At 36.5% G+C, this 72089-nt stretch overlaps 1 protein-coding gene and 3 long non-coding RNA genes across 4 annotated transcripts; 2 read left to right on the top strand and 2 right to left on the bottom strand.

The window, feature by feature from the left end:
• Positions 1-9638: 9638 nt before the first annotated feature.
• Positions 9639-10276, bottom strand: LOC121994049. The gene is made up of 3 exons (XR_006115560.1): positions 10067-10276; positions 9774-9876; positions 9639-9667 (listed from the first exon to the last, which is right to left on the bottom strand). It is a non-coding gene; the product is annotated as an uncharacterized LOC121994049 (long non-coding RNA).
• A 21588-nt stretch (positions 10277-31864) lies between these two features.
• Positions 31865-32684, top strand: LOC121994047. The gene is made up of 2 exons (XR_006115559.1): positions 31865-32032; positions 32505-32684. It is a non-coding gene; the product is annotated as an uncharacterized LOC121994047 (long non-coding RNA).
• Positions 32685-33876: 1192 nt separating this feature from the next.
• Positions 33877-34197, bottom strand: LOC121994899. The gene has a single exon (XM_042548784.1). The coding sequence runs from the start codon at positions 34195-34197 to the stop codon at positions 33877-33879; it is 321 nt and encodes a 106-aa protein (XP_042404718.1).
• An 18422-nt stretch (positions 34198-52619) lies between these two features.
• LOC121994046 lies at positions 52620-53121 on the top strand. The gene is made up of 3 exons (XR_006115558.1): positions 52620-52735; positions 52894-52989; positions 53074-53121. It is a non-coding gene; the product is annotated as an uncharacterized LOC121994046 (long non-coding RNA).
• Positions 53122-72089: the final 18968 nt, after the last annotated feature.

Here is a 72089-nt window from a genome sequence, read left to right as displayed (position 1 = left end):
ATGTTTTTGCAAAAATGTCTAAGTTAGATTTTTTTTCTAATTTCACTTAGAAAATTTTACTTAAATTTTTTTTAGAGACTATTTATGTGAAAATTATTGCAAATTTTTAAAGGATCTCAAAATTTTCTAAGTCTTTAACCCTTGGATTTTTTCTGGAAACCCCATTTTTGTTTGTGATCAAAGGGGGAAAAGGATTAGTATAAGTCTAGGGGGAGGTAGACCAAAATATTAACTTGTTTTATTTTTGCACTTAAATTGTAAATTTAGTTAAGTTTATTTTATGTCTATTTTTACCCTAGCTTAACTTGGGTTGCTCACACCAAAAAGGGAGAGATTGTTGGAACCCCATGGTGGTTTTGGTGTGATCAACAAGTTAAGTTAGGTCCTGTGTGTTTCTAACTTTGTGTCTAAGTGTGCAGGAGCTTAGGAGTACAGGTAGTCGAGCGGAAGACGCAGCCAGCGAGAAGGACGGCACGCGGTGCGTCCGAGGGATGAGGTGCTGCGGAAGAGGACACCGGCGGACGAGAAGGAAGCGTGCGGTGGTTCCGAGGGACGAGAAGCCGGAGTGGAAGACTGCTCAAGGAGCAACAGACGCAGCTAGCGAGAAGGTTGGCATGGGGTGCGACCAAGGGACGAAGACTGCGGATGAGTACGCTGGCAGACGAGAAGGAAACACGCGGTGATTCCGAGAGACGAGAAGCTGGAGGGAAGCCTGCTCGAGAAGACTGGAACCTGGGTTCGGGTGAATCCTTTTCCGGATGGCAGAGATCACCCAAGTGAGTGGAACTGGAGTTGAAGACCCGAACCGAGGCGAAAAAAGTCAACCGGAGTTGACTTAGGGTCCGGAGCGCCCGGACCAGCCCGAGGCGCCCGAAGAGTGAATTTTGACCAAATCGAGTCAAATCTAGATCTGAACGTTAGGGAATAAAATTTATCCCCCCAGGGCGCCCGGAACCCCTCCAGGCGCCCCGACCAAGGCTTAAATATAGCCTTGGTCTAGAAGCTTTCAGTCAATTCAGAATAACCCATTGTAACAACACTTGTACTCTCTCTCTAGTTTAGCTTCTCTAGTTGTGCACTTCACTGCTGTAAAAAGGCTTCTCCGCCAGAAGGAGATAATAGTACGACATCTTCTTTGGATTAACAACCTCCCCGGTTGTAACCAAGTCAAATCTCTGTGAGCCTTTTACTTTCTATTTTCTGTTTACTTTATTTGATACAAGTGTTCTGTTGAAAGTTCGAGAAGGGTGTTTTTTGTCTTTATTTTTACAGGGTTATTCAACCCCCCTTCTAGCCGGCCGCAATGGTCCTACAGAAGTGACAGCGACCAGCATGAGGGAGAGAGGCGGCGGCGTCGGCGCCGAAGGAGAGAGGAGGTGTCATAGAGGGTGTCGGCGTCGGTAGTGTTGCTGGCAATCTCAGGCGAAGGCGGCAACCCTTGTTCCAGCAGGTGGCGGCAGCAGAAAAAACTCCCTCCTCCCTCGATCAATGAACATTGCTTTATAAACACTAAAACCCTACTCCTGCCAAAAGACGAAAATGTCGTTCCGATCTTCTCTAATCACTCTTATGCCATAAACTACATCAGCATCAATATGTATAATAACAATGAAAATAATCAAACACCCACGTAGTTTAATAGTAAAACATTAACTTAAGCAACGATAAGATAATCATTTCAAATAACCTACTCAACTACACCCATAAAACACAAATCTGATATCCTACTCAACTACACCCATAAAACACAAATCATCAGCATGCATCTAAACAAAACCCCATCGAGAATAAGAAATCGTACAAGATCCAAATGTCAAAAGATACAAGTCTGAAACATAGTCTATAACATAATAAGGAAATCGAAATGTGCGAACTCGTCGCAACGCGCAGTGGTGGGGAACTAGTGAATGGAACCTCTTGAACAGCCTCAATCTGAAAATAATAATAACGGGGTGTGAGTCCAACACTCACCGGATACCTAGTTGACATGCATAGTAAATAATAACCAGCAGAAATAAATATGCATACAGTCTCCTAGATAGAAAATGCAAAATGGCAAAGTAAGGATTATCTGTACTAACCAGAACCTGGGAATAGGGATATCAAGGCCGTTAGACCCCGAGTATCATAAATCCTGTATGCATGTCAAACAATGCATCCATCCAATATACAACATATAAAATGTAACAAACACAAGCAATAAATGCAAATAATGCATATGATGCCAATAACATGTCCTGGTCACCCCTGACGCCAGTCAGCCATCTACACACGATGGTGAGACCGAGTGGGTAAGATTGTGACAACCGTGCACTCTGTCATCACTGCTCCTGAGCGACTGAGTGGATGGGATGCTGTCAGAGTACACCTATCCTCTTACCCCAAATCATAAGTGGGGGAGCGCAATACTCTCATCTCCCTAAGCCAGTCCAGAGGAGGGATCCCTGTCGGCTACCACGCTGCGTCACACTACCCATGAGCGGACCAACGGAGCCAAACAGAGTAACTTGCTGCACACACCCTGCCTGAATAAAAACCACTAATCCATGAGTGGATGTGTGTGCAACCCCATGTAACTGGCGATGCGCTCAACAATAATGGAGCCAACTATCGCACAGCATGCAATCATGCGAGATGGTGCATAACACTAAGCATAGAAATATCCTAATCCTATCTACCTCCATAAAAACAAACATGTACCAAATACGTGGATCAAATAATATGATCTAAGTACATATGTCAGATATGGTATCTAACCAGTCTGATATATATCATAAAGCATGACATGTCACTACCTCCATAACATAAATAACAAACAAGGCATGAACGCTAAACAAGTAACAAACAAAACATGCTCGAAAATAAATAGTGACATGCCGATGCAGATATAAACATATTTAGTACTACTTGTTAAAATTTACTAAACATATCAACAAGACATATCAAAATAGATAGGTCAAGGTACCCGCCTCAAAAATGGAGATCGAGCAACAACCTCTGCGTCGAAGTGCTCGTCCCAAATCAATGTCATGTAATAGCCACATTTAATTTAGCTACATATATACATAGCTAAAATAATTTCTTAATTACCATAACCCTATTTCGTTTATTTATTCTCGGTTAACTAACAATTCAGATCTAACTGCAGCTTAGATTAGACCCGACCCTTTAACCCTAATTTCATATTATAAAATTAACTACCCACATAATTGCCACTAATCAAATTCTAGATACATGAACGAACCAAGCTTATCTATATCCATTTGCTCTTGTATCAGCCCACTGCCGAAAATTGTAGCCGGGCCTGGGAAAGTTGTTGATCTCTAAATCTAGTTCTCCAATTCAACCCTTTTCTTCTTCTTTGTCAATGAATCCCTGGCGGCAGTCCACACCCACAACAGAGAATCAAGCCCAAATCCACAGCTAGGTATGGCACATACCTCCAACCAGTAACCCTAAATTTCCTCCGCAAGGAAGAAGGAGTCCATGCTCTGATTAGGGGAAAACAGCAAGAATTGATCCAAAATCTTCCTCCTAGTGTAGAACAGGAAGAAGGTCACAGATTAGAACATCAATAACCTAATTTTAGAAACCCAATCTTACCTTCAACCGAGACTTCTATCACAGCAAGGAAGGGAAAATCCAAGATCCTTGGACCCCCCTAGTTGCCTCTTCACGCTGGCGATCGAGTGGAATCACAAGAGGTGAGGGGCAGCATCGCTTAGGCATGAGATCAACAGAGGCTAGAATCGCTTGATCTGGTGGTTAGACGTGGCGCAGAGGGAAGAAGGGAGAGCGGCAGTGGCGTCGGGGCTGGCTAGGGCATGGACCGGTAGTGGCTCGGCGGAGGAGGAGAGAAAGGGAAACTCGGGGTGTCGACGCATAGAGAGAAAGAGAAGGCTCGGCTACCTTGGCCGACCGTTTTGTACACGAGGGAAGGAGAGGAATTGACACGGCGGCGGCGACGGTTTGGGGAAGAAAAGGAGAAACGGCACCGGGGGGGGGGGGGGCGGCGGGTCGGGAAAAATGAAGAGGAAACAGCGATTAGGAGAAGAGATAAAAAAAAAGGCAAAAGGGAAAAGAAAAGGAAAAAATTAGGGTGCGTTTGGTTTGCACCGTTTTCGTTTTCATTTTCTGGAAAACGCGCGTTTTCTAGAAAACAGAAAATGACTTTTTGTCATTCTCTGTTTTTCTAGAAAACGATAGTCAATTTTTTAGAAAACGCGCGCGGAAAACGCAAACCAAACATCGTTTTTCAGAAAACGCGCGTTTTCCAGAAAATGAAAATGGAAAACGCGCGTACCAAACGCCCCCTTAAACTTTTCCTCGCTTAATTTGGGTAGCCTAAACAGGATTTCTCGGGGCTCAATATTTATTTCCGTAAACTCGTCACACGAGTTCCGAAAAATTCTCGAAAAATTTCTAAAAATTCTGAAAATTTTTTAAAAATTCTAAAAAATTCCCTTATGATTATTCGTCCTTTTCAGTATTTTACACATTCCCTTATTTTGTCCATTAAAGTCGTGGGATTGAATTTGGTCTTATATTATTCTCTCCCTGATTTCATCCATTTATTTAAGTTGTGGGGTTGCATTTGGTCTTCTATTATTCTCTCACTAACCTTTGTTCATCAGAAGTGAACAATCGAGTTATGGATATTCTTATCTATCGTACCTTGCTATGGCTTATGTAGGATTGAGATATATTTCTTTATTACACTCTATTTGACCTCGCCAGGATTGAGTTGACCTTCTTATGTCCTCTCTAACCTTATAAATTCATCCACACCGTGAGATTGGTTTCCTTATTATCTCTCAAACCTCGGATGTTCATGTTAAATCTTAGGATCTAGTTCTTCCTTCTTGGTCCCGGCTATGGGGTAAACTCTTTTATACCAGTCAAGTTAGGGTCAAGTTTGTTATATATTCAGTCTTTTTATCTAAGTCAAGTTCATTATATGTTTATGTATTAACAAATCTACCTGAGTACAGAGTTCTCAAGAATTAATGACACTCATCGAAGCCTCCATTGTACTATGGCTCGGCTTCTCAAGTCACTTCCAGGTGGGATATCTTAAGTAACTCCCAAGCACTCGATATCCTAAGTACACTATATCCAGCTCAGCAACTTGACTTCCTAACTCGACCTCCTAAGTCACTCTTAAAGATCGGTAACCCAATCACACCACCCTCAATATGTAGGATAACATCATAAGCTCCTCGAGTTAGACTTCATTTGACTTCTCCTCAGTTTGTGTTGAAGGCTAGACTTGTAATATTTCGAGTAATAATTGTAGGTCCTAATGAGATTGGTTAGAGAGAGGGTGAATAACCTACCAACACAATTTGGAACTTTTTCTTTTGCTATTGTTCTTAGCAATGACACACGTTACTTTAATTAAAAAATAATAAACATAAATTAAAATATGAAGAAGAATTTACTTGGTTTGCAACCGAAGAGGTTGTTAATCCAAGGTGATGTAAAGCTCCACTAAAAATCTCCTTTTGACGAAGGCAAAGTAGCATCTTACAATGATGAAAGCGCAAACTTTAAAATGCAAATGGAATTTGAGAATAGAGTGTGTTGTCTACAAGTGTTGTATTGAATAAAGAGGACTAGGGCTCTATTTATAGTTCACTAGTCAAATATAGTTGTTGATGACGTGTCAAGTTCTAGGCGCTTGGACCAAATCCGGGCGCCTCCACTGTTGTGCCTTATCTGCTTTGCAACGGCTTCGTGATAAGTCTCTTATCCATGCCTAAGCACTTGGACTGGTCTGAGTGCTTGGAATGTTAATGACATGAACCCAAATTCCATCCCCACTGCAATGTCTTTGAAAGGGCTGGTCTTGGTTCCCAGACTGGTCTGGGCGCCCAGATTGGTTCGGGCACCTAGAGTTCGGGCACTTAGACAAGTCAACTTTGTATTGACTTATTTAGCTGCTGCTCTGTTCGCTTTGGTGATTCTCCGGTTATCCAGAGTTGAGTTCACCTAAACCTAACTCTGGTCTTCTCCTCGAGCAGACTTCATTCCCGACTTCCTGTCCCATGGAAGCGCCATGCATGATCTTCTCCTTCATCAATGTACTCTTCTGTAGCTTTTTGTCCCTCGGATGCACCAAGTCCGTCAACAAACTTCTTGTGTCATCCTTCTCACTTGCAGCATCTTCCTCTCAACTTCCTCTGTTCCTAAGTCCATGCACACTTAGACACAAGGTATCTAATACGCATAGCTTAACTTAACTTGTTTGATCACATCAAAACCAACATAAAATACTTATAATTTTTCTCTTTTTGATGTGCATCATCCCAAGTTAAGTTAGGGTTAAACCAAACAATAAAATTGATAATATTGCAATTAACTCCAATCAACTTGAAATTATAACAAGTAAACAATTAAATCATTAAATCATTACCTCCCCATAAACTTAATCTTAATTTTCTCCCCCATTGATTACATAAAAAAAAAACTAAGTTAGAGACAAATCAAAAAATAGCTATAAAAATATTGAAATTTTTTTTCAGTAATCTTATCTTTTTACCAATAAAAAAAGTACTAATTTAATCAATTAATTATCTATTTTGGAAAAATAAATAAAATATTTTTTTTATGTTTTGAAAAATCCTGAAGATTTTTTGTCAAAGTTAAACAAAAGTAGTTAGATTAGAATAAAAATTTTCACCTACAAATATTTGTATTATAATGGCAATAAATAGTTTTAATAGGATAACATTTTTTAAATTAATTATTAAAATTAGTTTTCAAATCTTAACAATCTTGCTAGTTTTTCTAACTATCCATAATATAACGGTAATTTCCTAAACAAACAGGTTTTATAAAATTAATTTCTGAAAAAAGATTAAGCCTTAAAATTTTTTTTAATCAAAATTTCATAAAAACAAGATAATTATCAAAAAATTCTGAAACCTTTTACTCTAAGAAAAAACATAACTCTTGATCAGATTTTTTTTTTTTGAAAAATCAATTTTCTAAATATTTTTAATCATAAAAACTCATTTTTTGAAATAACAATTTTAAAAAAATATATAACAAAAAATAAATTTCAAAATTGTTTCTTTGAGTAGATAATGAATTTATTTTGCATAGAAAAATATTTCAATAGTAAAGATTAAAAAAAGTCATGCAAAATAATTAATTTGATAAACAAAGTTAAAAACTAAAGCATATTAAATTTAAAGCATGCATAAAAATGAATTTAATTTAGACTAAGTATGATATAAGAATCCAAAATAAGTTTCTACCTATTGAATTTATCAAAATAATTTATGGGATATATTTTTTCTTTCCACTTTTATAATTTGGCCCCTGTTGTTTAGTAAATACTAGTTAACCTTTATAGTTTCTAAAATTTTAAATAGGAGAATTTGAGTATGAAGAATTTTTAAAATATTCTATTTGTTGTTTTAATTTTATATTCTCATTTTTAACATTATCAAATTCTTCTAGTGGACATACTTTAGATAAAATAGTTTTCAAATTTACATTATCCTTTTTCAATTCGATATTCTTAACTTCTAGTTTACATAATGATTTAGACATTAATGTTATACCTGAATATAGCTGATCAGGAGGTAGAAGACATACCTCACTTATTAGATCTGGTTTGAAGCTACATTCTCCCTCTTTATTACTATTTTCTTTAGATGTAGCTCCTCTTTTATTTATGCTCTCCTCTTGGTGACTCGCCATTAGTGTTAGTCCAGCATACTCCTCCAGTTCAAACTCTGATAATGACTCATCCCACGTTGCATTAAGATTATTGTGCTTTGATTTGTATGACCCTTTGTTTTTCTCTTTCTTTTTCAGCTTTGGACGGTCATCCTTGATGTGTCTTTCTTCTTGGCAGTTGTAGCATTTAACTTTCATCTTTCCCCGAAAAAACTTCTTGGCCTATGATTTTTTAAATTTGTTAAATTTAAAAAACTTTGAAAATTTTCTTACCATAAAAGTTTTTTCGTCTTCGTCTAATGATGTGTTGAACTCTGAATTGACTTTTCTAGCTTTCAACGCTAGATTCTGACTTGACTCTTTTTCTTTCCACATTCCTACACATCTAGATTCATGTAATTCCAAAGTTGAAAATAATTCTTCTAAATTACTTTCCTCCAAATTCTTTGATATATTGGTGACATCAACTATTGATGTCAACTGTTGAGTTCTAGGGAAGGCGTTGAGATCATATCATATTGAGTCCCGATTTGTTACCAGTTCTCCGAGGTTTGTCAATATGGTGATAAGCGCCTTGATCTTTTCGTGCAATTGAGCTACCATTTCTCCTTCTTGTATTTGGAGGTTTGTCAATTGATTTCTGATCAAGTCTTGTTTTGCTAGCTTAGACTTTGATATCCCTTCATGTAGCTCTAGGAATTTATCTCAGAGTTCCTTGGCAAAGTTGTAAGTCTCGATCCGATTGACTTCTTACAGTGGCAGAAAATTTAGCAGATGAAACTCTGCTTTGTTATTTGTCACAGAGTCAGCTTTCTCCTTCTTTCTCTAAAATTGTTCCTCTTTCTCGGCTCCTTGCTGATCTCTGGGTGCTACAAAACCATATTTAATCATAAGTAATATATTGAAGTCTGTTTTAAAAAATATCTTTATTTTCTTTTTTCAGATCACGAAGTCCCCCTCAAACTTTGGTTGATAAATGCTCGGTTCGACCATTTATTCTTTAGACGACAGTTAGTTCTTCTAAAGTGTCCTCGCTCTGATATCAATTGTAGGTCTGATGCACGTAGATTATACGCTATTTCGTACTATTTGGCGCTCATCTACATATATTTCATGTTTATGATTTATGTATTTTGCACTCTTTTCTATTATATTTTAGCATAATTGCTGTTTTACGTCCAAAGATCTACTTGATGTTTGTTTACACTTTTAGGAGCAGTTTGGAGTGGCAAAGGATGCTAAAGACGCAAATGAAAATCAATTGAAACAAGGATTGGAGATTTCAAACTATGATTTCAAGATTGATGTGACACTTCACTACAACAAAAACCTTCATAGACATCGGTTTTCCACCGGTGTCTATTTCATTTTCGACCGATGTCTATGAAGCCGATGTTAAAAGTCTACCATTTTAGACATCGGGTTAAAACCGGTGTAGTATCACTTAACGACACCGGTCTTCGAATCGGTTATTAACCGGTGTAGTATCACTTAACGACACCGTTTCATCAACGGTGTAAAACCGATGTAATATTGTATGTTAATAACACCAGTTTTGGCAGCGGTAAATGACCGATGTAACATTAGTTAATAACACCGGTTTTACAGCGGTGGAAGACCGATGTAATATGTATATTTTTTAACAGCACAAATTTGATTTCCGAAACAATGAAAAACCGACAATAACAAAAAAAATACACAAATATTCACAAATTATACAAATATTCTTCATTCAATAATATCCATAAAATACACAAATATTCACAAATTATATAAATAATCTTCTTACAACAATATCCATAAAATATCCAAACATTCTTTTTACATCAAAAGCTAGCTAACAGATATCAAAATCAAGGTAGAACATTCTTTTAACACATCAAGGTAGAACCGCACTTCAAATGTAATCTAGCATGCATTCAGCCCACTCGAACCGCACTTCATCAATTTCAACTCTGGAGTACTTGAGATTTGTAAACTGTAAAAACACATAAATCCACCATATGTCAAATAACTAAAACAAATGTGTACATGTATCAAATAAAAAATATAAGATCACAAGTGCTTGTCATAAACATGCTTACCAGCGTGTTGAAACCTATTCTGTGAATGGTGGCTTCGAATGAACTTCTCGAGCAAGGCCAAAATTTGCTATCTTCACAAAGTCCTTGGTTACCAATAAGTTCTCTGCAAAGGTTATAATCTAGTTTAATAGAATGCTAACTTCGCCAGAATAATTATAGGTGCATAAATCACATTTAACAGAATAAATGCTAATCCTAGATAACAACGTTGTAGGAATAGATCTATTAAGAGCACACAAATGAATCTTTATAGGGATATTTGATCAAAAGCGGAACTAAAGAGGTACACCTACCTCCCATGTCAATAAGTCACTTCCTCGAGTTGGATATGGCTTTTGCAAATCTAGCTCCATATAGAAGGTGTAGAGTTTGATATCTTGAAGCTGCAAATCCAATCAGAAGTAGGATTAGCGTGGTAAGCAAGACATTGAAAATCCCATTAATAGACACATATTGGCCATGAGAACCCTTGTTCTTGTCATTGAAATAAGGTGGGGTAGTTGTCATGCCTCCCAAACTTGAATTAAAAGGATATGGGAGAAGACCCCTAAATCCTTCATTTATCCATTGAACTTCCTTAATGTACGAAGGCATAAAAAATGAAGAAGGATAACGATGCCATTCACTTCCGATGCAAAGCATAGTCTCTGTGCATAAAGGCAAGCATTCCATCAAATTTAAAACTATAATCTAATCAAACAATATGCGTAATCAACCAGACTTTCAAAACAAAAATTGTGAATAAAGAAAAATTTTGATCACCTTGAGCATCAATTATGTAGAATTATGTTTCAGTTTTGTTTCCTTTTATTCTAAACACTATTAAAGGTACATAAGAACGCTGAAAAAGTAATGATGATCCTTCGAAAAGAGTAGGTAGAGATGTTGCATCTTAAAACTTGATATTGAATTTACTACAAACAGGATATTCTAGTTCAAAATAAAAAAAAATTTACCATTTCAAATAACATCGTGATGGCCCAAGTGTTTATATATTTCCAAAGGCACGAATCACTCATTAAGTATAGAGAACGTACGACTATGGGATGCACACAATATAAGGCCAAGAAAAATGGGTCTTAGTCCCTTAGCAATCTGTGTAGATAGACAAGAAGAAATCAAACATAGTATAGTTACTTGCTTAAACAATGAACCATATTAAGAAAGGGAGAACATACCATCACAATCAATGAGTCTTCCACTGCATACTTATTGCGAAAAAGATCTGAGAAACTATCAATAATAGCAGTTGCTACAATGCAAATACGTGGATATATTGGATAGATAAATATGTGACACAGTAAAAGATCTAGGAAACTATCAATGAAAGTCGTTGTTGCGATGCCGATAAGTGGATATATATTGGATAGAGAAATCTATGACACAACAAATTAGCCTAGCATAAGACCTAAATTAAGATGTGCATTTATGATTTGCTTACATATCTTGATGAAGATACGTATGCAATGTTAGACAAGATAGTAACTATCATATACAACTACGGACTGAAGAACAAAGTTTGTCAATATGATCCTTCACAATCTATCACTCACCTGGAAAGTAAGTTGACCATTCGCATCACGGCTAGTGCCACATTTCACATTAATAAATTTAACAAAATCATCCAACTCCCGTTCAGCCTCATAATCTTCACCAGCTTTGTTTTCCTTGGGAAAAAACTTCAAGGTAGGATAACCACTAACTCCATACCTGAAATGCAGAAGGTATCCCGCTTAACAAACTAATTTCAAAATGACAAAGTTGAAAATTCTGATCCTCCCACATAGGAAATGACTAAATAGTCTTTAGTATAGTGAATTTTTAGATGGAATCATTCATATCAAACCAAATTATTGCTAACACCCTATCATAGTAAGGATGATATACCAAAAAAAATGACTGAAGAGGACTTCATCATGATAATTTGAGAAATAATAATGATTAAGCACAAAATATAGTAGGTCATAATGCACATTTTTCACACAATTTTCATGTCAGATGAATGTTGGATAAGGTTGGAAGCATTTTAGCATTACACTTCTTCTCAAACATCAACGAATTCAAATATTAAATTTGTAGAAAACAAGAATTGTGAGTGAATCTGATCCTCCTCTCAATCAGATGTTGATTCTGCATTTAAGGAATCAACTGGCATCACACTACCACAATTTCCCAAATCTAAATCTAGTACATAGGTGATTAGAAATACAGAACTCTCAGTTTGACAACTATTTAGCAATATGTAAGTTTCAAAATACATATAATTCAATAAATGATACCTACTTTCAACTTACTCTAAATTAACATCATATAATATTTCTCCAAAATCTAAATAGGTAGCAGAACTAATGAAGCATCAAGGTACACAATTGACTAAATCCACATCAATGAATCAGGTTAGATCTAGTAATCTCATAATTAAAAACATGGCAAATATGACCTTAGGCTAATCTAGGTCTTAAGCCCTGTCTCAACAAAAATACTCACAGGAGCAAGATGCTTGCAGTGGCCACACCTGTTTGAAGATAAGAAACTTAGTCGTCTACAGTGGATAAGGAAAAGTATCTAATGCTACAAATGGAGAGAAAAAAAAGAACCTCAGCAAATACACTAACCATGGATCATAAAATTCAACAAGAACATCTTTATTTACATCAAGAACAATCTGATCAAATGTCTGGAGTCAATACTACTACATTAGAAGGGATAGTTGCTAGTAGTGTGCTACATTTAGACTCAATCACTACATGGCAGTATAGCACACTAGTAGTGTGCTACATTTAGACTCAAAATGATCAGAAAAGATAAAACCAAAAAAGGAATCTGAGCATGTCCTATTCAGTAAAAGAGATGATGCTTCTTGGCCTGATTTAGAACAATGCTAACCTTCCCAATCAAAATAGATTTAGCCTTTTTAAAGCTCGATCCAAGCTTTTCATATTCAGGGGCAAGCTTCTTGTAGTGTCCACACCTGCGACAAAATGGTATTAGAAGGGTTAAAATTATGCAATTAAAATACACACACATGGAGATCCTTTGCTTTAAACTGGATAGTACTTAATGGAGTCTACATTCATCTTCTATAGTCTTGGCAAACAATCAGTTATGAGAATCGACCATATATAGTGCATTTCAAGTGTATCTTCTAAAGAGAAATACAAGTCGCGGTTTCAATTTCGACACAAGAAGAAACAATGGTGAAGAGCAAATAAGAATTTCAACATCAAAGGCACAGAAGTAGGTTTCGATTTCCAAACTATAAGCTAAGATAAATAGGCGTTTTGTCGTCGACAGGCCCAAGTTTAGGCGCAAGTCCAAAATCAAACAGCTTGGGGTTGAAGTTTTCATCCAACAACACGTTTGCCGCCTTCATATCCCTGTAAATTACGGGAGGGTTTGCAACATCGTGCAAGTACGTGAGCCCCTTTGCATATTCCATTTTTTGATTGGTCAGTTCACACTTCAATTTTAGGTTTTAGGTTTTAGGTTAGGCATAAGAAAAGGTGGGGCAAGGACGAAATTCTTAGAGAATAAGACAATAATCAAATTAGTTTTTTCTATGAGCAGGGGAATCAAAAGACACATAAATCACACACAGAGATACCAACTTCATACATCGAAACCTAAAATTTGTACTAGGTAAAATGTTTTCCATGGAAAAAGGAAATGCAGGAAAGACCAAAATCTCGAACCTACTTTTGCCTCCTACAAACACTAGTTCATGTTGTCACAACTTACAATCCCTGCAGCAAATGGCTTTCTAAGATGAATAGTATTGACCTCCAAACTATCTAAAACAAGACAAATTAAAGATGAACACTGCCTCAAAATAAGGAGTCCAACCTATAAAACATAATATATCGAGCGTTGTGCAGCTCCATTATTCACACGCAAAAACAAACCTTTTTCTTGAGAACACGGCGCAAAGTGCCTTAAAAGTGAATATTGAAACAATAATTACTCAAATTCCAGCCACAAATGATGAGAAACTAATACAGATGAAGATGGTTATTCACCAATGCAGCGTAAGTGCAATTTTAACCTAAAACACCAAAAGACAGATCTCGGCAGAATGGAAATTCATGCGACGGAAAAAATTTAAACAAAAAGGGAAAATAACGAATTAAATAGATTCCAAGGAGAAGAAGAAAAAGCAACTACCTCTTTGAGAAGGGGCCCTCTAAGGTCACAGTGATCTTGCTCCCCTGATAACCATCCTGCTTAAGCTGCTTGATGGCCACAATCTGGTTTCCGAGTTCCGGTGTTCAGACGAAGCCGCAAGATGGCAGAAGCAAGGAGGAGGGGAGAAGGAGTGAGCAACTTGCCTGGTCTGAATCGAGTCGCCCTTTGTAGACTCTCCCGAAGCCGCCTTCTCCGATTAGATTCGACTCCCTAAAGTTGTGAGTGGGCGCGGCGAGATCTCTGAAGGTGAATTTTCTCACGGATTTGTTCCTCTCGCCGCCGTCGGATGGAGCCGGCTTCTCATTCTCTAGCGCAAAGGAAAAAAAATGTGCTTTGAAGAGAGATCGAATTGTACCGACCAAAAGAAGAGATTTTAGGGTTTAGAGATGGCGGCCACCAGGAGGATCGGCGGTGAAATGCGAACGGGGGCGGGAACGACCGCTGTCTTCGATTCTACACCTCGCTTCTTTCCGGCGAGGGCTGAGACAGGGAAAATAGCTTAAGTGAGTAAAAGCTCCGCTGTTGTCGCTAACTTGCCCTTTTAACTGTGAGCATTTCTATAAAATGAAGGGCTCCTCTTCTCAACCTAAGGGTGGAGTTGGAGGAGATGCAGTGTGGTTGGACGGAGAAGTAAGGGCATCGTGTGTCTTGATCTTGATCGGGAGAGGAAGGGGCGTCGATCTAGGAAGGAGAAGAGGGAGATGAGGTTGAGAGAGATGGTCGGAGGTTTAGGTTTAGGCTTAGGCGAGAGAGATGGTCGCGCGGAGGAAGGGGCGCGATATAGATTTAGGTTTGGAGGGAACTTCACAATGTTGCAAATTTTAGCTGTGGGAATATTAAAATATTTTATTTTGGTTCTTTAACACCGGATTTTAAAAATCGCAGTTAAAATCGGTGTCTATTAACGAAAAAAAGGGCGCTCATAGACATCGCCTAAAAAACCGATGTCTATGAGCTAAAATCTGCGCTCATAGACATCGGTTTTTAGAAAAATCGGTGTAAAATACTCAAAGACATCGGTTTTTACTTAAAACCATTGTTGTTCCACTAATTTCTATGAGGATTTTTGTTGTAGTATTTGCTCTCTCATACTCATTGTATCATAATTGAAGTGATATTTGCTCTCTCACATCCATAGGGCCACTTGGCTTTATCTCTCTTACACTAAAGCAAGTTAGGATCAACTTGCTTTTCCCCTACAAAGTTGACTTAGCCGTACCTCCCCTAGTGTTAGGCAGGTCTCAAAATCAAGTAATCCTTTTTCCTTTTCATCTTTTCATTTCATTATAGAGTTGACTCAGCCTTACCTCTACCCATCTCCTAGACGTACACAAGTGACCAGTTCAAACTTCTTTCCCTCTTACTAGGCTGACTCAACATATCTCTTCTAGACATAGAAAAATCTTGAGATCGAACTTCCTTACCTCTTATGGGGTTTGTTGGGATCAAATATGTGCTTGCATAGCTCTGCGATCGTACTCTTCGTTAACTACAACAAAAACTGTAAACGACAACACCCCTACGACAACGGTTTTAAGAGAAAGCATTGCGTATTTGCTCAAAGACAATGGTTTTTGCCAAAACTGTTGTCTTTGAACTACCCATTAAATATAAAAGACAACGGTTTTAGCAAAACTATTGTCATTGAGCGAGTTTTTTTTAAACGACAATACTTTTTACAACGGTTTTATAAACCGTTGTCTTTATCCGTGTTTTTAGCGGCTACGACAACAGTTTTGAAAAAAACCGTTGTAATTGAATTTGGTCATTTCCCCCCTTCGTTGTTTTTCTTTCCCTCACTGTTTTCTTTTCGGCGCCGTGTTTTCGCGTTCCCAAACCTAAGCCATTTATCTTTCCCTCTCCTCATACGACGTTGTACTCCTTCTCGTTTCCTGGTGAGTGGCGGCGTTCTCCAATGGGCTGCCGAAGATCCAGATGCACGGGAGGGAGAAACCGGAGAACGAGATCTGCCACGACGACAGCGCGCCACCGGTGAAGGTGAAGACCATCGACGAACTGCACTCCCTGCAGAAGAAGAGGTCGGTGCCGACCACCCCCATCAAGGACGGCGCGCAGCAGGGCAACGCTACCTTCGCCACCATCTCAGAGGAGGAGCGCCAGAAGCTCCAGCTCCAATCCATCAGGTCAATATTTAATCTCCAAATAAACATCTCTTTCTCAATAATAAAAAAAGGGGGAAACATCCAGATTCCTTGCCGGATACTGGTGGCACACAACGAAGCAGATTTGCTTGTTCTATGTGCTATTCAATGGCCACCACATCCTTCGCCTTCACCTCTGTTGCCATCAATAGCGGCTGTTGCTGTTGTACCACTTGCACACCCATCGGTTTCCTTTGTGTTTCCACTCTGCCGCCCCCACCGACCCCTCATCAATTTCTGCTGCAGAGTCTCCTAGACCCGCATACTTGATCCAACAAAAGTGCCGCATCGCTGGATTCAAAGGTCGGTTCCCTAATCCCCTCTATTGTAAGCGGGTGATCGATGGATTACTCTTGTTGCAAAGATCAAAACTTTCTGTTTGTTTTTAATGAGATTTAAGACGCTTTTGGGGTTTTCGTCTTTCGTATTTCCTCTTTTTGGTGGCTAATAATTTCTTTCCCCCCTTTTTGTGTGTATGTAGTTTTGCCTCTGTGTTGTTGTTGTAACCAGTCGTGGGATTTGTCTTATTTACTAGCTTTACAATCTGTTTCCTAACTAAAGCTATTTGGGAATACATCTCTATAGCACTGTGGTCTTTTGGTATTGAAATATAACAAATTTGCTTTGCAACTGTGGAATTTTGTTTCGAGATGAGTGAGCTTTCTAATTATGCAGCCTCAGACTTCTACCACAATCATGCTGCCTAAAAGTTCATGATCTCTTTCTTTAACTTTTACCAATGGACAAGAACTGTTAGTGCTGTTAAATTTTTTAAACATAAAACATTCTACCATCTAACTTCAATTTTAACTGAAATTTCTATATTAACAGACTGGTGAAGCATACCAATCATAGTTTGGGTGCTTATCAAATAAACTATAGAATGGAAAGTGGAACGAGTAAAAGTAAGGTGAAGCGTCATGTGGGTAAATATGAGCTCGGACGCACAATTGGGGAAGGGACATTTGCAAAAGTTAGGTTTGCAAAGAACATTGAGACTGGGGAACCTGTTGCTATCAAGATCCTTGACAAAGAGAAGGTGTTGAAGCACAAGCTAGTAGAACAGGTTTCTTCTAAATCAGATTCACAATTTGAGATTCAAAATGCTGCATCTATAGATATATATATATAAAGTTAATACAGCTGAACTGTGCTCGGAGGTGAAATACCAAACAACCAAAATACTAGTAATAAAATCTGCTAATGTAAAGTGCTAAGTTTTTTACTTTAAGTGCTAAGGAAAATATTGGACAAGTGGTCGTGCTTGATTTTTTTTTTACTTTAAGATTTAGAGTGAAGATGTGTCTTTTTTTCCACTCTCCGTCCATTTATTAGAATTTAAGGCAGCAGCAAAGCCTTAAATTCTATTCTTATATTTACGTCTATGCATTTCTTCCTCAGTGCTACTTCTTTTATTAGAAAAAAGAAATCATAGCAGGAGAGACCCCTACCTTATACTGTTATTTTGTTCATCTTCTCCCCCTTCGTCATAAGATCTCTACGTTTTCAGCCAACGCACCCAAAGACCAACCTTTTTGTAAGCTACAAGCCACGTGATTAAGGAGGTAATTCTATTGTGTTTACTTTCAACTCTACAATGGAGGCTACGTAGATGTAAAATGGAAGAACTCATGTAGATTTCTCTTTTTAATGTTTTCCTTCTTTTAGTAGTGTTACAAAGATGATTGATGCAGAAGAGATATCCCAATTGTGGAGTCCATTTCTCAATTATCTCATCAAATTAGAGAAGGAGCTGAAATGCTTCATATGGTAGTGTTATTCAGTCATTTTAAGGCTTCAATTCTCTAGCTTCAGTGATAAGAATAATTTTCTTTTCATTTGAGAGTTCATTTAGAATGAAATAATATGTCTTATTATCGTTTATTTTCTTGCAGCAATGGTTTGCTTAGAACACCAAAATTATTACCTTGTAATCACATAGTTTGTAGGTATTTGTGTCCATTTGTGTGTTATTCCAAATCTGATGATAGATAATACTAAATACAAAGTCATTGCTCTGAGCGTATTCAACGACTGTATTATCACTCCTTTAACCAGTGAACGTTCTGTTTGCCTTTCTTGTCAAAACCCTTTTCGATACGAAGGTATAAATTTGTTACAATTAACAACTTTTACACAGCTCTGAAATTATAAATCATTTCATGTGTTAGCCTTTCTTCTAAATATTTGCAGACACTAGGCATGCTTTTCACGTAGAAAGGATGGTGAGCCTTTTTCAAGAGATGGATGCTGCTATTGGCAGCATTATTCAACATAGACCATCACCTAAAAATGTGCTTATTATGCAAAATTCTCAACTTAGGATGAAACGTCCTATTTTGTGATGTCTGTAGCTTCAACACACTCCAATAAATATTTCACTTGCAGGTGATAAACCACAAGGAGTACATAATGTACAAGATAAATCATGTCATTCACCCCTCTCCAAAAAAGTTTCACTTGTAGGAGATGAACCATCAGAAGTACATAATGGACAAGATAAACCAAGCCATTCGTGCCTCTCTAAAAAAGTTTCACTTGCAGGAGATGAACTGGCAGGAGTACATAATGCACAAGATAAACCAAGCCATTCACTCCTCTCTGAAACTGTGCCTGGTATGCAAGATTCTCAACTTAGGATGAAGCGTCCTAGCTTGTGATGTCTGTAGTTGCAACACACTAATAAATTTTCACTTGCAGGTGATAAACCAAGTCATTCACGCCTCACTATGCAAGCACATCTTCGTCCATTTATCACTTGCAGGCAAAAGTTTCTAGGAATTGATATGTTCCATTCCTTTAATTGTATCACCTAGAAGAATCATCAAGGCAGGAGTAGGTAGAAAGTTAATTTAGATACTAACCTCACTATGCAAGTTATCAGGACTGCAACAAATGGTGAATGCCTCTTCTTACTGTTCACAATGCATTAGTAGCTGATTTTGTTTACATGCCTTGCAGTACCATTCGTGCTCTATTCAGCATGAAGATCTACACATTCTGTTGCTTGAAATAGCGGGTGAGCATCGATAACTCAAATTGCAGATTCAATAATTCAGTGATACTAATATGATCAAACTGTCTTTTGGTTAAGACCTTCATAAAGATGCATAGAAACTGTTCTCATAGAATATTTTAAGGGTTTTTTTTGATATATTGTTCTTGATGATGCTTTTTTTTCTTTCTTTGTAGGTTGTTGTATCGACATCCAGAGCATAGGAAATCAATACTACCATTTGCTTCCATTTGCTCAGTTAGTTGTCTCTCTTCCATTTGCTTTGCTTCTTAATTGAAGAGATAATTGTTATAACAATACTTCTAACAGATAACATTACTTGTTTCCTTGTGTAATTCTAATAGTCGGGTTCTCTAATTGTTTGTTTCCTTGAACCTTCCATAGATTGCTATTTTTTTTCTACAACACAGAGAATTTGTATTAAAGTTCGCATATATATATTTTAAATGTTGATAGTGAACTTAATTGATTTTAATTTCCTTGTCTATTTTTAACATTTGCCTAGACAAGTTCTTGTCATTTTGTCAATCCTGCCTATAACTCAACAAGTCTGCATCCTAAATCAATGTTTAGATACATTTTCTATAGGTTTAGTTAATTTCTTATTGCCACGAGTATCTTTTAAGAATATTTTTGACTGATTATTTAGAAACTCAATGGCAAGGTCAATGACATTCATTGATCTAATAGACAGGCATAGGTAGAGTAAACTTATTCTGCGAATTTAAATCTATGTGCATAAGTTTTCCAATGGAAGTTACCAAGACAACTCTAAGTTGGTTAAATTGCTTGTATTTTATTAGTTTGTATTGTATTAGTTTGCATTGCATTAGTTTGTATTGCATAAGTTACATTCTGAGACTATAAGTTGGTTACATTGCTTGTATTTTTTGTAGATTTATATGAATAAATCTAATTCTGGAATTCTGGAAATGAGTGTTGTCCTGGAATTGTTTTATATTAGACCAATGTGAAATCATGGAATTGCTTGTATTGCATAAGTTTGTATTTCATAAGTTAAATTCTGAGACTATAAGTTGGTTATATTGCTTGTATTTTATGTAGATTTATATGAATAAATCTAAATCAGAATTCTGGAATTTTGGTATTGACCATTGTCATTGAATTGCTTTATATTAGAGCTATGTGAAATCCTGGAATTGCTTGTATTGCATAAGTTTGTATTGCATAAGTTAAATTCTGAGACTATAAGTTGGTTATATTGCTTGTATTTTATGTAGATTTATATGAATAAATCTAAATAAGAATTCTGGAATTCTGGTATTGCTCGTTGTCATAGAATTGTTTTATATTAGAGCTATGCAAAATCCTGGAATTGCTTGTATTGCATAAGTTTGTATTGCATAAGTTTTATTTCTTAGACTATAAGTTGGTTATATTGTTTGTTTTTTGTGTAGATTTATATGAATAAATCTAAATATGGAATTGATAAGTTTTGTTTAATTTTTCTGTTGCAGGTACGTAACTCAGTCAATTCGTGTAGCTTGAGACTTTGATGCAAGGAGTGAGCTTTGTTAGGTTGTAAATTGTCTTGCTAATGTGTAAAAGTCATATGGAGAACAGTACTAGAAAACATGTGATTTATGCATGGTTTGATACTACTCATCTTGTATATGTGTGGCTACAAGATGAATTATATATGGATGTTTATTTTGGATTTAATTTAGTAAATATTTAGTTTTGTATTGGTGGTTTGCTTATAGTAAAATAAGATTGGTTGTTTGGTATTAATGAACATTAAAGACAACAGTTAAAAATGTTGTAAAAACTAAGTAAACCACAATGAAATTTTTTTGTAAAAAATGATAAAAGACAACGGTTTTATCCGTTGTAAAATATATTAAAACAATTGTAAAAAAACAAAATGTGTCAAATATTATCTACCACAACAGTTTATATCTGTTGTAAAAAATGTCTACCACAACGCTTTATTTCTGTTGTTGAAATTATCTACCACAACGGTTTTAAAACATTGTCGTATCCTTCGTAGCCAAATTTTGGGCATATAAACAACAACGGATAAAAACTGTTGTCAAATGTCTACAAAGACAACGGATTCAAAACCATTGTCGTAGGGCAATACATTCTACAACACCCTCAGTTACAACAATTTTTTGACTCTACAATAATGGATAATATCCGTTGTCGTTTACAGTTTTTGTTGTAGTGGTTGCTTGTTTCTTCAAAGATATGCAGCGGCAATACAAGAAACAACACATATAACGCTAACACAAAGGATTTACTTGGAATCCACCTCAAGAAGAGGTGACTAATCCAAGGATCCACACACTCACGCACCATCCACTATGAAAACTCTCCTTTTCGGTAACTACCGAAGGTGGAGAAGCCTTACAAGCTCTCAGTACAAGAAGAAGGAAAGGAAAACAAAATACAAGCAAAAGCTTACAAGTTTGCGCACGAAACCCTAACCCTAACTTCTTCCTCGCCTCTTGACTTGGATGTGAACCAGCACAAGCCTCCAAGAACCTTCAAGAACTGGCGATCTGAACCTGAGAGAGATGCTGTGGAGATGTGGTAAAGATCATAAATGGAAGCCGTGAGTTCTGTCGAGAGAGACGCTCGCCAACAGCTATATCCTGCGCCAACAGTCAAATCCCGATCGATTGGATTGCTCCCAATCGATTGGGGAGGCTTTGGATCGATCGGTCGATCGATCCAGAGTGCCTCTGCGCTCTCGGGAATTGCCTGGATCGATCGGCTGATCGATCCAGGGCCTATCGTGCGAAATCGCACCTCCCAATCGATCGCCCGATCGATCGGAGGCTCCCAATCGATCGATTGATCGATTGGGGGGCTTTCTGTTCGCGCGACACTTCTCCCCAATCGATCCACTAATCGATTGGGAGGAGGCTTGTCACGGAGACTCTCTCAATTGATCGGTCGATCGATTGGGCATGAGCTAATCGATCGGCTGATCGATCCAGCCCTTGTTTTTGCCCAAAAACAAGTCCAAAGTGCCCTAAACCAACATCCGGTCAACCATGACCTGTTGGTACATCATGCCTAGCATCCGGTCATCCTCGACCTGCTAGGACTCTTTCACCAAGTGTCCGATCAACCTTGATCCACCTGAATTTCCCGTGCTAAGTATTCGGTCAATCCCTTTGACCTACTTGGGCTTCCCAACACCAGATGTCTGATCAAACTTGATCCATTTGGATTTCCTGTGCCTGGCTTCACTCACCAGGACTTTCCTTCTGCCTAGCTTCACTCACTAGGACTTCTCATTTGCCTGGCTTCACTCACCAGGACTTTCCTTACTGCCTAGCTTCACTCACGAGGTCTTTCACCTGGCTTCACTCACCAGGATTTTCCAGCAACCCGGCTTCACTCACCGGGACTTTCACCTAGCTTCACTCACTAGGATTTTCCTTCTGCCTTGCTTCACTCACCAAGACTTTCACCTAGCTTCACTCACTAGGATTTTTCAGTCAAGTATCCGGTCAACCTTGACCTACTTGACTCTCCTTCACAATCTCACCACATGAACAATTTCACCTGCAATCTCCATGTCTTGTCTCCATGTATTGTCAAACATTGAAACCCAAACATCAAGACTCGAGCTTGAACCAATTCAAGCTCATTCAACTAGGTCAACCTTGACATAGAGAATAATGCACCAACAATCTCCCCCTTTTTGATGTTTGACAATACCACTTGTAAGTTAGGCTAATCTCATAGCCTCAACTCCTTCCATGCCAATATGAGAATGATGGTTTCCTTCATTCTCCTCCTTTTCTAGAGTGCAAACTCCCTCTTTAGGTAATGAAGGCCTAACTTAACCACACAATCTCCCCCTATTGGCACACATCAAAAACTCTCCCCCTGAAGAGTTACCCAACGTTGTTGACAACTTCACTCGTTGTTCATAACATAATAATGAAGGTCTCATACCCTTCATTATTCTAAACGCTCATCCTTGAGCATATACCTTATGAATAATGAAGATATCCACTATTCATTACATTCAAATGCCCAACCATGAGTATTTTCGCTAAAGAAGGTTAACCATCTTCCAAGGTTTATGAAAAATAAATTTTCTTGCCCTTAAAGAGTAACTCCCCCTAAATTCATGCACGTAACTTCTGTCATTGCACCAACAATGACTTGGAATCCCTAAACCTTTAGGAAACCCAAATTTAGAATTTTTTGAGGTTCAAAAATTCAATATTGACACCAAATCTCAACCTAAACTTCTACTTAGTCTTTCTTAACCAATCCGTCCTTGTTTTCATCATGAAAAACTCCCCCTTTTTGTATACAAATGTGTTTTGAGGGGTTAGGAATGGATACCTAGACTAAAGGTGGTTCAAAATGCTGAAATCAAGCTTTCCCAGCCAAAATCAACATCCCCAATCGATTGGAGTTGGGTCCTAATCGATTGAACCCTGCTGAATCGATCCACTGATCGATTCAGACTGCGTGGATCGATCGGTGGATCAATCCAGCGAGCTTCTGCTCGCGAGAGATGCCTTCTCAATCAATCGACAGATCGATTGAGGCACTTCAATCGATCGGGTGATCGATTGAAGCTCTGAAATTGCTGAAATTCACTTTCATTCAATTTCAAAAACTCCTCAAAAATTTTACAAAATTCGAAAAATTATGAAAATTCATGTAGACATTATTTAGGGCATATACTATCAAGTAAAAATAGTTTTCTAAGAAAATACTTCATATTTTCCAAGATTGATATAAACTATAAAACTTGTAAAAACTTTAGTGTTTTCTTCTAGTTTGCATCTAACTTTTCAATGATGAGTACTATCAAAAGATAGTCTTCACCAAGGTTTTCAAAATCATATTTGATATCATTTTCAAAACCAATTTCCAACCATGTCCTTTGGGCTCAATGCACATAACTTGTACATTAGCTTTTCCAATGATTGGAAAACACATAACTATGTGTTTTGATGAACTTAAAACTCAAAAGAATGCACTAAATCAACATCTTGAGTTTTTGTTCATCATCCTAACATCTCACTTGTATTTAATGTGAACTAAACCATATACAAGTCACCTTATAGTTCTTAGTGAGATGTAAACTTCGATTTTGCCATAATCTAGGGATCATGCATATCTACCTAGGCATTTTGAGGTTATGAACATCCACTAAGGATGCTACTTGTTAATAAATATCATTTGTCCTTAATTGCAAAGAATTTAAAATAATGCATGATGTGTTATGGCATACATCAAAGATAAATAATTTTCAAAAAGAAAATTTCCTAGAACTACATGATGTATGTATGACATCACATGGTATTTTTATATTTTTCATAATAAAACATGAATGCAAAAATAAATATGATGTCATGACATATGATGGGCAAATAAAGTATGGCAAATTAGCATAAAAGAAATACCTAGATTATCTATCCAAGTATCCTTAATCTTTAGCTAAATTAAAATTTAACCCAAGATTTCCCATTATTTCCCAAGAAAATACCAAAATCCAATTTTGACATTTCTCTAATCTCTTGATGTATTTATGCCAATTAAAAACTAAGCACATTCCTCAAATTTTTGGCATATTTCATTCTTCCACAAGAGCAACCAATTCAAGTTAAGGCTTAAATTGCCTTTACTTTCCTAAGAACATACCACAATCCCAACTTGGTAGTTCTTATAATTTTTCCAAATGTGCCAAACTAATTGTAAAATTTAAATTTCTCACATTATGAGACATCTTACTCTTCCCAAGAGTAAATGAAAATCCACTTCATTTTCGAAGGTTAATAATAACCTTAAAAATACTCTTAGAGTGCCAACTTTATCATGCTTGGGTTAACTACCCTTTCAATTTGAGTTGACACTCTCTAACCCATCTAAGGGGAAGAGAAAATGCTCCTAGGAATCCAAAATCTATTGGTGCTCCTTGGATGCTCTAGGTATTCACTAGGGATGACTTCCCTAGATACCTTCCTAATGACCTTGTTAGGCTTCTTAGAAGCCTTGATCACATTTTCTAGATCAACTCTAGGGATTTCTTCCCTTGTGACCTTCTTTGTGACTTTCTTGGACTTCTTAGAAGTCTTGGTCACATTTGTTGCAAAAATACTCTTAGGAATAGCCTTCCTAGTATTTTTGACTTGACCATTTGACCTAGGGTTGGTTCCATAACTATATGGAACCCTATGATAAGAAGGTACATCCTTCTTAGCCTTAGATTTGTATCCCAAACCTCTATGACCATTGGATGACTCTTGTTGTCCTAAACCTAGGTTTTGCTCATTTTACCCTTTTAGGATATTTTCCATCCTTTTTAGGGTCTTTTCTAATTTATCAAGTTTTGACCTCAAGACTTGATTTTCCACCCTTAAGTCCTTAATTTTTCGTTTTTCATTAAATCCATGACCATTTTTGTTTCTAGACACATCACTAAAATTCTTTGTTTTCTTGCCTAGATTTTCATCTACCTTCCTAGACCTAGGTGTGGTCATTTTAGCATGAAAAGCTACATGTTTTTTCTTAATGTTATCATCTTCCTGTTTCTGTAGTAAATAGAATTAAAATGATAAAAATTTGAATTAGCATGCTTTTTACCATTATTTAACGGGGTAGGTTCAACAAATGATACCTTTCGTTTTACCTTGTAGGCTCCCCCTTGACTCATGCTTCCTCCCTTAGGCTTGACCGCCTTCTTCCCCTTAGGACATTGGCTCCGGTAATGTCATTTTTGATTGCAAGAGAAACACACAATATGCTCCTTGCTCTTCTTTGTTGTGGGGATGATCTCCTTGGGCTTCACCTTGCCCGTTAGTGCGACTTGGCCCTTCTTCTTGGCCAATTTGGGGCACTTGCTCATGTAGTGCCCATGTTCCCTACACTCAAACATATAATATGATTTTTATTTTTAATTGAAACGTTTATACCTTCATGTATAGGGATGACACTTGATCCTCCATTTGATGTCTCTTGATTTTTGGAGGATACATCATCTTCTTCTTCTCTTGACCCGGATGTGGAGGCTTCTTCTTGCTCCGGTGTCAATGATCTACACTCCCCCTCAATCCTAGAGGTGGAGGCTTCTTCATCTTCATCTTGTACATGGAACAAGGAGTATGCCCTCTCCTTGTCCTCTTCATTGCATTCCTTTGAAGATGAAGCTTCTTGGACTTCTTCTTCGGAAGATGAGCATCTCTCACCTTCGGAATTCTCCTCCTCTTGGTCTTGCTCCAATGAATCACCCTCTTTGGATTTTTCTTGGCTTGGTACAGTGGAGGGGATCTCATGAATCTTGGCCAATTGGCTCCATAGCTCTTTGGCATCTTCAAAATCTCCAATTTTCTCCAAGATGTTGCTTGGCAATAAATTTACCAAAAACTTGGTCACTTTGTCATTGGTCTCACATCTTTGGATTTGGTCTTGGCTCCACTTGCTTCTCTTGAGAATTTTGCCCTTTGAATTCTTTGGAGCTTCGAAGCCTTCCATTAGAGCAAACCATTGCTCTATCTCCACCATTAAGAAATTCTCGATCCTTGATCTCCAAAGATCGAAGCTCATCATTGTGAATGGTGGAGGCACCCTTGTGTTGAATCCAAGACCATCTTGAAATTCCATTTGAACTTGAGCTTGATGATGAAGTCTTTGACTTGATAGAATTTGCTCCAACTTCTACATCCTCTAGCCTTGTTGCCCCTTCCGGCGATGATTCCGGTGAAAAGTGGCCTCGCTCTGATACCACTTGTTGGGACCAAATATGTAGCTAGAGGGGGGTGAATAGCTCGGCGCGATCCTCGTGCTCTTCATTGCTTGTTTCTTCAAAGATATGCAGCGGAAATACAAGAAACAACACATACAACGCTAACACAAAGGATTTACTTGGTATCTACCTCAAGAGGTGACTAATCCAAGGATCCACACACTCATGTACCCTCCACTATGAAAACTCTCCTTTTCGGTAACTACCGAAGGTGGAGAAGCCTTACAAGCTCTCAGTACAAGAAGAAGGAAAGGGAAAACAAAATACAAGCAAAAGCTTACAAGTTTGCACACGAAACCCTAACCCTAACTTCTTCCTCGCCTCTTGACTTGGATGTGCACCAGCACAAGCCTCCAAGAACCTTCAAGAACTGACGATCTGAACCTGAGAGAGATGCTGTGGAGATGCGGTGAAGATCAGAAATGGAAGCCGTGAGTTCTGTCGAGAGAGACACTCGCCAACAGCTATATCCTGCGCCAACGGTCAAATCCCGATCGATTAGATTGCTCCCAATCGATTGGGGAGGCTTTGGATCGATCGGTCGATCGATCCAAAGTGCCTCTGCATTCTTGGGAATTGCCTGGATTGATCGGCTGATCGATCCAGAGCCTATCGTACGAAATCACACCTCCCAATCGATCGCCCGATCGATCGGAGGCTCCCAATCAATCGGCTGATCGAATGGGAGGCTTTCTGTTCGTGCGACACTTCTCCCCAATCGATCCACTGATCGATTGGGAGGAGGTTTATCGTGGAGACTCTCTCAATCGATCGGCCGATCGATTGGGCATGTGCCAATCGATCGGCTGATCGATCCAGCCCTTGTTTTTGCCCAAAAACAAGTCCAAAGTCCCCTAAACCAACATCCGATCAACCATGACATGTTGGTACATCATGCCTAGCATCCAGTCATCCTCAACCTGCTAGGTCTCTCTCACCAAGTGTCTGATCAACCTTGATCCACCTAAATTTCCCGTGCCAAGTATCCGGTCAATCCCTTTGACCTACTTGGGCTTCCCAACACCAGATGTCTGATCAAACTTGATCCATTTGGATTTCCTGTGCCTGACTTCACTCACCAGGACTTTCCTTCTGCCTAGCTTCACTCACTAGGACTTCTCATTTTCCTGGTTTCACTCACCAGGACTTTCCTTACTGCCTAGCTTCACTCACTAGGTCTTTCACCTGGCTCCACTCACCAAGATTTTCCAGCAACCCGGCTTCACTCACCGAGACTTTCACCTAGCTTCACTCACTAGGATTTTCCTTCTGCCTGGCTTCACTCACCAGGACTTTCACCTAGCTTCACTCACTAGGATTTTTCAGTCAAGTATCCGGTCAACCTTGACCTACTTGACTCTCCTTCACAATCTCACCACATGAACAATTGCACCTGCAATCTCCATGTCTTGTCTCCATGTATTGTCAAACATCGAAACTTAAACATCAAGACTCAAGCTTGAACCAATTCAAGCTCAGTCAACCAGGTCAACCTTGACATAGGGAATATTGCACCAACAATCTCCCCTTTTTTGATGTTTGACAATACCACTTGTAAGTTAGGTTAATCCCATAGCCTCAACTCCTTTCATGCCAATATGAGAATGATGGTTTCCTTCATTCTCCTTTTCTAGAGGGCAAACTCCCTCTTTAGGTAATGAAGGCCTAACTTAACCACACATTCTCCCCCTATTGGCACACATCAAAAACTCTCCCCCTGAAGAGTTACCCAACGTTGTTGACAACTTCACTCGTTGTTCACAACATAATAACGAAGGTCTCATACCCTTCATTATTCTAAACGCTCATCCTTGAGCATATACCTTATGAATAATGAAGATATCCACTCTTCATTACATTCAAATGCCCAACCTTGAGCATTTTCGCTAAAGAAGGTTAACCACCTTCCAAGGTTTATGAAAAATAAATTTTCATATCCTTAAAGAGTAACTCCCCCTAAATACATGCACGTAACTTCTGTCATTGCACCAACAATGACTTGGAATCCCTAAACCTTTAGGAAACCCAAATTTAGATTTTTTTTGAGGTTCAAAAATTCAATATTGACACCAAACCTCAACCTAAACCTCTACTTAGTCTTTCTTAACCAATCCGTCCTTGTTTTCATCATGAAAAACTCCCCCTTTTTGTATACAAATGTGTTTTGAGGGGTTAGGAATGGTTACCTAGACTAAAGGTGGTTCAAAATGCTGAAATTAGGCTTTCCCAGCCAAAATTAGCATCCCCAATCGATTGGAGTTGGGTCCCAATCAATTGAACCCTGCTGAATCGATCCACTGATTGATTCAGACTGCGTGGATCGATCGGTGGATCGATCCAGCGAGCTTCTGCTCGCGAGAGATGCCTTCTCAATCGATTGCCCAATCGATTGAGGCACGTCAATCGATCGAGTGATCGATTGAAGTTCTGAAATTGCTAAAATTCACTTTCAGTCAATTTCAGAAACTCCCCAAAAATTCTACAAAATTCAAAAAATTATGAAAATTCATGTAGACATTATTTAGGGCATATACTATCAAGGAAAAATAGTTTTCTACGAAAATACTTCATATTTTATAAGATTGACACAAAATAGAAAACTTATAAAAACTTTAGTGTTTTCTTCTAGTTTGTATTTAACTTTTCAATGATGAGTACTATCAAAAGATAGTCTTCACCAAGGTTTTCAAAATCATATTTGAAATCATTTTCAAAACCAATTTCTAACCATGTTCTTTGGGCTCAATGCACATGACTTGTACATTAGCTTTCCCAATGATTGGAAAACACATAACTATGTGTTTTGATGAACTTAAAACTCAAAAGAATGCACTAAATCAACATCTTGAGTTTTTGTTCATCATCCTAACATCTCACTTGTATTTAATATGTACGAAACCACATACAAGTCACCATATAGTTCTTAATGAGATGTAAACTTCGGTTTTGCCCTAATCTAGGGATCATGCATATCTACCTAGGCATTTTGAGGTTATGAACATCCACTAAGGATGTTACTTGTTAATAAATATCATTTGTCCTTAATTGCAAGGAATTTAAAATAATGCATGATGTGTTATGGCATACATCAAAGATAAATAATTTTCAAAAAGAAAATTTCCTAGAACTACATGATGTATGTAGACATGACATGGTATTTTTGTGTTTTTCATAATAAAACATGAATACAAAAATAAATATGATGTCATGGCATATGATGGGCAAATAAAGCATGGCAAATTAGCATAAAAGAAATACCTAGATTATCTATCCAAGTATCCTTAATCCTTAGCTAAATTAAAATTTAACCCAAGATTGCTCATTATTTTCCAAGAAAATGCCAAAATCCAATTTTGACATTTCTCTAATCTCTTGATGTATTTATGCCAATTAAAAACTAAGCATATTCCTCAAATTTTTGGCATATTTCATTCTTCCACAAGAGCAACCAATTCAAGTTAAGGCTTAAATTGCCTTTACTTTCCTAAGAACATACCACAATCCCAACTTGGTAGTTCTTATAATTTTTCCAAATGTGCCAAACTAATTGTAAAATTTAAATTTCTCACATTATGAGACATCTTACTCTTCCCAAGAGTAAATGAAAATCCACTTCATTTTTGAAGGTTAATAATTATCTTGAAAATACTCTTAGAGTGCCAACTTTATCATGTTTGCGTTAACTACCCTTTCAATTTGAGTTGACACTCTCTAACACATCTAAGAGGTAGAGAAAATGCTCCTAGGAACCCAAAATCTATTAGTGCTCCTTGGATGCTCTAGGTATTCATTAGGGATGACTTCCCTAGATACCTTCCTAATGACCTTGTTAGGCTTCTTAGAAGCCTTGATCACATTTTCTAGATCAACTTTAGGGATTTCTTCCCTTGTGACCTTCTTTGTGACTTTCTTGGAATTCTTAGAAATCTTAGTCACATTTGTTGCAAAATCACTCTTAGGAATAGCCTTCCTAGTATTTTTGACTTGACCATTTGACCTAGGGTTGGTTCCATAACTATATAGAACCCTATGATAAGAAGGTACATCCTTCTTAGCCTTAGGTTTGTATCCCAAATCTCTATGACCATTGGATGACCCTTGTTATCCTAAACCTAGGTATGATCCAATAATTTATTAGGCTCAACTTTGGCAAACTCAATCAGGTATGATCCACACATGACCCACAACTCTAAGATCCAATAATTTATTAGGCTTTAGTGCTGCAATCCCCTATAAATATTAAAGTCAATTGTATGAACAAGAGGAACACTTTCTTCTTTATTTTTTTATTACTATTTTATTTCTATCTAAACATCAGTGGAGCTTTTATTCATGCATTGAATATTTTGTGCTTTCCATCAAATTACGCCTCTGATTTCTCATCTTATCTCCTAAGTAGAATGATAGTTGGCTTGATTTTGTGGGTTCGGCTTATCAACAAGAGTCGTCTACTGAAATTGATCATCATTCATGGCAAAAAAAATAACATTTATAGCTGCTAAAAGAACAAAGTTTAGAGAGACTAAAATGTTAGTGAAAAAGTACAAATGATTTATTATGTTAAGGTATTGACTAAATTTGTAATTTTGTTTGTGCAGGTCTCGCTCGGTGTAGTTGGAGACACTCTTATCATAAAGCACTTTTGTAGATCTTCCCCGTGGTATTCTAGCCTATCTTTAATATGCAAACTTACCAAACTTATATCTCACTGAGTTTTTTATATACTGTCTCAGTTATAATTTTATTTATTTTATCAGTTAATACACTGTATTTGTTCCTACAGGTCATTAGAGGTGACATCTAATATTTTTTTCCCTCTTATTCTACAAGCTATTTGAAGAAAAATGGTAAGTTTTTGAAAGTTCCTTTTTATGAATCAAATTTGCAATTTACTTTATCTTATATTGGAATTTTTAGCTCCGCTCTAAGTCAGATTCCTCCGCGTGACGATGATGATGATGACGACGATGATAACGATGATGTTGGTGATGCTATTTCATGATTTTAATTATGTCTGATGATTATTTGTCTCATAATTAGTGTTTTATACATTAAACCATGCCATGTTAACTTTTCTAATTTTTATTTTATTTAATATTGTTAATTTGTTTTTAACAGGATTGGTGAGGCGAAATATGTATCGGAGAAAAAAGTAAGTATTAAATAACACACTCGTAGTTGAACATGTTATACTTTTAATTATATTTATTTATTTTTAAATCAATTATATTTGAAAAGTTAAATAAAGGTATCAATCTTTTTATATATTTGTTGAAATTTGCTATTACTGCATTATTACTTCAAATTCCAAATTATGATTAGAGTTTGCCTAACAACCAAGTAACTATGAGTACTTAAAGACTAGTATCAACTAATTGCTCATATATTAGTTTGTGCTTTCTTCATTTGAGACATTTTCATATTATAGAAATTTTAAGAATACATCTCATTCTCTCTATGTTTGATGAAATACAATATTTGTAAAACTTGTTTGATAAGGTGAAATATGGTATATCATAACAATTTGATACAAATGAAACTGTTAGAATTGTGAGATTGTTAGAATTTAAGTTATTATCTTTCTGGTTACACATGATCTAGTTTATTCGTTTGTTTGTATGCAGGAAGAGAAGAGTTGATGGGGATGAAAGCTTTTGTGGAGAAAGAAGATGAGTTGATGTATCTTAGTTTTTTTTTAAAATTTAACTCCTTGTTTAACTTCTTGGATTATTAGACTTTATAAATATTTGAGTGTTGAACTTGTATAATATTTTGGAGTCGTTTGAAGAAGATGTTGAGAACTTTGAATTTGTTGTATTGTGATTTGATTTTAATTATTAATATATGTATCTGAAATAGGATGTGTTGAATGTATATATTGTGTTATTTGTGATATTGTTAATTAGGATGTGTTGAAAGTCTATATTTTGTTATTTTGAAATTGTTATATATATTTATTTGAATTTATTGTAGAAATGTATAGTTGCTGGAATTTTTTTTTTAATTTAGGAACGAATTTGGCAACGAAAATAATTTGTCCCAAACTTATCCATTGATAATTTTGCAATAAAAATATTTTTGTTCCAAATTTCGTCCCAGATTCTGGGACGAATATGCGGATTCGTCCCAGAATTTGGGACGAAACTGCGGATTTGTTCCAGTATTTGGGACGAAATTTGGAACGAATATTTATTTTTTAAATGAAATTAGTATTTTCGTTGCCAAATTCGTTGTAAATTTTGCAACAAAAATAATATTCGTTGCAATGTGTCATGAAAATTAGCAACAAATTTGGCAACGAAAATATAATTTGTTGCCAAATTTGGGACAGATTTGGCAACAGAATTAAATTCATCCCCGAATTCGTCCCTAAATTCGTTGCTAAGTTTGCAACAAAATAAATTTTCGTTGCAAAATTGTATAGTATTTTGGGACAAATAGAGTTTTTTGTTACAAAATTGGCAACGAATTTGGGGACGAAAATATTATTCGTCGCCAATTTTGTCCCCAAATTCGTTGCCAAATTTCCAACGAACAAATATTTGTTCCAAAAGTTGGCATCAATAATTTTGGGACGAAAATATTTTCGTCCCAAATTTTGTCCCTAAATATTTTGCAACGAATTTTTTTTTTTCAAATTCGTCCCAAAATTTGTCCCAGAAGCCTTTATTTTTTGTAGTGTAACTCGTGTTAATCCATGCAAATCTTGTCACATTGTGGAAGGAAACTACATCAACAATTTCCAACGAGGTAGAAATTTCCGCAGCATCAAAAATAAACTTGAAACTAGAAATCAATTCCTTTTATTTGTTACAATTCAAATTCAATAAAAAAAATTGTTCTAATGAGTAATTAAACCCTGAGATTGCATCACATCACATCACGGTGCCACAGAATTATTCAAATCAAAGGAGCTAAACTGGATAGCTGAAAAGAAAACATTTATAATGCAAACAAAAATGTGCATCTCCTTAGAGCGCCAAGTGATTTGAATCATTATGTCGGTGGCCTCCATCCTCCCGGGCCACCGTAAAACAAGCAGCAATCTCCATTGTATTCGGCATCATAAAAGGGTTTGTCGAGATCATTGAATGTTACTGCATTGTAGACGGATTTTGGGTATGGAATAGACTGCCCATCCGTAATGGTGATCCTCCTAAAAGATGCTCCACCAAGTTGCCCATTGCCCGTCGGAAGACTAGGCTTATCGATAGGAGAGCTAACAGTTGCACTCAGTTGAATCTGAGAAGAATCTTCCATGTTATTGAAGAGCTCCCTCGGCCAGTAGCCAATCGGTTCTTCGCCATTGTAGAGCATGCAGTTCAACGAATGTCAATCCTAGAAAAAAAAAACCAAAAAAAACTTGCATGATCCATCGATCTTACAAGCAGCGACCTTTCTTCCAAACCATCAAAAGTGAAAGAACCGTGAGTTCAATTTGATTTTGTTACCCTAAATATATTGAGGTTCAAGGCGCTCAGAGTGTAAACTTGGCCTGGAGACAACCTTTCAGTTGTTTGGATGAATCCAGGGCAAAGAAAGTTGAAGCAACCAGTTTTCTGATTCCCATCTGACTAAATATATCACTACAAAAATTACCATTATTACCGACTGAATTTTCCGTCGGTATTCCGTCGGTATATGAGATTACCGACGGAATGCCGACGGAATTTCTGATGTCGGAATAATTTTGGTCGGCAATAACTTTACCGACGGAAAAATACATCCGTCGGTAATTACCGACTGAATATATATTTCCGTCGGTATATTACCGACTGAGATTCTTACCCGTCGGTAAAAAAACAAATGGCGGTCAACGGAGACTACCGACGGAATAACTAATTCCGTCGGTAAACACCGACGGAATAAGGTTTTCCGTCGGTAAACACCGACGGAATCAGTTTTTCCGTCGGTAAACACCGACGGAATAGCCTTTTCCGTCGGAATTATACCGACGGAATTAGGGTTTCCGTCGGTGTTTGCCGACGGAAAAGGCTATTCCGTCGGTGTTTGCCGACGGAAAATATGTTTCCGTCGGGTGTTTACCGACGGAATTAGTTATTCCGTCGGTATTATATCGAAGAAAACCTGTGATTTTTTCGATAAGTTACCGACGGAAGTTATAATTCCGTCGGTAAAAATCTGGAAAAATTTTAAAATCCAGCCCCTGTTTTGCTAGTTTCCCATATACAAATTTAATACAAATACAAACCATCACAATCGATGGTATCACAAACACAATCCACACAATATATTAACAATATCACAATATAAATCAATCCACAATCTCCAAAATACAACATACAACAAAAATATAAACATAACTGAACGACAAATAGAAAATCTCCAAACTATAATAAAATCTAAGTATCAAGTTCTCACAATCAAAAATATCTAAATTTATACAAGTGAACGACAAATACAAAATATCCAAAATACATACCATGATACATCACTTATACATATATCCGAATATAATCCTGTAAAAGTCAAATACAATAGATTATGATTAGAATAACTCGATGCAAATGTAATATAACTCAAACATTGTTATATATGACTAATTTTACTTGTAAAAAAAAAATACCTGGATTATATTTTGGATAACCAATAATAGTGGTGATGGTGAATGTATCAGTATGAACTCCTGAAAAATGTAAAACACTTTAAGATAAGTATCTAATAATATACAATAAATATATTTGACTTAATGAATATCTAAAAAAATATAAAAAAAATCAAGTTATAGATAAACATACCTCAACAAAATCTAATCATCAGCGGGGTCTGGGTCTGATGGGTCTGGGGTCTCCTCTGACTGGGGCTGCTGTGATGGGTCCCATCGTGCAATGATTGCTTGCATCTGGGCCAATGTCTGCTCCTGTGCAGCCCACTTCTTCTCCCACTTCTGATCCATGGTAGTCATCTGAGTCTTCAAGTCTTGGTTTTCTTTTCTTAATGACTCCACCTCAGAAGAAGAAGAAGAGGAACTCGCACGACCCCTAGGAGTCCTCAAGCGATCAAATACCACCTTCGCCTGGGAACCAAGGCCGTAGAGGGAGGAGTTCTTTGTCCTTCCACCCACAACATCATAATAAATTTCATTTATATCCTGGGTGGATAGATCCTGTGACTCCCCTCCCTCTATTGGTGGCTGAGATGCCTGAGCAACCCTGCTTGTCATTTCCTCCTGTGTAGAAAAAATATACAATTTATATATTATACACAATTAGTAAAGCTAATTAATCATTATTAAAGATTAAATATAAATTAATTCAAACCCCAATGTTCTTTGATCGATCATCAATATATGTGTTATCCTTTCTCTTGTGAGTTTTGAGAAAGATCTCCAAGCAAGTGGGTTGTCTTTCTAAAGAACGCTCCTGCATGCACAAACAAATTTGACTAAAATTATACAAGTTCATTAATAAATAAAAATTTAATTTATATAACTTTAAATTAAAATCACCAGATCCATAGCGTGCTCAACAATGGAACGAGATCCTGATGTATGTCGAGCAGATCCAGTACTCGGACCACCTGGCTCTGTATTCCTATTCGCTCGAGCTTTTAGAGCATTTGTTTGCCATCTTTCTGCAGACCAAGTGGTCGTCCATGCACTCCAAATCTCCTCGGATACATAAGCAGGCCGTGTGCCATCCTTTCTCACATAGTATAATAGGTCTTTGTACAACTTGGCACAATAAATATTCCAAGTTTTTGCAAATTCTACCTCGTATCCCTCCTCCCATGTATATTTTTTCTGCAATTTAAAAATAAAATTTTAGAATATTAAAGGATAAATATAATGTACATATTCAATTTACTTACCACAAATTCTTGATAATAGAAATCCTTAGTTCCAGCATCTACATGTCTCCATGTAGTCCCAGATATGCAGACTCTTTCCTTAAATTTCCGTGTGATATAGGTGGATACTCGATGGCCGTCGGGAGTAAACCTACATATAAGCAATATTAAGACATAAGATATATGTTATAAATAAAGAACTTGAATTACTAATAATAAAAAAAATACTTACGACTCTCCAACAACCCTAAGTACGGTGGATCCACGGAGTGGTGCTGGAAGATCTGCCATGATACCTTATATCTACAAAAACCATATTAGCACACATCATAATAAATCTTTAATAACATGATAAATAAGCAAAAAAACATGATTAAAGCATAACTTACTAGATGAATAATAATGCTAAAATTTAATCAATGCTAGACTCTGGAAGCATTTCTACTCAACATTAACAGTTTGTAGGTCGTCGTCGCTAGACTCTGTTAGTTCAACAAAATCCTCACTGCTGGATTTCTCTCCATCATCTATATCCTCGTCAGTGGCATTACCATCTACAAGTAATTGTGATGTAGATTGGATTTGTGAATCAACTGAATGTCTCTCTACTTCGTCATTCTGAAATGCATCATGGTTTTGAGCAGTAATAGTGTTCGGCATTTCTATGGTTGAACGAGACTTCAATCGACAAACAGACAACCATTCACTAGTTCTTCTTCTCTTCGTAGGATATTCAAGATAAACCACCTGACCCGCTTGTATTGCAAAAATGAAAGGTTCAAACTTATTGAACCTTCTATTTGCATTAACCTCTACTAAATTATAATTTGGATGTATTCTGGTACCTGTTCTTGGGGTTGGATCATACCATGAACATTTGAACAACACACACCTTTTTATCGGTAATGCAGGATACTCAACCTCTATAATTTCCTCAAGTCTACCATAGTAATCAAACTCAGTGTTATTGGTGTCGATAGATCCTTTAACGCAGACACGAAATTAAAAGTTAATCTCTGCGAATCTCGTTGTCTCACATGGAATTTGAGACCATTAACATAGTAACCCGAATAGACCATTATTTGGCGTAGGGGTCCAGATGCAAGATTCAATATTCTATCATCTTGTACATTAGATATTCTTCGGTCTTTCACCTATCAAAATAGTAATACGAAAAATTAGGACCAAATTTTTATAAATAAATAATTATGAAAATTTCTCTAACTCACATATATTTGAAACCATAATGCAAATTCGGTCTCTAACTTTTCAGCAACCTCACTTGCAGTTATTGATGGATTTTGAAGATGTAATTGTTGCTCATACAAGCTTTGAAAAAAGATAATTATAAGAAAATTAGGATATCAAGCAATTAACTACAACGAAATAAAAGCTTGATTAGAGAAGTTAACTTACTTTATGTAGGGTTTGACCTCATCACAGTTTAAGAGTATGTATGTTCTTGCAGCATGGTATTCTTGTTGAGTTAACCATCTAGAAACAGATGCACCCATTGGTTTACCAGAAAATTTGAAAATAGAAAGCATCGATGGATCTATATTCTGAGTATCATCGGAATTTCTAAGACATTTGCGGTGTCTGGTTTTAACATTATCAGCAAAATAATAAGAGCAGAAAGAAGATGCTTCCTCCACCAGATAAGCATTACATATTGACCCTTCAACTCTTGCTTTATTACGAACATTATTTTTTAATTTTCTCAAAAACCTTTTAAATGAGTACATCCATCTGTATTGCACAGGACCAGCTATTCGTGCCTCATATGGTAAATGTACCGGTAGATGTTCCATTGAATCAAAAAAACTTGGTGGAAATATGCACTCCAACTTACAAAGTCTGAGAGGAATGTCAGTCTCTAGCTGAATCATATCAACCATCATAATACACCTCGCTGTCAAATCTCTGAAAAAAAGACTCAACTCTGTAAGTGCTTGCCAAACATTATTGGGAAGTAAATCATGAAAAGCTATTGGAATAAGTCTTTGCATGAACACATGACAGTCATGACTCTTCATTCCAAACATCTTTAATTTGTTCATGTCAACGCATCGAGCCATATTCAAAGCATATCCATCTGGAAATTTGATTTCTTTTAACCAACTACATAAAGCTTGTTTACCATCTTTGTCCAATGTATAACAAGCTTTTGGAAACTTATTAGTTGTTTCATTCTGATGCAACTCTGGTCTGTTGACTAGTTCTTTTAATTCTTCACGTGATTTTGCAGTGTCCTTAGTTCTTCCAAGTACATTCATCACAGTGTTGAAGATATTATCAAAGAAATTTTTCTCGACATGCATCACATCTATATTGTGTCGAATGAGTAGATACTTCCAATAAGGCAACTCCCAGAATATGCTCCTTTTCTTCCAACCACACTTGCTCGTCCTCACAAGATACTTATTTATCTCATCAGAATTAGGCTGAGATACTGGGAGGAATCCATAACTATCTATTTGTTCAATGATTTCTTCACCTGAAGCATGGACTGCTGGGGGAGGTTTTCTGACTACAACATTCTTTAGAAAATTTTTCTTATTTCGCCTAAAAGGGTGATCCAGTGGTAGAAATTTACGATGATTATCAAACCAAGATATCTTCCCACTGCAAGGTAATGAAAATGCATCGGACTCTGTCATGCAATGTGGGCATGCTAATTTACCAGCCGTGCTCCATCCCGACAACATTGAGTATGCTGGAAAATCACTGATCGTCCATAATAAGGCCGCATGCAATGTAAAATTAGTTTTACTTGCAATATCATAAGTAACCGAGCCTACATTCCATAATCATTAAGCTCGGCAATTAGAGGTTGCAAGAAAACATCTATCTTATCTTTTGGATTGGCTGGACCAGGAATAAGCACGGTAAGAAACATAAACTCATCTTTCATGCACATCCATGGTGGTAAATTGTACGGTGTTAATATAACTGGCCAAGATGAATATTGTTGTCCCGACTGACCAAATGGTTGAAATCCATCTGCAGAAAGTCCCAATCTCACATTTCGTGGTTCCATTGCAAAGGAGGGAAACACATTATCAAGATGTTTCCATGCAGGAGAATCACAAGGATGACACATTATACCTTCTTCATGCTCATGCTCATGCTCATGCTCATGATGCCACACCATGTGGTTAGCTGTAGCAGCAGATGCATACAAGCGTTGAAGTCTAGCAGTTAACGGAAAATAATACATTACTTTCCAAGCAATATTTTTCTTCTTCTTCCCTGGTATGCGATTACGATGCTTAAAACGAGGGTGAGTACAGATTTTACATTCATTCAAATCACTGTCTTCATTCCAAAATATCATGCAGTTGTTTATACAACAATCAATTTTCTCTACAGGCAAACCTAAACCTCTGATCAATTTCTTTGTTTCATAGAAGCTATCAGTCATTATGTTATCAGTAGGGAGCAACTCTGACATCAATTGACAAATGTCATCGTAACATCTTTCTGAGAAATGATGTTCTGCTTTCATATTCAATAACCTTGCTGTAGCTGATAGTTGTGAATGACCAGAAGGAATGCCTTCCCACACTTCTCTTTCACTAGCCTTTAACATTTCATATAGTTGCTGATATTCAGGGGTTGGTATTTCATCTATATTCGAATAATCAACTGCATTCATTGCATCTTGAACCATTGATTGCATTGAAATATCAATATTATTTGATGCTTCAGGAGCTGTAACAGTAGTCCCAGAATACGAACCACCAGATGACCCAATTGGTTCATATATATAAGGCTCTCCGTGGCAATACCAATTGTAGTAATTTGGCACAAATCCATTTCTACATATGTGCATTTTTACGGTATCCTCATCACGAAATGCTCTATTTTGACATTTTTTATGATTACACGGACACCGTAACTCAGAACCATTCATACATTCTGGATGACTTTTAGCAAAAATCACAAACTGTTCAACTTCAGCAATAAAATCATCTCTGATAAAACCATTGTCTAATCGATTGTACATCCAAGCTTTGTTCATATACATTGGTATAACCTAAAGAGAATATAAATTGAAACATTATTAAACTTGTTGTATCACTTGAAATAAGTTTAAATAAAGAATTATGTGCACAATTTCATCTCACAATCATCATATCATATTACCATAAATCACCTCTACACTAGAACAATTAAATGAAACTATTATAAACATGTTGTTCCTTATAGCATTATCAAATGAAATAATCATACATATATGAGAAGCATCGATCAAACTACATTTTATGCAAGTACAATAGCGAAATTGATCAAAATATGTCACAACACTTAAATTTTCTAGGGTTTACATTGTGCTCAGCTACGAACAGTAACAAAGCACCGCTACAATTGCGAGCAGGCCGGCGGCCAAGAGCAGCCCGCTAGCTGCGAGCAGGCCGGCGGCCGCGAGCAGGCCGCTGCCCGCTGGCCGGCGGCCGCGAGCAGGCCGGCGGCCGAGAGCAGGCCGCTGCCCGCGAGCAGCCCACTGGCCGCCGGCCTAGAGCACCCCATTGGCCGCCGACCTAGAGCACCACAGGAACCCCCAAGCAGGCCGGCGGCCGCGAGCAGCCCGCCAGCCGCAGGGCCCCTGCCGGCCTCGAGCAGGCCGCCGGGCGCAAGCAATCTGCCGACCGTCAACAGGCCGCCGGCAGCGATCAGCGAGCAGGGCGCGGCTGCCGGCGTGTGAAAACACAAACGAGAGAGGAGAATAGAAGATCATACCTGAGAGATCGCCGGAACGGTGTGCACGGGAGGAAAGGGCGCCGCCGAGATCGCTCGAAGAGCCGCCGAGATCGCTCGAAGAGCCGCTGGAAAATCGCCGCCGCCGCTGAGGGAAAGATCGCGCGAAGAGGAAAGGGAATTCTGTGCCCTAAATCGAGATTTACCGACGGAATTATACTTCCGTCGGTAATCACCGACGGAAATAGACTTCCGTCGGTAATCACCGACGGAATGATTATTTCCGTCGGTGATTTCTGCTAAGTTAGCGGGCAAGGTTTAGCGAACGCAGAGGAAACGGGTACGGGGAAATTTCCCGACGGAATCATATATCCGTCGGTATAATATAACCCTAAACCCGTTAATTACCGACGGAATATTATTCCGTCGGTATTATTTACACCCGGACCCGCCTCTTTACCGACGGAATAATAAGTCCGTCGGAAATTCTCAAAAATTCTAACGGCGATTTTATGCTACTCGCCGACGGAATTAAGAATTCCGTCGGTAATCACCGACGGAATTAAGAATGCCGTCGGTAATCACCGACGGAAATCTTAATTCCGTCGGTAATCACCGACGGAATTCTTAATTCCGTCGGTGATTACCGACGGACCTAAACCCCGTCGGTACTTACCGACAGAATTATATTCAGTCGGTATATGCCGACGGAGTTAAGATTCCGTCGGTACTCCCGTCGTTAAACTCATGTATTTTTGTAGTGTATGCATCCCCCACAAGGCCACAAAGACAAAATCAAGTTATGATCATGAACTATAGTTAATCGATGAAGAATGAAAGGTACCAAAACTCACAGTCCGATGAGCGAAGAAGTGAGTAAAGCTGTCTCCTTCAACTGCGTGATTAACCTGTACAAGTGATCATAATACCTGTACATTGTGTTGAATGCAACAAGAAGCCATGAGATTCAACTATTTGTGATTAATACTACCCACATGAAACCCAGCTTGTAAGACATTGTGGTATGCCATAGGGCCTGTTTCTCCTTTACTGACAATGATTTGTGTTGAGCTTATTTGATCATCCGATATACCGGAAAGCTGATAAACATCCAAATCAGCTGATATTCCATAGAACATTGCTGGTCCATTCCTAGTCGAAAATGTCACTCCAGCAGACTGCAGATTAATTCAGAGAAGAACATTAATTAAACCCTTGCAAGGATATAGTTCTTTATATTTACATAAGCTTTAGTTGGAACATTAGTATCTTGCAGATTTGTGAGTTGGGTTTGTTGGATTTGCTTTGCTCTAATCAAATCTTCTTTTGTAGTTCTTCTGATAGGAACAGTGCCCAGAGGACAACGTCTTGGCAGCTTTAGGATTTTCGAAGATGGATTATTCTTCATGCTCTTTGGAAATGACGTAGATTTAATCTGTGTGTGTATATAAGCCTGAAGAGTGTGGTTTTTAAGCAAAAGGTGATCGAAAGCTGGTTGTTTGTAAATATTCACACAGTCAAATATGATCCCATACTCATCCTGTATCATTAAGTTAAAAAAAAAAGTAAGTATAGCGATAAAAAAAAGGATTTATAGGAAAGAAAGATTAAACATATTTAAAAATGTGAAGATGGTGTGGCTTGCCTTGAAAGATTTGACATAAGGCTTGTTCAAGGATTTGAGTTGTATCTCCAACTCTCTCTCTTCTACTTCAGACAAATGCCATGTATCTGCAGCTACTGAATGATACAGAAGAGCACAAAGAGTCAATAAAATTAGAACTTATGATTCTCCCCTGTGATTCATCTTCATGTGGAGTAATCAAATCCACAAACATTTTTAAAAGTAAAAAAAAATCTGCTAAAAAGAATGCTAATAAATAGAGAATTCCCGGTTAAAATTGGAAATGTACATGCATTTATTGGTTTGACTTTTAAAAAAGGGGGAAATAATAGGTTTAGAGATGGTAAAAAAAATAAGATTTTTATTCATGATTAGCTAACTTATGCAAGCTATAATTAATTTTCAAGATATAGATGTAAGAAATTTATGGATAATTTAAGCCAGTTTAATTATCTGCTTAAATGATTGCGTGCCGACACTAAAAAAAATGATTTAAGGACGAAAATTTGGGATGAATATTTTTCATCCCAAAATTACAACAAGTTTGGTGATAAAAATAAAATTCGACCCAAATTAGCAACGAAATCTGTAACAAAATATTTTCGTCGCAAATTCCCAACGAAAACTATTTTCGTCGCAAAATTCGTCCCAGATTCTAGGAAGAATCCAGGATTCGTCCCAGATTTTGAAAAGAATCGAGGATTCGTCCCAAAATCTGGGACGAATTCAGAGTTCGTCCCAGATTGGAAAAAGATTAAAAAAAATTATAAGAGACGAATCCATGGATTCGTCTCCAATTTTAGGACAAATCCTGAATTCGTCCCATAATCAAAAATTTTTTAAAAAAAATAATAATCGGAAGCCTTAAATATGGACCTATAGACATCAGAATTTCATGAAACAAGTTTCTATGTGTTCGTATCATTCTCCTGATCGTAAAAATATCCTTATCCATAATTTTGACCTAATATTTTGAGTGTGATGAATTTTTAATTCAAATTTGATGTAATTCAGGTTAAAAAATTGCCACACTCAATAAATTATGTCAAAATTATAAATAAGGGCATTTTTACGATTAGGAGAATGATATGAACATATAGAAACTTATTTCGTAGAATTCCTATATGTCTAGATCCATATTTGAGCCTTCCAATTTTATTTATCTTTTTTTAAAAATTTTTATATTATATGACGAATCTAGGATTCGTCCCAGATTTCGAGACGAATTCAGAATTCATCTTAGATTTTTGGAACTAATCTATGGATTCATCCCTAATTCTGGGACGAATCCTAGATTTGTTCCAGAATTGAATTTTTTTTTTAAAAAAAAAATAAAAACTAATCGGAAGCCATAAATATGGACCTAGAAACATTGGAATTTCATGAGACAGGTTTCTATGTGTTCGTATCATTCTCTTGATCGTAAAAATATCCTCATCCATAATTTTGACCTTCTATTTTAAGTGTGGTGATTTTTTTAATCCAAATTTGATGTAATTCGGGTTAAAAAATCGCCACACTCAATAAATTAGGTCAAAATTATAAATGATGACATTTTTACGATCAGGAGAACGATAAAAACTTGTTTCAAAGAATTTCAATGTCTATAGATCCATATGTAAGTTTTCCAATTTTTGTTTTCTTTTTTTCTAAAAAATTTTATATTCTGGGACGAATCCAGGTTTCGTCCCAGATTTGGGGACGAATCCATGGATTTGTCCCAAAAATAAAAAATTAAAAAAAAAGAAAATAACAATCGAAAGTCTCAAATATGGACTAGAGACGCCAGAATTTTATGAAACAAGTTTCTATATGTTCGTATCATTCTCCTTATCACAAAAATATCCTCATTTATAATTTTGACTTAATATATTAGTGTGGTGACCTAATTCATGGTAAAAAATTATCACACTCAATATATTAGGTTAAAATTCTAGATTAGGATATTTTTATGATCAGGAGAAAAATCCGAATGGATAGAAACTTGTTTCATAAAATTCTAAGATATTTAGATCAATATTTAGGGCTTCTGAATGATTTTTCTTTTTTTTAAAAATAATCTGGGACGAATCCAGGAATTCGTCCCAAAATCTAGGACGAATCCAGGATTCGTCCCAAAATAAAATAAATAAATAAGAAAATAAAAATGAATCGGAGGCTCTAAATATAGACCTAGAGATTTCAAAATTTTATGAAATAAATTTCTATATGTTTGTATTTTTCTCCTAATCATAAAAATATCATAATCCAGAATTTTAACTTGCTCTAAATATAGACCTAGGGATTTCAGAATTTTATGAAACAAGTTTTATGAAACAAGTTTCTATGCGTTTGTATTTTTCTCCTAATTAAAAAAATATCATAATCTAGAATTTTAACCTAATATATTGAGTATGATAATTTTTTAACCACCTAATACATTTTAAAAAATCATCATACTCAACATATTAGGTCAAAATTATGGATGAGGATATTTCAATGATCAAGAGAAAATTAGAAACCTATAAAAAATTATTTCATAAAATTCTAATATCTTTATTTCCATATTTAGTGAAACATAGATAGTTTACTAATTAAGCATGTTAACGTTAAACGCATGTTTGGATATGTGTCTAAAATTTAAAATATAGACTACATATGTCATGATTTTGTGAAAGAATAGTCTATGAGTTTCTAATTTTCTTCTGATCATAAATATATCCTCATCCTTAACTTTAAACTAATATATTGAGTGTCGTGATTTTTTTAACCTAAATGAGGTGAAAATTTTATTTTAAATGATATGGAAAAATTTTAATTATTGGAAAACAATAAATTATTACTGGTTTAGAATTTTGAAGAGACTTATTGTTTAAATATAATATGTTAATTGGAACCTAAATAATCCTAAATACAAACGCAATAATATGTTAATTATTGGAACCAAAATTATTACTGGCTTAGAATTGAAGAGACTTATTGTATAAATATTGGTAATTATTGGAACCTAAATAATCCTCAATTGAAGAAAAAACATTACATAATTATCAATTATGAGAGTTTATTTATTCTTGGTAATTTTTTTTAATGAAATTGTGTTTTTATTTAAGAAACCCAAATTATTACTAAATATTGATGGAATTTTTTGCATAGCATTTAAAAATATTTTTTTCAAGAAATAGGAATTCTAAGTTCAAAATCACTTTATGATTGACAATATTTTTTATTGAATAATTTATCTAAATATTTTTAAGATAGAAATATTGTTAGGGGGCATCATCGCTATAAGTAGTAAAAGAAATTATAATTACTTTCTCAATCAATTTTTTTTATCATTTATAAAAAATATGTAAGTTATAACTGCAAGAAATTTATGGTTAATTTAAGTAATTTTAATTATCTAAGGAATGCCAACCGATGTGAAAATTTTATTTTGAATGAAAATTTTAATTATTGGATAAAGTAATGATTTGAGAATTTTGAAGTGACCTGTTGTTTAAATGTAATATGTTAAATATATAAATATTGGTAACTACTGAAATCTAAATAATCTTAAATTGAAGAAAAGAATACAAAATTATCAATTATGAGAATTTATTTGTTCTTGTTAATTTTTTAACGATAATTTATTGAATCTAGTAGTCAACTTTCCATAACATACAAACTAGTAATTTTTTTAACGGTATACATATACATGCATTTATTATTTTGGTTTTAAAAAAGGGGATATAACAGGTTTAGAGATGGTAAAAAAAATAAGATTTTTATTCATTATTTGCTTATTTATGCAACCTGTAATTAATTTTCAAGATGTAAATGTAAGAAATTCATCGATAATACTAATTTTATTTTATTTTTGATAATTTTTTTAATGACAGACTGTTTTTATTTAAGAAACTCAAATGATTGGATTTTTTTTTCATATTGCATGTAATTCTAAGTGCAACATTACTTTATCATAATATTTTTTTATTGAATAATTTATCTAAAAATATTAAGAAAGAAATATTGTTACGGGACATAATCTAATTATCAGTGTGTATACATAATTACTTTCTTAATCAAAACTTTTCTTTATCACTTATAAAAAAATAAAATACATGAGTTATAACTGCAAGAAATTTATGGTTAATTTAAGCCAATTTAATTATCTAAGGAATTGTTTCGCGAGGTGAAAACTTTATTTTGAATGTCATGGAAAACATTTAACTATTGAATAAAGTAATGATTTGAGAATTTTGAACACTAAAAAAAAATTACGATGAATTTTTTGATGAATTAAAAAAAATTGTCACAAAATTAATTTGCAATGAAATCTGTAACTAAAAAAATTTTATTGCAAATAAGTCGTCGTCAAATTCTGTGACGAAATAATGTATATTCGTCATAAAATTTGCGACAAATATATTTTGTCACAAAATTCGTTGTAAATTTGCAACGACAAAAAATTTATTGTAAAATTTCATGATTTCAAATTAAATTACGATGAAAATTCATCACAAAATATACAATGAATGAATTTTTTTCATTGTAAAATTCATTATCATTTCATGACAAAAAAGAATTCATCGTAGAATTTCATAATCCCAAATCTGCAATAAAAAGGAATATTCGTCACAAATGTGCGACGAACAAACGTTCATCGCAAAGTTGGGACAAATAAAGATTCGTTACAAATTTGTAAATTCAAAAAATCTGTGACGGAAATTTTATTCGTAGCTGTAGTTTTTGCAAAATTGTGTAGGAGAAATTATAAATTCTATGATGAAAATAGTTTTCATCGCAAAATCTGTGATGAAATAGGTTTTTGTCGCAGAATCTGTGATGAAATCTATTTTTCATCAGAAAGTTTGTAGCAAAAAACTTTGTTGTCACAGAATTATGATACACAATATAAAATTACGATAGGTTTGTGGCAAACAGTTTCATCGCAAAATTCATTGCAAAATACACATTTTTTTCACTACCCCTACCCATTTCTGTATTTTATCGTAGATACAAATAATATTCAAACACAACAATAATAATCCAACAATTCATATGACAATAATCAATCCAACACATCCTACACAACAATTAAACAATCCAACACATCTTATATACACAATTCATTCAAACAAGTCATATTCATATTCAATCCAACACAATTCATACAAGTCCCTATCCAAAATGAAATCATACAAAAACAAACATATCATACAAAAGATCCATAAATAGTGCAATAATTTTCATAATAAACGGTATCAAAAGGATGAAAACATACAAATATAAATCATTGTCCTCTCCTACCTGGGCAAATACTTCTTTTTCCTTCTAGTTTTCTTCTTTTCCAGCATCATAAAACAAACAAATTAAAAATATCATTTATGTCTAACTTATCAATTGTATCAATGTGTCAACAAATAAAACTTAATTTATCATCATAACATATCACTTGTATCTATGTGTTTTGATACATAAACAAGTTAATCTTGTAATTTTGGTAGGATGTAATCAAGGTTCTAACCTGGATTACAAAAGATGTCATTCATCCTCAATCCTCAATTGCATGAACCATGTGCATACATGAAACTTGTAATTAAACATAATAGCAAACAAAAAGTGTATAAGTCATGTAATCAGAAATACATATATCAAATGTTCCATGACATATAATAAAATCATCGAAACATATAGCTAATATTGCATGGATTAGTAGTAGGCAAGCCATAAACATACAGAACATGACATGACATGCAAAGTATCAAAGTAAGATCAAAACACATAAGCAATTACAACATGGCATAACATGCAAAAAAATCCTAACACAAAACTTAATATATAAAAACTTACTTCCTCAAACATGGATTTACAATTACCACCACCTTCATTGCCCATACAAACCTTGTTCGAAACAAATTAATAGTACTAATAAAAAAATCCAAAAAAAACAAACTCAATCAAATAATAGTAATTACAAGACAAATAACATTCATACAAAACAAATTGATATAGAACCATCACCACCACCATCATGACCAGAACTGAGAGGATTCTGACTTAGAGTAGAGCCTAACTGAATATATCGCATAATAAAGTCTTATTGTCAGCTTATTTCTCTCATTTCCTGATCTCTTTCCAATATTATGTCTTTCAAATGGGTAACCTCTTCAATCAAGTTATGTATCTGTGTTATTACTGATGGTAGGGTGGAAAAAGATTTACGAGCAACTATTGGGGTTCTTCTCAAAAAACTCATTCTCAATATCCTTCCCCTTTTCAGTCCTCCACTTGCCTCTAGTCATAAATACAAATTATTACCAATAGACGGTTCAGATACCTCATTATCATCACTAGCACTTGAAGTTATCTGTGCTACTAGCTCTAGCTAGGTCATAATATCTGTCCTGTATTGTAATGAGAAAAATTAAAATTTATAATAACAATAATTGACCACACATATAATCTTAATTAGATATAATATAGATGCTTATAATATAAATTTAGAGCAAGTACATAACTAATAAATTAGCTAGTTTAAATTAAAATCCAAGATAAATCTAAACCTTAATAAATTTAGTTCTATCCCTGCTCCAAGTCTTGTCTATTTTTATAAATATGTGGGTGAGAGTATCTATAAATGCAGGCCCTTCCCTATTTCCTTAATCTAAAAAAATACTGTTAGAAATAATGAAATAGTCTGAAATAGATTAAAAAAATTAGTGGAGAGTTAAAAAATTATCAATCTGTGTCTATGCTCATCGATATTGATAGAGTTTCCTGCATATGTCTTAAACGAGTCTCCAGAATTATAAGCTTGATTTGTTCTATTCTGTTGACTTTTTTGTTTGCTCTCCTCTGTTGCCCCAAAATTGGAAATCCTAGTCCAATTTTCCTTGGTGATGCAAGGTGACTTTTGTTAGTCCCATGTAGCCGACAAGAGAGGGTAAATTGTCCTAAAATAGAATACACACTTTCTTTTTCTTTCTATTTAACAAAGATAAACACACATTAGTTAATCAAAATAAACATAAGAAAAAGTAAGAGAAGACTCTGAGTTTACTTAGTTTGCAACCGAACGGTTGCTTATCCTCTGTCCTAGCACTTGAAGTTATCTGTGCTAGCTCTAGCTCATCATATTTTTCCTATATTGTAATAAGAAAAATTAAAATTTACAATAACAATAATTTACCACACATATAATCTTAATTAGATATAATATAGACACTTATAATATAAATTTAGAGCAAGTACATAACTAATAAATAAGCTAGTTTTAAATTAAAATCCAAGATAAATATAAACCTTAATAAATTTAGCTCTATCCCTGCTCCAAGTCTTGTCTCTTTTTATAAATGTGTGGGTAATGTTAGGACCTTCGGAAGCGGCTAGAGAGGGGGGGGGGGGGGGGGGGAATAGCCGACCCCAAATTCTCGTTTTTTCCTACAATTTGAGTTAGCGCAGCGGAAATAAAAAGTAGAAACGAAAATGGAGAATATCAAACCTCAAACGCGACGATATAACGAGGTTTGGAGATGATACTCCTACTCCTCGGCGTGTCCGTAAGGTGGACGAATCCTATCAACCCGTCGGTGGATGAGACCCCGGAAAAACGGCTAATAAAAACTCCTTCTGGGTGGAGAAACCTCGCCACAATCTCTCTTGCAACAGCAAGATCGAAGTACAGAGATATAGCAAAAAGTCAAGAACAATATGAATGTAAAAACACTAGTTTGCTTGCCTTCTCGTCGACTGTTGATGAAGCAGCAACTTCACGGATGTCAACCACAGCAGCAACTGTTGTTGGAGACCCAGCCGAGGGAAGCTCACACGAAGCTTCAGCAGTAGAGAGCTCAACAAAGCTCAGATCGCAAGGAGGAAGAAGAAGAGGAAGATGCAGCAGATCTGTAGAGGCCCTCCACCTCGTTATATAACTTCATCCTGCGAAGAAGAAGACAGAAATCTAGCCGTTGTGTCTCAACGGCTAGGCCTGGACCGATCAGGCCATAGCCTGATCGGTCCAGGACATCCCTGATCGGTCTGTGGACCGAGCAGGCCCTAATTTGATCGGTCCCCAAACCGATCCCAACTCTTCACAGTGAGGGTTGTCGATTCCTGATCTGTCTGTGGACCGATCAGGCCATAGGTGGATCTGTCCACAGACTGATCCCCCTATTGATCCCCTGTTGTCTCGCTTCTTACTGATCGGTCACCAGACCGATCAGATAATCTACAGAAAGCTACTGTGTGGTTACTGATCGGTCACGAGACCGATCAGATAACTAAGGTATCGCTGGATCGGTCGACAGACCGATCCAGACAGTCAAAGTATCACTGGATCGGTCAACAGACCGATCCAATGCCTGTTGGTTTTAGAGCTTCCCAGCCCTAAACCCTAACGTCTTCCTGGTCCAGAGAACAAGCTATCGAGCCCTCTCTGACCTAGTCCGGAGAACGAGCTACCGAGCCCTCTCCGACTTCCACGTCCGGTCCAGAGAACGAGCTACCGAGCCCTAGGGGTTGTGAAACAGAGAGCAGGGGGAGTGAGGCATAGAAGGGGGAGAAGAACGATGCTGGGTGGAATTCTAGGTGCGAAATTCTTCAACAAATGGTAAGAAGTAATTCTATTTCTTGGTAAAGTTTGGAGCTTTTGTTCTTGGTGGTGGATATTCACGATGGATCGACTGGGCGGCAGCAAGCACTCGTCGAAGAACATGAGGGCGAGGATCGGGTCGATACGAAGTAAGAAACAGGCCATGGTGCGGTGGCTCAAAAAGGGCGTCGCCGACCTCATCGTCGCCGGCCACGAAGCGAACGCGTACAGAAGGGTAAGCGTTTGTTTTCGCTTTCAAGAAATTGCTAATAACGAAGTTTTTTGTTTTTGAAATTAAAAAAAAAAAAAGAAGAAAAGAAGAGGAAATTGGATGAATGCTAAGGTTCCCCCTTTCCTCGAGCTCATTTTGGTGTAGGTTTCCTTGAAAGATCTGTCGCAACTGTAGTTCCTGTGTTTTTTGTTTAAGCATTAAGAGATCGAGTAAAGGGATGGTTTCTAAGCACTTCCAAATTGGAGTATTTGCCTTCAGGGCATTTGTTCAATTTCCTGTTAAAAAATGTGAGAAAAAAAAACTTGTTTTTAACATTCCTGCATATTGTGTTTCTACTCTTGATTGTTTGGTTTCACCCTTCATGTTTCAATGTTAAAAAGAATTGCTTTCGAGCATTTTATATCTGATATTTCTGTTCTTAATTTGCTTGGCTTATTTATTTCTTCTAGCTTTCTTTTAAATATTCTATATTTACTTTTGGTCTTAGCAGTTTTCTCCTCGCACACAATAGGAAGACTGCATTATTTTGTTTATTTGTTGCAAATCAGCATAGAGGGAAGATAACTTCCATAATATATAAATTGTGGGTTGAAAGGAAATTGGTAGGTTTTAGTTTGACCTTTTGGGTATGTGTATTTTCCCACCACTGTGAGCAATAATTAATGAAGAAAGAATTTCTGATCGAGGTATATATCTTCTAGAGCCTTGAAACATCTTTATTTCTTACGTCTTTTTTGCATGTTTGCATGTCTATAATTATGATATAGGCCTTTCCTTAGTGTATGTGTATTTTCTACTCTTTGTTGCTACAGGATGGAGTAACTTCTCTGGGAGTCCTTTTGAGGATGTGTGTTCCGCAAATATACAGAGGTTCAGATCTAGCAGAATCATAAACCAAAGCTCTCTTGCTCAACTTTTGCTATCCTTTTTCGACAAGGTGCGATCTTTTAGATTCATGGCTAGTTACCTAATTGTACAACATTTAGCGTTTTAGACTGAGCAAGTCTCGATTTTCTTATCTTGAATTTATATAAAGTAGGCTATGATAGAAATAGGCTGTTGGGATATTGATCAATATTTAATCTATATGTGCAGTTTTCAGATATTAGAACTTCTGGTTCAGATTATAGCATCTCGACATATGAAGGACGACAAAAAAGCCATCATTTTTGTAGATCGCTGCCCCTGATTGTAAGATTGTTGATGTTTCTGTTGAAATTTCTTGGAATGATTACTTGCAGTCTATAGCTAGTTGATGATCTTTCAACTTTACAGATAGAGGATCCTTTCAAGCGAATGGAAAATGCTGCTAGAACAGTCCGCTGGGTTGAACTACCTAAGAGATCAAATGCATTTTAGAATGCGCACAATAAGCTTTCGTCTGGTTCGGTGCTCTCTGATCGTGACTCCTTGCTCTCTCTTTTGACTAGGCCTTTCCTTGCTTCTAAGTTTCGTGAGCAGCAATCGTCAACACATTGCATCTATTTTATTTGATTATGTGAAAGATAACATTTTCTTTAATGCAAGAACGTGACTTGTTCATTCGACTATGTGGTTCCAGGTTGGTAAGCACAACCTTGCGTTGACTTTAGAGATTGAAAATTGATGTAATTAGCATATTTTTCTGGTGCTATAATCCAATGGTATAATTTATTCTTCCAATGCGAGTAAACATTGTCAGATTCCTTTACACTCCTTTATGTATTAGATTTCTTATGATTATTTCTAATTGGCTTCTCATTTTTCTGGTCGTAGAGATCGAGCGGATCAAAGAAATACTTGCAATGTCGAATGGAAAGGTTAGTTTGCATAATTGCATCTAGTTTAATTTTTTCCCTCTTAATGGAACATTCTTAAGATAAAAATGAGTGCAAAATAAGTCTGTTAATATCTTAATTGTCTCGAAAGAAGTCTATTGTGTCACTTGTGTTGGGCTACTGTATAATTTGAATACTTAATTCTATATTTTTCCCTCTGCTTGACATTATAATTGTTTCTCTTTGAAAGTGCCCTTAATCATAGTCCATCTCGTATTGACTTTATTCACAGATTATTAGTCTTGATGAAGCTCATACCTCTTGGGTGCTTAACAGATAAGTAGATTAGAAATATTTGTTTTCTTAAACACACTAATGGTTTTATTTTATTTCCAGACACTTGATGGTGAAACAAGACCTATCAGAGCTTAGTTTCTGCAATGCTATAACAGATTTATCTGAGAATCCCTTATCCCTCCTTTGAGATAATAATTGTTTATTAAGAATCACCCACTAGTGGGAATTACATGAAGCCCTTGATCAAGTTGTATCCGCTATTGCTTGAATAAGTTGATTAAAGTTGCAAGTTGAGCCTGCACTTTCACTAAGACTAGAAACTTTATCCTTTAATCAAGTAGTAGCTTCTTGATGGAGTTTATTTAGCATATGAAACTCATTTAAGATTTATGTCTGTTGTTCAATGTTTTTTTGACCTCATACTTGTTATAATTTATTGTTTATAATACATTGGACCTTATTTAACATTATTTAAATTTTAAAGTGTGTATTTAAACAGATATATAACAAGTAGCTTTTTTGAAGAAACTACAATGCTAAAGAGGGCATTATTGCAGTCATTCAAAAGTTCAATATCCAAGTTAGCAATTTAACTCAAGTAAGTTTTACAATAGCTTCTTTATATAACTACACTTACATGTTAGATTTTCCCTTGAATTGTTGTCAATCAATAGAATAATGATGCAGTATTTTTGTCAATATAAACAAAAAATGTATTTTTGTTCGTATTGAGTTTTTAGGTTGAAACTATATATGCGATTGTCAAAAAGAATAATTTTTTATTACATGTCAGAGATGATGATTTTTATTACTGATCTTTCGTTGTTCATTCCTTTTTACTATCTTGTGAAGGACTAAATTTTCCACCATTTTTAGAAAAAGTGTGTCAATTTCAACACTGCTCCATTTTTTTTTTCAGGATGTCCATGGAAAGTCTAGTTCAACTGTTTATGCCATTGCATTGTTAGCCTCTGGACAAAGCTCTGCAATAACTGGTACATACGCTGGGCAATACATCATGCAGGTGGTAATTTGATAGGAAACTCAAAGATTAAACTAATGTATGATATTCGTAATCTGTCTTTACCCAATTCCCAATTCCCTTGAAGGGTTTTCTAAACATGAAGATGAAAAAATGGCTGAGGAATCTCATGACTCGATCAATCGCAATCACTCCAAGTCTCATCGTGTCCATCATCAGTGGTTCCTCAGGAGTCGGACGGCTCATCATAATCTCATCGGTACTATTGATATTCCTTCTCCAAATTTCATAATCTTAGTATTCAGAAGCAATATAAGTGTGAGAACAGGATTTTTGACACAACATTTCTCAAGTATCAAAATTCTCATTTATGTAATGCAGATGGTACTATCATTTGAGTTGACATTTGCACTCTTATCTCTTCTCAAATTCAGCAGCAGTCAAACAAAAATGGGACCTCATAAAAGTTCAATATATGTAAGTTTACTCAGATAATTTATATTTGCAAGTGATAATTAATAGAGTAAATGACTATATATATTTGCTGTGTAGATCATTGTGGTGTCATGGATTCTTGGTTTGCTTCGGGTAGCAATCAACATCTACTTCTTAAGCACCAGCTTTGTTTGTTGGCTCATTGATAGCAGCTTACCAGCAGTTGCTAACGTTCTCATCAGCATCATTGTTTTCCCTCTCATGGCAGTGCACATTCTTGCTGTGATCTACTTAACCTTCAGGAAGGAGACTGAAGTAACATTTGTCGACCCATTGAATTTTTCACATGTTAACATAGAGAGTGGTGGTTCATTTCAAGTTGATGGAATGAGTAGATCTGAAGTTACACCCGTCAGAGAGGATCGTGCAGATATTCCCCTCCCTGATTAGATAATTAAGGTTCTAATTACTTGGATGTTGGTACTGAGTCCTTCACAAGTTAGTTCTTCTTCGGCACCAACTTCATATTGTTCATTAATTGTAAATAGAGTTTATTTGTATTGGGATAAATTTTATTTGAACATGAGATATATTTCTTCTTTTGTAATTGTAATTCTTGTATAACTAACATTTTGAATAATATTGATGTGGGGAATATTCTTTCTTGATTATGATTCTTTATTATATATTTAAATTGAAATATGATATATTGGTATTAAAAGATAATGATTTAAAAGACAACTGCTTAAAACCATTATTGTTGTCTATCACCCTCAAAGACAACGGTTAAAAATCATTGTCGTAGCCCCAAAAACGGTTGTAACTGGCAAAAAAATGCTCTAAAAAACAACGGTTTTAAACTGTTGTCTTTTCATTCAAAGACAACGGTTTAAAACCGTTGCAAGACCATTGTCTTTTCATTTAAAGACAACGGTTTAAAACTGTTGTCGTAGCCCCCCACTTTTAACAACACTGTCAATTACAACGGTTTTAAAGGGCCTACGACAACGGTTTTTAACCGTTGTCTTTTAATGTTTTTGTTGTAGTGATCCCTCAAGTACACCTAGCCTGTCGACTCGATTCCTGTGACATCCTTTTCATCTGCTATGTCTTTCACTTGATTTCTTATATTCCTAAGTTCTTGCACACTTAGACTTAAAACATCAAATATGCATAGCCTAGTTGACTTGATTGATCACATTAAAATTAACACGGGGTACTTACAACTTTTTCCTCTAGTCTTAGCATGATTCAGTACATGTTGGATGTGATCACCATAATTTTTTTAAAACCCCTCTTTATTTCCAATTCATCACTAAGGTCGCATTACAATAGAAAAAAATAATTGATTATATATTCACTTTTAGATATAAAATGAATCATTTATACCCTAAACTTGTTCCACCATAGCTCTTTGGTGGGTGTTGGAGTGCTTGTATAAGTCATTGAATCCCCTCTTCAATGGTTATTCATGATTCTATAAATCTCATGAACAACACATACATAATTCTCAAACATATCATAAAGTTACAAACAAAAAATATTAAATAATTATGATAGTTGATAATTTTTTTTTGTACTTACGAATCTCCACAAAGGACTATAGACTCTCAAATGTCTTGCACCTCAGGAAACAAATGTTTGGAAAGAACTTACATGGTATTAGCGACTCAAGTAGCTAAGGCACTAGCAAAGGTGAATGGAAAAGTCCTACTTGATAGGGGGTATAGGTACAGTGTTAGGTGCTTAATCAGACTCGCCATGAGAATTTCGTCTACGACCACCCCATGGAAAGATGTTTTGAAAATTCAATAATAGGATAAAGTAAATATAAATTTAATGCATAATGAAGAATATAAAAAAACTTACCATTTTTACTAAGAGATGAGATAGTGAGAGAAACATACGATGACAAGATGTCACCTTTTATATCCTATAGAAAAAATACAAAGCATTAACAGATAAAATATATAAATTTAAGAATGAGACCGTACAAGTTTTGTAAATTTAATGGTCAATATGTACTTAGTTCACGTACAAATGGTGAGAAATAAAATCAATAACATGAGATAGTACGCTAATGCTATCATTATTAAAGTAACGAGTGTAGGTATACCTAACAAAGGTTAACAAAGATGAGTGTGACTCTACACACATCAAATATAGACCACGCACAAACAATATTACAATAAGATATTGTAATAACAAATACAAATAGTTGTGGTTAACCATGGACAACTAAAGCTAGGCAAGGCCTACCAAGGCTAGCCTTGGTTGGGTGCAGCAATCCAAGGCCTGCTAAGGGAAGTTGAAGCCAACCAAGTGTAGTTGCAGCCATTGAAGGCTAGCCAAGGATAGTAAAGGTCAGTCGCTGTTGGCCATGACAGACCTTAGCCACCATGATCGGCCATCGTGCCAAGGCTAGTTGCAACCTCTCGCAGCCAGCCATGACTGCCCTTGGAGAGCTAAGGCAAGCAGCGGTTGCCCACAGCTAGCCAAGATCGACTGCCAGCTAGAGAGGAGAGAAAAGGGTATGGGGAGAGAGAGGAAGGTTATGTTAGAATGTATACTAAAAGCCTAGCTTTTGGTATAAAATATTTATCTAGAAATAAGAATCACATTGGTCAAATGTCTACATTTGTGATAAATGTAGTTGTTCAATTAATTTATACTGTAGATAACATAGTATGTGGTGCCACATGCAGAAGATGATGTTATCAGTACCTTACAAATTATAAACAGTAGCTCACGACCAAAATGGAAAGGAACAAACCATTAGAAGGTCGTAGTGTAATTAGGTATCAGTTTATCTTGACTGTATAATTACACTAGTACACTTAGAGTGTATTGAGTAGGTCCATTTGAGGTCGTTTCTTTTATACTGACTTTATAAAGAAACAAAGACCTCGGTTATTATGGAAGTGTGCGCTCTTAATCCTAATATAATAACAAGCACATATATTTGATATTTATTTCTTTAATTTATCAATGGGTGAGATTTAGTTCGATGAATCAATAAGCCCGATAAGTTGGGAAATTGTATCACTTATAGTGTGTGTTGTTGATTATAGAAGGAAACTGTGTCCTAGAGATACTAGGTTGATAATGTCCTCAAGAGGAGCTCATAAGGATTGTCATGTTAAACCCTGCAGGTGGACCTAGTCCGACATGATGATAAGGTTGAGTGGTACTACTCTTGGACTAAGATATTAATTAAATAAGTTGTCAATAACTCACTTAATTAGTGGACATTCGATATCTTAAACACAGGGAGACTAACACACTCATAATAAGAAGGAGCCCAAAAATGTAATTTGGGATTGGTGCGGTAGTTCAATAATAGTTCTCTAGTGGAATGAATTATTATTGATAAAATTAAGTTGTGTGTTCGGGGCGAACACGGGATGCTTAATTTTATCGGGAGACCAAAACCAATTCCTCCTTTCGATCCCTATCGTAGCCTCTTATTTATAGACTTCTATACACACCTATACCCACCTTCTATACCCACCTAAAGGGGCCGGCCAAGCTAACTTGGGAACCAAGCTAGGGCTGGCCTAGGTATAAATTAGAGTGGTCGGCCCTAGCTTGAACCCAAGCTAGAGGGGCCGGCCAAATTAAATTAAAAAGAATTTTAATTTTAATTTTTATTATGTGGAAGATATAATTTATTAAATAGAATTAAAATTAAATTATCTCTCTTGTAAAAAATCTACAAAAGATTAAAGAAAGAGATTAGATCTCTTTCCTTATTTGTAGATTGGTGAGATATTTTATTTTCTCTTTAAAAATTATTCACATGTTGTAAAATTAAAATTATGGAAATTTCTTTTTATCAACAATGAAAAGATTTTGAAGAGAAATTTTAATTTTAAAATTTCCGGAAACAAATTAGGAAGTTTTAATTGTTGATTGAAACTTGTCTAATTTGATTTCATGATGTGGCCGGCCATTAGAATTTAACTGGGGAAATTTTATTTTATTTTTCTCAATTAAATCATGTCAAGGAAATTAAGGAAATTTTATTTTAATTAAATTTCCTAATTTGCTTAGGCCAAGATATATAAAAGAAGGGGTGAGGGTGCCTTCATGAAAAACAACCTCTATTATTTCTCTCCCTCTTTTGTTCCTTGGTGTGGCCGGCCATCATCCTCTCCCTCTCTTCCTCTTGTGGTGGCCGAACCTCTCTCTCCCCTTGGAGCTCTTGTGGTGGTCGGATACTACTTGGAGAAGAAGAAGAAGAAGGAGAGAAAGCTAGCATCTCTTGGAGCTTGGTTGGTGTTTTGATCTTCTTCCTTGGTGAAGCTTCCTTATTGTTGGCCGAACCTAGCTAGGAGGAGAAGAAGGTGGTTGGTGGTTTCTCATCTCAGAAGATCGTTGCCCACACAACGTCCGAGGTTAGAAGAGGAATACGGTAGAAGATCAAGAGGTCTTTCTAGAAGGTATAACTAGTAATTTTTCCTTTACGCATCATGCTAGTTATTTATGGAAATAATACCAAATACAAGAGGCTTACGTTCTAGTATTTCGAATATGTTTTTCGAAGTTGTTTTCTTTTGTTTTGTTTTTTTTCCCTTGTGATTTGATTGTTCTTTTTGGTTAACCTAAAATTATTTTAGGAAATTAAATATTAGATTTCTATAAAAAGTTTTGTCTAGTCGGTGGTGGTTGCTCCCATATCCAAGAAGGTCATGTGCCTCGCCACGTCAGTACTGGGAAACAATTATGGAAATTAATATTTAATGAAATTAATAACTTAAGGTGATTTGGGTCGAACGTGTTAAGTTCCGCAGGAGACCTAAGTCAAAACCTAAAAGAACGAATAGATTAAGTTTTGGATCAAACGTGTTAAGTTCCGCAGGTGATCCAAAATTTAATTTAAAAGAACACATGGTAGCTAGGAAAAGGTTCAGACCTTTGTACAAAATTTTTATACAGTGGAACCTCTAGGTTTTCCGAGTAGCAACCAACAATTGGTATTAGAGCTAGGGTTTTGCCTCTGTGTATTTGGTATTAGTTTAATTATGCACATGTCATACATAATTTAGGCAGGATAATAGTAGGATGTGCTAACTTTGTGGATGCAGGATCCAACTATTATGGCTTATAGTTATTATGTGTGTGATTGGACCCTTGGACATGTCAAGGGCATTTTATTGTGTGTGCATGATTGTATTATAAAATACAGCAGGAGCTGTATTTAGTTTTATTAGGATTTTATTTTTGATCTAGTTACATGTACATTCCTTTTATGGAATATAGGATCGATGGATGTAAATTTTATTTTATGTTCGATCTAGTTTACATGTACATTCCTTCAAGGAATATAGGATCAAAATGTAAAATTCTATTTATGTCGCGGATCGAATCTTGCAAAGCGTGGAACCTTCTAAGGACCAGAGGCGCAGCGGAACTAGGAGCAAGATGGATGCGACAGCTAGACCCGGTGGCAGTGGCCAAATATGGCAGCAGCTTGGGATGACAACACACGGAGGACAACAAGAGATAAAAGCCATAATAGTTGAAAATTAGATTTTCTATTTATTGCTTTTATATTGTGCTGTGTATGCATGTTAGTTTACATATTTAGTAGGCTAGCATAGTTAAAATTCCTCATTTATAAATAACTAAGTGGGAGAGGGATTTTTAAGTAAATCCCATGGTCTCCATTACTGGTTTGTAAGTGATGCAAACAAGCTTGCGCGTTGGCTCTGAGTGCCTTCCTCCATAACGGATGAGCTTGTTTGTGGATCACTAGAATAGACTTCCATTTTTGGATGACTATAGGAAGTTAATTAAGAGCGTGTGATCTTCCCCAACGGAAGGGGCATAATCTTATTAATAGACTTAGTGTCAAGTAATGGTATACACTTAGACACATCTAATAGTATCCTCCCCATCGGAGTCACTGCTATTATTTGTGTGACCAAATGATACCAACTATTAATTTTATTTGTCAAAAAGTTAGGTTGACAAGATAATAAAATTAATGGGTTAAAACCCTCTTTTTATAAATGTTGAATTTGTATACGTCCACACTAACATGGCATGCAAAATTTACGGTGTTTGAGGTGTTGGTGAATTTAAATAATATTGTTTGAGGAATCAATATTTTTGAAATTCAAAAGTTTTTGACCAAATATTTGATCAAAGACAGATCAACTATTAATTTTATTCGTCATAAAGTAAAGTTGACGAGATAATAAAATTAATGAATAAAATCTCCTCTTCGATTTTGTATACGTCCACACTAACGTGGCATACAAAATTCATGGGGATTTTTAAGGAGTTGATCTTGACCAAGTCTTTTTGTGATTCTTAGGATTTGAAATGTTTGTCAATCCCCTAGTAGTCATACTATAAGAAAGACTTAGTAATCTCAATTGTAATGATTGGAAATAGGACTTGGACATTAAGGTAGACTGTCTTCTTAGAACTAAGAACAATATAGGTGTATTTAATTCATTAGTTGAAACATGTTTAGTGGTGTTATCTACCAGAACCTGAAGTGTAGATACAGATGCCATTAATCATGTCCGCAATTCATTGCAAGGTTCCAGGAAACCCGGCAACTAAATGAAAATTAAAACACCGTCTACATGGGCACTACTGTAAAAATGGTAGCTGTTGCAGTGGGAGATGTTTATCTTTTGATAAGAATAAAACATGAATTTTTGAGTAATTGTCTTTACGCACCAAGTTTAGAAAGAACTAGTTTTCAGTTTCTAAACTATTCAAAGAACTTGATATTCTGCATCTTTTAATAACAAAGTTGTTATTAAGAAAAAGAAGGAAGTTATCTGTTCTGGTACATTGGTTGGCAATTTATAAATCCAATAACTCTCACGATGCAACAAATGAAAATTAGTAACACATCTTCTAACTTTAAGAGAAAGTAACCTTTGAAAATGAACCAATTATATCTTTGGCTTCTAAGGCTAGGTTATATTAACTTGAGTAGGATTCATTTGTAGCTGATGAACTTTTGGGTTCATTAGTAGTGGAAATCTTTCCAACCTACGAGTCTTACTTGGAAGAAAAAAATAACCAAGAAGCTTTTAAGTCTAAGGGGTATGGAGTCAAAGATATATTGGAATTGGTTCATTCTGATTTGTGTGATCCTATGAGCATCCAGGCAAGAGGTCGTTTCAAATATTTCATCTATTTTATAGACAACTATTTGAGATACGGATATATTTACTTGATGTGCCGCAAGTCTAAGTGCTTTGATTAGTTCAAAGAGTACGAGGCTGATGTGGAGAAACGACAAAGTAAAAGTATCAAGACACTACGGTAATATCGTAGTGGCAAGTACCTCTTGGAAGAATTTAGGAGTCATTTATCAGAAGTAGGGATTCAATCCCAACTAACTGCACCTGGTACACCCCAACAGAATGGTGTAGGAAAAGGAAGGTATAGGACTCTTATGGAAATAAGTAGATTGATGAGTTATTAAGAATATTATCAAAATTATTTTAAGGATATACTCTGGAAACGGGAGTGAATATAGTACCTTCTAAAGTCAGAACTCTCTACTCATATAGAATTGCTGAATAGGCGTAAGCCTATTTCGAAGCATATTCGGATTCGGGTAGTCCAGCACATATGTAGAAGAGAGACAATGATAAGTTGGACAGGAGTTAACTTGTTTGTGGGTTATCCTAGTGAAATGAAAGTAGGTTTATAGTCTTAAAAATCAGAAGGTCATTGTTAGCATCAATGACTGATTTTTAGAAAAGGACTATGTAATAAATCATGTGCCCATAAGAAAATTTGTTCTTAAGGAAATAATAAAAGGCATGTCTAATCTAGTACCAACTGTACAAGATGAGATACCACAAGGAAACTGCAACACGTATCACAAATGATACACAATTGCAGAAAGTGCCTTGTCGTAGTGGGAGGGTTGTTAGGCAACCTAAAAAGATTCATGTTTTGGGAGAGTTTTTGGACTCGATTCCTGGAGGACATGAACCTGATCTCCGGACATATGACGAAACACTCTAAGATAAAGATGCAACATCTTGGCAAAGAGTAATGAATAATAGAATTAGAATATATGTATTCTAATAAAATCTGGAAGCTTGTAGAACCACCAAATGGTGTAAAAGCCTTTGGGTGTAAAAAGGTCTATAATAGGAAAAGAGGGATAGAAAGGAAGGTAGTAACTTTCAAAGCAAGGCTTGATGAAAAAGGAAACTTTTTCACTGGTAGTCATGCTTAAGTCTATCTGGATTCTTTTATCTATTTGGCAAGTGAATGTCAAGACAGCATTCCTTAATGGAAGTCTTGATGAAAGCATCCATATAAAGCAACCAGAAGGGTTCATTGCAAAGGGCTAAGAGCATCTTGTGTGCAAGCTCAATCAGTCTATGGACTGAGGCAAAGCTTCAAGGTCTTGGAACATCCGGTTTATCAAAGTAATCCAGACCTATGGATTTATTGAGTAAACGGATAAGTCTTGTGTATACAAAAGGTGTGATGGAAACGTGGTGGTATTTCTTGTACTATACGTAGATAACATTTTTGGTAGTTGGAAACAATATCAAAATGTTGTCAGAAGTAAGGGTATGGTTGTCCAAATAATGCGATATAAAGGACTTGGGAGAATGTATATATTTTTGAGATCAAAGTAATAAGGGGTCGAAAGAAAAAATATATTTTACTTATCCCAAGCTTGATACATCGGAAAATCCTTGCTCGTTTTAAGCATGCAAAACTCCTCGAAAGGTTTCTTACCTTTAAACATGGAGTGTCTTTATCTAAAGAGATGTCTCCGATGACATCAAAGGAGATTGAGGACATGTAGGCAGTTCTTTATGCTTCGGCAGTTAGACAACCTAATGTATGCTATGCACGAGATCAAAAATCTGTTTTGCCAAGGGCATAGTTAGCAGATATCAAAATAACCCTAGACAAGGACATTGGACTACAGTAAAGCATATATTAAAGTACCTTAGAGGTGCTAGAGATTATATGCTAGCTTACAAGGCAGTTAATTTGGTCCCTGTGGGTTACACGGATTTTGACTTCCAATCGGATAGGGACAATAATAAGTCGACCTCGGGGTTTTGTGTTTACTTTAGGAGGAAAAGTCATAACTATGGAAGAGTGATAAGCATAGGTGTTTTTCTGGACTCCACCATAGAAGCTGAGTATATGGCAAGCCTCTGAGGTAGCTAAAAAAGCTGAATGACTTAATTACCTCAAGATAGACTTAGATATGATTTCTAGTTTGTCCAAAGATTATTACAATTTATTGTAATAATAATGGTGCAGTAACAAACTCGAAGAAACCATGAGTCTATAAGGCAAGTAAACACAATAGAGCGCAAGTACTATCCAATACGAGAAATTGTATAACAAGGAGAAGTTGTTGCCGCCTAGATTGCATCAGATGATAACCTAAGGTCCTTAAGGCAAGAGCATTTTGAAAGGCATGGGAATCAGATGTATGGCAGCAGATATGGCAGCTTAGACTTTTAGTATAAGTGGGAGATTGTTAGAATGTATACTAAAAGCCTAGCTTTTGGTATAAAATATTTATCTAGAAATAAGAATCACATTGGTCAAATGTCTACATTTGTGATAAATGTAGTTGTTCAATTAATTTATACTGTAGATAACATAGTATGTGGTGCCACATGCAGAAGATGATGTTATCAGTACCTTATAAATTATAAACAGTAGCTCACGACCAAAATGGAAAGGAACAAACCATTAGAAGGTCGTAGTGTAATTAGGTATCAGTTTATCTTGACTGTATAATTACACTAGTACACTTAGAGTGTATTGAGTAGGACCATTTGAGGTCGTTTCTTTTATACTGACTTTATAAAGAAACAAAGACCTCGGTTATTATGGAAGTGTGTGCTCTTAATCCTAATATAATAACAAGCACATATATTTGATATTTATTTCTTTAATTTATCAATGGGTGAGATTTAGTTCGATGAATCAATAAGCCCGATAAGTTGGGAAATTGTATCACTTATAGTGTGTATTGTTGATTATAGAAGGAAACTGTGTCCTAGAGATACTAGGTATAATGTCCTCAAGAGGAGCTCATAAGGATTGTCATGTTAAACCCTGCAGGTAGACCTAGTCCGACATGATGATAAGGTTGAGTGGTACTACTCTTGGACTAAGATATTAATTAAATAAGTTGTCAGTAATTTACTTAATTAGTGGACATTCGATATCTTAAACACAGGGAGACTAACACACTCATAATAAGAAGGAGCCCAACAATGTAATTTGGGATTGGTGCGGTAGTTCAATAATAGTGCTCTAGTGGAATGAATTATTATTGATAAAATTAAGTTGTGTGTTCGGGGCGAACACGGGATGCTTAATTTTATCGGGAGACCAAAACCAATTCCTCCTCTCGGTACCTATCGTAGCCTCTTATTTATAGACTTCTATACCCACCTATACCCACCTTCTATACCCACCTAAAGGGGTCCGGCCAAGCTAACTTGGGAACCAAGCTAGGGCCGACCTAGGTATAAATTAGGGTGGTCGGCCCTAGCTTGAACCCAAGCTAGAGGGGCCGGCCAAATTAAATTAAAAAAATTTTTAATTTTAATTTTTATATGTGGAAGATATAATTTATTAAAGAGAATTAAAATTAAATTATCTCTCTTGTAAAAAATCTACAAAAGATTAAAGAAAGAGATTAGATCTCTTTCCTTATTTGTAGATTGGTGAGATATATTATTTTCTCTTTAAAAATTATTCACATGTTGTAAAATTAAAATTATGGAAATTTCTTTTTATCAACCATGAAAAGATTTTGAAGAGAAATTTTAATTTTAAAATTTCCGGAAACAAATTAGGAAGTTTTAATTGTTGATTGAAACTTGTCTAATTTGATTTCATGGTGTGGCCGGCCATTAGAATTTAATTGGGGAAATTTTATTTTATTTTTCTCAAATAAATCATGTCAAGGAAATTAAGGAAATTTTATTGTAATTAAATTTCCTAATTTGCTTAGGCCAAGATATATAAAAGAAGGGGTGAGGGTGCCTTCATGAAAAACAACCTCTATTATTTCTCTCCCTCTTTTGTTCCTTGGTGTGGCCAGCCATCATCCTCTCCCTCTCTTCCTCTTGTGGTGGCCGAACCTCTCTCTCCCCTTGGAGCTCTTGTGGTGGTCGGATACTACTTGGAGAAGAAGAAGAAGAAGGAGAGAAAGCTAGCATCTCTTGGAGCTTGGTTGGTGTTTTGATCTTCTTCCTTGGTGAAGCTTCCTTATTGTTGGCCGAACCTAGCTAGGAGGAGAAGAAGGTGGTTGGTGGTTTCTCATCTCGAAAGATCGTTGCCCACACAACGTCCGAGGTTAGAAGAGGAATATGGTAGAAGATCAAGAGGTCTTTCTAGAAGGTATAACTAGTAATTTTTCCTTTCCGCATCATGCTAGTTATTTATGGAAATAATACCAAATACAAGAGGCTTACGTTCTAGTATTTCGAATATGTTTTCCGAAGTTGTGTTCTTTTGTTTTGTTTTTTTTCCCTTGTGATTTGATTGTTTTTTTTGGTTAACCTAAAATTATTTTAGGAAATTAAATATTAGATTTCTATAAAAGGTTTTGTCTAGTCAGTGGTGGTTGCTCCCATATCCAAGAAGGTCATGTGCCTCGCTACGTCAGTACTGGGAACCAATTATGGAAATTAATATTTAATGGAATTAATAACTTAAGGTGATTTGGGTCGAACGTGTTAAGTTCCGCAGGAGACCCAAGTCAAAACCTAAAAGAACGAATAGATTAAGTTTGGATCAAACGTGTTAAGTTCCGCAGGCGATCCAAAATTTAATTTAAAAGAACACATGGTAGCTAGGAAAAGGTTCAGACCTTTGTACAAAATTTTTGTACAGTGGAACCTCTAGGTTTTCCGAGTAGCAACCAACAGGTTACCAACCGGAGACCGTCGTCATAGGCGAGGAATTGCTGCCAAAGCCACTACTGCTGAGGGAAAAAATGGTTTGGGAAATGGGGGAATAATGTGTGGAGAAATTTTAGGGATTTGGGCAATGAAAATATTTTCATCGCTAAAGTTGTCACAAATTTAGTGATAAATCACCATATCTATGACAAATCCTAAGATTCATCACAGAATTTAAAAAAACAACGTGTCTGAAATTGGTTGAGGGACCTAGTCTAAGATACAACAAATAAATAATAAGAATTACTTGAGAAATAGCCCTATATAAATTATTGGAGATTTTTAGAGATTTTCAGAGTTAAAAAATGAACCCATATAACCTTAATAAGGGGAAGATTAAGAATTAATTAAGTTAGGTTAATTAATTAATTCAACCTAAGTATATAAGCATAAGATTGGATTAATGGACCATAAGTCATTTCCTAATTCCTTTTCTTCCTCTACTGTCTTTGCCCTAATGCCACTCCCTCATGCATCTTTGCCCAACGCCATCGCCATCGCTGGTCGCCGCCGCCTTGTCGGTCGCCGCCGCTACGTCCTCGCCTCGGTCAGAAGCGACTAGCCCGCATCTAGACATGTCTAGCCCATGACCACCACCGCTCGCCCTATCCTCTCATGTTTCTGCCCTAGACCTCAACGCTGCCTCGATTTCGCACGATCTATAGCTGTCGACTTTATCCCTTGACCATGAGCAAGAGTTTCTATGCCCTTCATTTGTGCTGAGCTAGCCATTAACTGCAGTCACTCCTCTGCTCTCCCATCTCCAAGTAAAGGAGAATCGCGACCACAACGCTTCCAGTCATTGTTCACCCTCGCCTATGCTGTCGACCTTTCTTTGGTTAGTCAATAGCCCAGTTCACCGAAGCCACTGCCCTAGCCAACTCCATCTCCAACAAGGCTATGGCATTGCTGGGTAGTTATGCCCTAATCCCTCTTCTCTTCTTTGTTCATGCTATCAGTGCCATCGCCGACCACCTTCTACTATGAGCTGCTGCTAGGGCAATAATCATCCACCATAAGAAGTTGTGGGGTAACGAAATCTTGCTCTTATTAAACTTACATCAATGATTTGGTTAATTAGGAGAATTCTGATTCTGCTACATTGACTACTTGTGCGTTTGGAAAATTAATGGAATAAATTTGGTAATATATTAGTTGAAGATAGTTTAATTACATATTTATTTAGTATATAGATTATGTAGTTGAGAGGTAAATTGTACCCATCGATTTGGGGAATTAATTAGTTTAATACCATTGAACTTAGGCGAGTTTTGAGAGATGACTCTCGAATAAACCTAATCTAATTAGGTTATGGAATGGTTAGGGTTAATGATCATTTCAATAAGGGTGTATACCAATTGGATTTGGGTTTTAAGATAGCTAATTGATGCATGATGGAATTAGCTAAATTGTACATTGTGTGATGATATGTCACGCCCCAGAGGAGTCCCTGTCCGAGAAAATTTCGGCAGCATCTCCCCTGTACAGTGGACAATCTGAAACTTTTCTACATCCTTATATACCTCAGCCACAGGCGGCTGGAATAATAACAATAAATAAAAACAATCACCACGCAGTTTATATAGATATTCAGCCTCTGACTGTCACAACCACGCAGTTAATAATAGTAATCACAACTATAGTACTCTGACTCGAAATCCACCCTACTCAACTACACTCGTAAAGCTCAAATCCGACGAAACTCACCTCTTCTGCCGTCCAGACAGGCATGTAGTAGAATAAAATCCAAATCCAAATCCATCGCAATAATAAAATCCATACAACATCCATAAGCAGAATAATCCAAAACATAACATGTTCAAAACAGTCTAGAACAGAAAAGAAACCAAAGAAAACCAAACATATCCTCGAGGTCTGTAGGGACCAGCACTACGTGCAGTGAGGACTAGCGACTGGAACTCCCTCCGGACAGCATCAACCTGAAAATATCAACATGGAGGCGGGGTGAGTCCAACACTCAGCAGGTACAATTGATATGCAAAGTAAAGAAATATCACCTAGCACTAATCATGCGTACAGTCTCCTGATATAAGAAAGATATAAATATGCATCTGAAGTAAACAGGAGAGAATCTGTACTAACCAGGACCTGAGTATAAGGACAAACAGTCCGAGTGGTGTAGGAATCCTGTATGCATGTCAAACATAGGTATCCAAACAATATGCACCATATAAATGCAGCAAGCACAAACACAAGCAATAAATGCATCATGCATATGATGCTAATGATGCGTCCTGGTCACCCCTGACACCAGTCGATCATCTCACACACAATAGTGAGGCCGAGTGGGTAGGGCTGTGACAACCGTGCACTCTGTCGTCACTACTCCTGATGAGTGACCGAGTGGACGGGATGCTGTCGGAGTACACCTATCCTCCTACCCCAAATCATAAATGGGGGAGCGCAATGCTCTCATCTCCCGGTACACGATAACGGGGAGGAATCCCTGCCGGATAACACGTTGTGTCACACTACCCATGAGCGGACCAACGGTGCCTAACAGAGTCCCTGCTGCAACACACTCAACCTGAATCGACCACTAACTCATGAGTGGTGGTGTGTGCAGATCCATGTAACTGGCGATATGCTCAACAATAATGGAGCGGACTATCGCACAGCATGCAATCATGCAAATGGTGCATGGCAATAACCATAAAAACATCCTGACCTAATCCATATATATAGAAAAGTGCACCCTAGGTCAACGGATCATATCGAATCAAAGGTACACAGAAGGTATAAAAACCTAGGTCCTGAACATGGTAAAGCATGGTATATCACTACCCCTATAAGCATGTATAAACAGGTAAAATATACATGAGATGCAAACCAATCAATAAATCAAGCATGTACCAAGATTTGGGTAGTGATTAACCGAAACAGGTAAGAAACATAATTAATGCAACATGTTAATTTCAATACTAATCATATCAAAGACAAAAAGTCAAAAGTACCCGCCTCCAATCGAAATAAGATCAATCTGATCCAAACACGACGTCGAGATACGCGTCTCGCGTCAAAGTCCTGTAATATCAAATAGATAATGTATTTAGCTATATAGCTAAATAAAAATCTCCAAACCTATTTAATAATCTTATCCATTCCTTAATTCAACACATATACCTAGGTTAACATTAGTTATTAACCTATCTATCAACCATCGATAAAATGATCAAAACCCAATACCTTACCTCAATTCACAACCATTCTTGTTACCAATAAAGGGTTGTTTGCTGCTGTAATTCAAGGTAAGCAGCTGTTAGAACAGAGTGAGCCAATCCGCTGTGATTCCGGGTCGAAGTGCGATCAAGCAACAACACCCAAACAGAAATCAAGCCCAAATTCACAGCTAGATACAATACTTACCTCTAATATCGCCGATCTGTTGTATCAAGGGTCTGAAAAAAACCAAAAGATACAGATATAATGATATGATCCACAGTAGCTATAGAACAAGAACAGAACACTAGATCACAATCTAAACCCTCACCTTTCGGTCACAATACCGTATCACTAATGCTCTAAGGAGGAAGAAATGCTCAGAGCTAGGGCACGCAAGGTGAAACTTGGGCTCGGCTCTTGGCTCCTATCCGAAGCCAACTCAAACAGAAGTGGCAGTAGCGCTGGGTCGTACCTGCAGCCGGAAAAGAGGCCTCGACAGAATTCTGGCACGGTTCGAGAAGAATGAATAAGAGTCGATCGACCCCGAACAGTGAAGGTGTCGGAAAGCAAGGAGTCGTCTAGGGCACAGATAAACCTCGGCCGGCAAGATGGCGTTGGTCACTAGAGTTCGGCTTCAGTGCTAGAGCACGGGTGAGGAGTTGGCGTCGCTGCAGGGAAGAGGGATCGGGAGGCAGAGGCTAGGGCACCGGCGATCGGAGTAAACACCGGCAGTGAAACTAGGCATAGGAGCAGTCGGCGGTGTGCTCGACTAGGGCAGAGGATGGGTCGCCGGCGTCGGCCGAGAAGAGGAGGAAGAAACTGCCGTGGGCAGTTAGGGCTTCGGCGTGAGAGAAGAAGGGAAGAGGGCACGGGTTTTCGGCGAGAGGAGGCGCGTCGGTTGTCGGGGGAGAAGGAGTGAACGGCGACACTATTAAAGGGAAAGAAATAAAATAAAAAGAAAAGGAAATATAAACATTTCCTCTCTTAAATATGGTAGCCTAAACAGACTTTCCCGGGCCCCGTTTTTGTCCATGTTAACTCGTCCATACGAGCTCCGAAAAATTCTCGAAAATTTTCCAAAAATTTCGGAAATTTCCCTTATTAATATTCGCCTATTTTCCGGTATTTTACATTCTCCCCCACTAATAAAAATTTGGTCCCCAAATTTCGTTTCTTTCATCAGCAAATACTAACAACTGATATAAAGTATAAATGCTGAATGGTAAACAAATCACATACCTCAAGTGAAAAGATGGGGATATCGAGGTCGGATAGTATCCTCGAGCTCCCAAGTAGCCTCCTCGTCCGAATGATGCTGTCATCCGACTTTAACCAGCCGGATAGTCTTGTTCCGCAACTGACGCTCTTTCCGGTCGAGAATCCGTACCGGAACCTCCTCATAAGTAATGTCATGCTGAACTGGAACTGGAATATCTATCAGCACATGCGTCGGATCGGGTACATATCTCCTCAGCATGGATACATGAAATACATCGTGCATGCCTGACAGGGACGGTGGTAGTGTCAGCCGGTAAGCTACCGCTCCGATCCTCTCCAAGATCTCGAAAGGGCCAATGTACCGCGGAGCTAGCTTACCTCTGAGGCCAAATCTCTTCACCCCTTTCATGGGTGAAACTCGCAGAAATACATGGTCGCCAACTGAGAACTCTAGTGATCTGCGTCTCCGAT

This window comes from Zingiber officinale, chromosome 6A (genome assembly GCF_018446385.1).
Source record: "Zingiber officinale cultivar Zhangliang chromosome 6A, Zo_v1.1, whole genome shotgun sequence".
Lineage (NCBI taxonomy): Eukaryota > Viridiplantae > Streptophyta > Magnoliopsida > Zingiberales > Zingiberaceae > Zingiber > Zingiber officinale.
The sequence above is the reverse complement of the archived record's forward strand: the minus strand, read 5'-3'. Positions and strand labels throughout refer to the sequence as shown.

Bases quoted from the DNA above. Each gene is read 5' to 3' on its own strand.
- LOC121994899 (XM_042548784.1), bottom strand. From the start codon at position 34,197: ATGCTCTACAATGGCGAAGAACCGATTGGCTACTGGCCGAGGGAGCTC.